General features: G+C 49.3%; 5 protein-coding genes across 16 annotated transcripts in view; 3 read left to right on the top strand and 2 right to left on the bottom strand.

Moving 5' to 3' along the window:
• Window positions 1-9,641: 9,641 nt before the first annotated feature.
• On the bottom strand, window positions 9,642-31,151 carry LOC115557524 (growth/differentiation factor 11). 2 transcript variants are annotated; one of them, XM_030375396.1, is made up of 3 exons: window positions 29,715-31,151; window positions 12,502-12,875; window positions 9,642-10,406 (listed from the first exon to the last, which is right to left on the bottom strand). In XM_030375396.1, the coding sequence occupies exons 1-3, from the start codon at window positions 30,130-30,132 to the stop codon at window positions 10,026-10,028; spliced, it is 1,173 nt and encodes a 390-aa protein (XP_030231256.1). In that variant the 5' UTR covers window positions 30,133-31,151; the 3' UTR covers window positions 9,642-10,025. The 2 variants fall into 2 exon arrangements, with proteins under 2 accessions (XP_030231256.1, XP_030231257.1); XM_030375397.1 differs by having other exon boundaries at window positions 9,642-10,403.
• Window positions 31,152-32,880: 1,729 nt separating this feature from the next.
• On the top strand, window positions 32,881-37,334 carry si:ch1073-456m8.1 (leucine-rich repeat flightless-interacting protein 2). Of its 3 annotated transcripts, XM_030375033.1 has the most exons (8): window positions 32,881-33,106; window positions 33,392-33,466; window positions 33,558-33,596; window positions 34,157-34,318; window positions 35,428-35,511; window positions 36,613-36,753; window positions 36,796-37,237; window positions 37,283-37,334. In XM_030375033.1, exons 1-7 carry the CDS (start codon window positions 33,008-33,010, stop codon window positions 37,168-37,170), a joined length of 975 nt encoding a protein of 324 aa, XP_030230893.1. In that variant the 5' UTR covers window positions 32,881-33,007; the 3' UTR covers window positions 37,171-37,237; window positions 37,283-37,334. The 3 variants fall into 3 exon arrangements, with proteins under 3 accessions (XP_030230893.1, XP_030230891.1, XP_030230892.1); XM_030375031.1 differs by having other exon boundaries at window positions 36,613-37,237; XM_030375032.1 differs by having other exon boundaries at window positions 32,884-33,106; window positions 33,561-33,596; window positions 36,613-37,237.
• Window positions 37,335-39,366: 2,032 nt separating this feature from the next.
• avil (advillin) lies at window positions 39,367-49,560 on the bottom strand. Its single transcript, XM_030375028.1, has 20 exons — window positions 49,375-49,560; window positions 48,938-49,032; window positions 48,641-48,715; window positions 48,036-48,232; window positions 47,040-47,148; window positions 46,841-46,951; window positions 46,282-46,487; window positions 46,073-46,151; window positions 45,884-45,982; window positions 45,636-45,789; window positions 45,044-45,144; window positions 44,589-44,726; window positions 43,852-44,010; window positions 42,925-43,104; window positions 42,399-42,547; window positions 41,764-41,908; window positions 41,239-41,427; window positions 41,038-41,112; window positions 40,477-40,593; window positions 39,367-39,984 (listed from the first exon to the last, which is right to left on the bottom strand). Exons 2-20 carry the CDS (start codon window positions 48,995-48,997, stop codon window positions 39,871-39,873), a joined length of 2,457 nt encoding a protein of 818 aa, XP_030230888.1. The 5' UTR covers window positions 48,998-49,032; window positions 49,375-49,560; the 3' UTR covers window positions 39,367-39,870.
• Window positions 49,561-50,199: 639 nt separating this feature from the next.
• Window positions 50,200-53,614, top strand: olfml3b (olfactomedin-like 3b). Its single transcript, XM_030376001.1, has 3 exons — window positions 50,200-50,470; window positions 51,671-51,956; window positions 52,519-53,614. The coding sequence occupies exons 1-3, from the start codon at window positions 50,372-50,374 to the stop codon at window positions 53,298-53,300; spliced, it is 1,167 nt and encodes a 388-aa protein (XP_030231861.1). The 5' UTR covers window positions 50,200-50,371; the 3' UTR covers window positions 53,301-53,614.
• Window positions 53,615-54,524: 910 nt separating this feature from the next.
• inavab (innate immunity activator b) overlaps window positions 54,525-60,948 on the top strand; it is a 15,998-nt gene continuing 9,574 nt past the window's right edge. For 7 of the 9 annotated variants that reach the window (XM_030375586.1, XM_030375583.1, XM_030375581.1 and 4 more), the window contains exons 1-2: window positions 57,845-57,946; window positions 59,691-59,880. In XM_030375586.1, the coding sequence (XP_030231446.1) occupies window positions 59,826-59,880 (55 nt within the window). In that variant the 5' untranslated portion in view covers window positions 57,845-57,946; window positions 59,691-59,825. Of the gene's footprint in view, window positions 54,840-57,844; window positions 57,947-59,690; window positions 59,881-60,948 lie in introns of those variants that run through there. The other 2 variants (XM_030375582.1, XM_030375578.1) reach the window with 1 other exon arrangement.

The raw sequence follows: 60,948 nt of genomic DNA, 5'->3' as shown, positions 1-60,948 counted from the left end.
GAACATAAAAGCAACATACCAGTATACAAAATAGATAAAAAAACACTTTTACACACAAAATAGGTCCCAATTCACATCAAGAGTCCATGTAGAAAAAGTAGAGCCCGAATGTAAAGGTGTCGCTGTGTCCTGTCGGTCGGGGGGCCAGTGTAGGAGCCGGGCTACCATCCTCCTCCTCCCCCTCCTCCTCCTCCCCCTCCCCCTCCTCCTCCTCCTCCTCCTCCTCCTCCTCCTCCCCCTCCTCCTCCTGCCCCCCCTCCTCCTCCTCCTCCTCCCCCTCCCCCTCCTCCTCCTCCTCCCCCTCCTCCCCCTCCTCCCCCTCCTCCTCCTCCTCCTCCTCCTCCCCCTCCCCCTCCTCCTCCTCCTCCTCCTCCTCATCCCCCTCCTCCTCCTCCCCCCCCCTCCTCCTCCTCCTCCTCCCCCTCCTCCCCCTCCTCCTCCTCCTCCCCCTCCTCCCCCTCCCCCTCCTCCTGCCCCCCCTCCTCCTCCCTCTCCTCCTCCTCCTCCTCCTCCTCCTCCTCCTCCTCCCCCTCCTCCTCCTCCTCCTCCTCCTCCTCCTCCTCCTCCTCCTCCTCCTCCCCCTCCCCCTCCTCCTCCTCCTCCTCCTCCTCCTCCATGATCGCAATCACCCTGTCAGAATAATGCCGACCTTTCACCTTTGATCTCTGGGTTAAAACCTTCCCTCCAAAGTCACGATTACTTTGGACGATCTGCAGTTGTTTTCCGCCTCATGTTTCGTACTGCGTCCAAACATGAGGCTACACAGATTTGTTTTTGTAAATTTGTTGTATTTTGGGAGGGGGTGCTTTTAATTGATTGGGCTTTTCTTATTGCCATATAGCAATATATTCCTATATATATTGCTCTGTATCTAGGTGTCAGACGAAAAATATTTAATTCACAGAAAAATGCAAAGTAATAATGAATCCAGCATATGTTAAGTAAAAAGGCTGTAATCAAATGTACCCATTAATCACAAAAATCTCACAGGTTTAAAAATGTTGTAAAAAAAAATCAATAAATTGATACGTAATTTAATAATCATTTCCCTTCATAACCTAATTATGTGTCCAGTTACTGATATTCCTACTTTACCTTTGAGGACCATCGCCTCATTGGAAATGTAAAGTCTCATCTGCGCCTTCAATAATTTCCTCATAAGCATAATATTAGATAACCATTTATGTCTAATATCTCCTCTTTTAAAAACTATGTGTCTGAGAAAAAATCGACAGCAAAAAAAAAAAAAAGATTCAGTTTGAGATTTGCACTTCAAAATGAATGATCATAAAAATCATTCAAAGTGCATCGTCAACGGGTCTGTTCCCATCCATCTTCTTTAAGACCCCATATATCCCGTCAGCTGAGGCAATCCGTCAATCAAACCGAACACAATGCCGTCCCCCGATGCACAGCCCGGCTGTAGTTACACCCCCCGGCCACACCATGTCACCGGCGGACCGCGAGCGGCCGCCCGGCAGGGTAGTCGTCATGGAGGGGCAAGATGCTGCTCTGATATTGCTTGAATGGGATGGCCCTGGCCGATTCCAGCCCCCCAAACCTAGCTTATCATGAGCTCCTGCCCCCACACAAAGGGCGTCGGGTGACCCCCTCTGCGTTAAACTATCAAGCACACGTACGTCTGAGATGATGGACAGCGCTGAACAGAATGGGTGAGAGGATGCAGGAATAATGAATGAATTTCAATCATACTTGGTCCGGTCATTTGTCACTCACAAAGTAGCGAGATCCAGCTTTTGCACGCACATAATTGTTGTGTAGAGAAGGACACATATTTGGTGTAAAATAAAACACAGATTTATTGTTTAATAAAACTTACACTTTTTATTTTGTATTAAATAATACTTTTCATCAACCAGGCTGAAGCTGTGTCTCCGTTTTTGATACTCGGACACATGCATGGCTGTATGTGTGCACACGCACGGACACACGCACGCGCACACACAAAGGTACCTAGGGCCATCTGTCTGTTCTGACACTGCATGTATTTCTAGAGAAGAAGGCTGCATGACGTTTCAGATGCTTTCCTCCGTGCGCGAAACGCATGGATCATGTTTTGTGTGTGTGTCCATTGTTCCTCCAGTGGCCGGGGGGTTAAAAGTAACAATTCATTTTCAAGATTTGTTTCTACAAACATCCGATTTTGTCCACTCTACCTCTATCCCGGGATGAATGATTTATGAACGCTGTTTTATGTCACAGTCCACTTTTGTTGCCTTTGAGTTTTTACTCATTAGTCTGAATAATAACTGTCACTAATTCAAGCTGTTCTCCAATGGCTTTTTGAATAGAAAGAGAGGGAGAGAGGGGGGAGAGAGAGCAAGAGAGAGAGAGAGGGGGGAGAGAGAGCAAGAGAGAGAGAGCGAGAGGGGAGAGAGAGAGAGAGGAGAGAGAGGGGGGGGGGGAAGAGAAGAGAGAGAGAGGGGGAGAGGAGAGAGAGTGGGGGGGAGAGAGGGGGAGAGAGAGAGAGCAATAGAAAGAGAAAGAGCAAGAGAGAGAGAGAGAGAGAGAGAGAGAAGGGGCTGAGAGATTAACTCCAGTGAGCTCACTCTGAGAGGCCCAGGAACGGCTGAATATTGTTCTAGTGGGGGAGAGATGGGGGAGATGGGGGGAGACACAGGGAGAGGGGGCAGAAAGGGAAAAAAAGAGAAAGAGCCCGTGTGCAGCCAGAGAAATGAACTTGATGATCTCAGCCGGGCGGGGGGATCACCAGTCCTTGCTCCTGACAATCAAAATTAGATTGGCCAGCACTGTGTCAACACTGGCCTCAGTTAAGGCATGACAGGGAGGGGGAGGGGGAGGGGGTGGGGGGTGGGGTGGGGTGGGGGCAGAGGGAAGGGGGGGGGGGCATTACCCCCCGTGGGTTCTTGAGAGCCTGCCATGTGAACTATAGAGACACCACGGTGCCTTTCACTGACTGCTCAGGCCTCAAAGAAACACAAGCCCTCTTTTTTTTGGGGGGGGTGCCGTGGCCCCGCGCGGCCCGTCCCCTCCGTACCTCCCCCCCCCCCCCCCCCCCCCCGCACGCACGCCTTCCCTCCCTCCCTCCCTCCCCCCCCGCCCGCACGCCGTCCCTCCCGCCCGCACGTTTGTTGCCATGTTTTGGGGGAGTTTAAAGCTAACAACTTCCGGGGCTGGAAGGTGGGTGTTAATAAGGCGTGAACGGTAACTGTCCTCCTCTAAGGGGCCTTTGTCCCGGCCAGGGGCCCACGGTGCGGGACGCACTCGCTGAGGTGGACCCCTCGTTAAGGGCATCTCTCGGCCAATCACACGCAATGTGGAATCATTGGCTTTCACTGGCTGGACGAAAGTGCACGGTTAATATTCTGTTGTTAGAATGTCCTAATATATGCTAGTAAAAGTATGAAATACATCGGGAACCCAGACAATAACATAGAAATATATGTAGTTTATAGTTTTAACAACATACATATTTATTTTTTAAAGACAAAACCCCAACCCACTGAACTCATAAACACAACAAAGAAAATTATAATAGGTAGAAAGCTGAGAAAATGTCCCTCGTTAACAGAATCAGAGATTCTTGCGTCAGGTAGGAATCTGATTCTGCAGCTGAAGGGACACGTTTCCTCCCTGTTCTTCCTGTTCTCCCGCGTGGTCTTTGTGTTCTGAGCTGGTGTGTCGGTGTTGTTGTACATCTGTTGAGGAGGGTTGGGGCTGTCAGAGCTGGTGTTGTGTTTTTGGGGAAGTTTGTGAGCAGTGACCTGGAATCTTTCAGTTTGTTCCTATCAGGCGGTGAGAGCACAGCTGTGTCCCCGGGTAACCCCTCAGCTTGAAGATGCACACCTCACCAGGCCTTTTATTACACGTACGGCAAGCGCAAAGGGACAAACAGCCCCGGAGCTGAATGAGATTAGCACCTTCTGATTTGAAACTTTTTTTCTTGTGCATTGGCTGAAAAGGTTGGATTTTTTTGTCTTTTTTATTGTTAAGTCTTTATAAAAAAGGATCAGGGAGCTGTTTCAATCTCTCGGTTCTTGCAGGAGAGAGATGTTTGAACTGGTTTGAACTGACAACAGACTGAACCGTTGACAAGCAGTGGGACTGATTTTTATTTTATTTGGTGTTTTAAAGTTTAGTGTTATAAAGATGAGAATACAAATCTCTAAAGATCCTCAAAATCCCAGTACCGGAGTTAGTAGAATATCAAAAAGGCGAAAAGATAAATCATCAAACCATACGCTTGTTATAGAACAGTTTAATATCACAATGTAAATCATACAACAATACATTTGTTATAGAACAGTTTAATATCACAAGTTAAATCATAACACAATACATTTGTTATAGAACAGTTTAATATCACAATAGCAACAATTATAACATAATCTGTTTGTTATAGAACAGTTTAATATTACAAGGTAAATCATAAAACAATACATTTGTTATAGAACAGTTTAATACCACAAGGTAAATCATAACACAATACATTTGTTATAGAACAGTTTAATATCACAAGGTAAATCATAACACCATACGTTTGTTATAGAACAGTTCAATATCACAATAGCATCCAGCTAAACCGTAACACAATATGTTTGTTGGGGAGCAGTTCAGTATCACAGCTACCATTACAGCGTACGTAACGTGATCCTGGACCTACGAGGAATCCTCGACACTGAATAGCAGCGATAGTGGAGGTTTGCCGTGAGGAGGCTTTACGGTATAGGACCCCGGGAAGAGGAACTCCTCCAGGCTAGGGCTGTTCTGGTCCACGACCTGGGGCAGACCGACGTGCTGGGGCAGGGCTCCACCCCCAGACCCCTCCGGCCACAGGCTCCTACCGGTCTCAGCAACGCAGCCCGCTCGTGGTTCCACCCTGAGGCAGGTGGCGAGTGTGTTGGCGGGAACAGCAGTTTCTGCACACGTGAAACCCGTCATTTGAAGCCACCTTGAGCTGGCGCTGCCTGGAGGTCTTCTGAGGTGCTGGGAGCTCTGTGTGGGGAGCCTCCGTCCTGGGATGGAGCGATGTTCTGCTGCCTAGAGTTATGTCATTAAGGACGGATGTGTACTGGCCTGCTGGGCATGCAGCTGGTTTGGTTTGTTAAGTAACTCTTATTTTGGACTTGCAGTTGCTTCATTATTGATAGTTATTCTTATTCTAAGTTTGTCCGAAAACAACAATCAATAATATCCTACAAAAATTGTTTATGTGGCTCTTCTGGAATAAGGAAAGAACAATTTAATCTATAACATAGGTAACATAACCATCCGTAATATATTACTATACAATCATGAGCACTCTACTATGACAGAATATACGTAGCCAAACGTTATTTACTGTAAAGTGTAAAGCCCACTGAACCTGATGATGAAAGGAGGTAGTTCATAAACGGTGGCGCTAATGTCAGGGCCCTTGTTTAATCACTTAGTTAAGAAACCCAATTACAGCTTGAATCTCCCCTCCCCTCCTCTGCACTTTATGATCCTGTGAGATTCTTCCTTCCCATTAGGGAGTGTGTGATCTCTGCGGAGCAGCGCCCCTCTCTAAGCGCTGTGCAGCGAGCCAGACAAAAAGGTGTCACTGATTACTGTGTCCAGCAATTCAAGCTATTGAGTGCTGACCCCAATTTACCTTCTCTCTTAACTTTACGGCCGTACTTGCTGCCGTTGTAAAGGCAGCCTCCCGGTCCCCCGGTCCCCTGGTCCCCAGGGCCCTCCTGTTCAGCCCTGGGTACCTCCTTACCCGTCCCCATTCTGGGACTGTCCCCAGATCTCTGTGTTCATGTATTGCTGTATCCCAGTTCCCCTAGCTTTAACTTGTTTAGGGCTTCTACTGCTGCTGCAGCAGCACCATCTCCCTCCCTCCCTCCCTCCCTCCCTCCCTCCCTCCCTCCCTCCCTTCGTCCCTGGCCGGAGGGGCCGTGAACGGGGCAAATGTTTACGTCCGCTGAGAAGGCTTCCGGAGTTCATTGCTAGCGTCGGCCTCCTCCGAGCGAGGCACTGGGTGGTCCTCCGCCGTTTCTATTCATACGAGCCTCATTCTGACTCCTGTTTTTACGCAATGATGCTCTAAATTAGGTTGATGAGGGGCCCTCCTATCAGGTGACATGTTAATTGGGTCAGGCTGCATCTCATATGAAATCCCAATAATGACTACCCAAGGCAACACTAAAGCTCTGTGTTCAGCGCTCTCTCTCTCTCTTTCACCAATTAGGCTCTGAGTAAATATGGCACCTCCGATTGCCTGTCCAGGACAGGCCAATCACAGCGGTGCATTAAGTGTGCGTGCGAGTGTGCGTGCGTGTACATGAGTGTGAATGTGAGAGCATGTCAGTGTGTTTGCATGTGTGTGTGTGTGTGTGTGTGTGTGTTGGTCTGTGTTTGCGTGTAAGTATGAGCTGTGCCACGCGGACCCGGCCGTGAAAAGAGCAACATGAGAAATAAACACTGCGTTACGTAAGCTAAATAAATGATTTATTGTACAAAAGAAAAAAGACAGCAAATAAACAACAAATGGTCAAAAATAACAATTGAACAGTTATTCATACGCACAACCATTACAACTACAAGGTTGGGGTGAATTTCCTTTACTACACAATGAGGAGGGGTGAAGAGGGGAGTGAGCGAGACATTAGAAGTAGCGAACCTGTCCAAAACTGCATAAATGCCAACATTTGGGTGATTATTTACATAGAGATTTCTAACGCTCATATATTTATATATGAAAACACTCTCACACATACCGGTATACAAACAACTAAATCCCAATGCGACGTGTCCACCGCTGACCGTGACTCTAGTGATGCAGGCTCTAGCCCTGGGCCCTTTGTGTCGGTGGGCTAGAGCGTCGTGGAGCTCAGGCGTTCCTCCAACACTGCCTTCCCTCACTCCACCCTGAGACACGGACCCTGTGTGTTCAGACCTCCTTCCTGTTTGGGGTGTTACTCCTTCCTCTGGGTGACGTGCGTGATTCACAGATTTATAATGAGATTTCAAATTAAAAACGCGAGGGTTTTAGATTGCTAGAGTGAGGTAGACATACTTTGAAACGCATTATAATATTAATAAATAGACAATTGACCAGCTGAATGGTTTCCAACCACCGTTCCTACTACCGTTGTTTCTCTCTCCCTTTGAAATATTCTAGTATATTCTTGCTATTACAAAAGTTACATCACACAACATGTCATCCTCTACTTTGGCTAACAGTCCCTGGATAGTCCCATGCTTACATGGATGCTTTCACTTAAAATACACACAAAGGCAAAAACACGTCTTTGTAAAAAAAAAACGCTCGACATGCTGTTCCATCAGAGGACGTCGTTTCTACGGTAACAGATTGATGCTGTGGGGGGGGGGGCGGTGACTTCTCTCTTCCGGTTTAAAGCATTCTATATTCAAGGAGCCCAACCCCTTCACTCCTCACACCGGCCCACAGGGACTCGGTGGAGATGGGGGGGGGGGGGGGGGGCTGGCCTCTCCCGGGACCCCGCCCGGACGGGGGAGTGTGAGCGTATGGACGGCCCCTCGCCCCCCCCCCCCCCCCCCCCCCCGCGCTGGGACGCAAGTCGGGGCAGCGTGGTGGTTTGAGGTGGTTACTCCTCGTGGTTACTCCTCCCCGAAAGCCTTCAGAGGTCTTCCTCCCAGACTGTACGAGCTCTCTTGTGCTCGGCCACACACACACACACACACACACCGCCCCTTCCGTCGTCAAACGTCCCCATAGTGCAAAATTTATTGTTGGTAAGGTAGAGGACCCCCCCAAAAAAAGGTGGTTGTACCTCTTCTTTTTCTTCTTTTTTAAATATATACATATATCATTTATATATAACGTCAGAAGGCTCTTCCTTTATCCAACAGTATAGTGCTTTCGTTTTCAACAAAGGAATATCTCGCTGTGATATCCAGGTGACGCGACCGGCCGTTCCGTGGAGCTAGTCTCCGCCGGCTCTTCCGTGGGTTCTCCGTGGAACATACAGCTCAGGACGGCTTTGGGGTGCAGGGCAGGCCCAGATGTTTTCCGAAACATCTGCTTTTTTTGTTTCTGTTCTCTTCCTTTCACTTTGCAACTGGTGACGTTGTTCTACACAATCTATATAGTGATATATTTAAACCATGAGCATCTCTTTTTTTTGTTCCAATGTACAGTTCCACAGTGACAGGATTTGAAATGTTATTGTTCATCCGATTCTACCAGTGATTTTATCTTCTAACGCGAGTCTAGGATGAGAGGCCATAGAGCAACAGATGGATTGCTGTGACAGAACGGTTATAGATACACGCTAGATTCACGGTCGTTGAAACCTTTAAACATGTTAGTAGCTGTAAATTGTAGAATCTATTGTTATTGTATTGAATAAAAGTATTGTATTGTATTGTATTGAGTAAAGTATTGTATTGTACTGAGTTTAAGTATTGTATTGAGTTAAAGTATTGTAATGTATTGAGTTAAAGTATTGTATTGTACTGAGCTAAAGTATTGTATTGCATTGAGTTAAAGTATTGTATTGTATACCGAGTAAAAGTATTGTATTGTACTGAGTTAAAGTATTGTATTGTACTGAGTTAAAGTATTGTATTGTATTGAGTAAGTATTGTATTGTGTGAACGTATGTATCGAAGAGTATTGTGCCCTTTGGATCAGCACTTCTGAGCTACTGAAATCATTGAAACATGTTGATGCAAATGCGCTGATTCTGACACCTGACGTCTGTGGTGAAGTGTGGATGAAGGCAAATGTGTGTAACATTGGTAACGAGTTTCAAAACCGGCCTAGGCGTCCGACCAGCCCCTCCAATAATCGAACACAACCTGTGCCCCGGTCCTCTGAGCTCCAGCAGGACGCCTCTGGCTCTGAGGCGCGTACGGAGAGCTTCCAGGCTCTCCGTGCGGACGGAGGGTTGGGCCCCAGGCGCTGGGAGCCGCTGGTATTGTAGGAGCGCTTCACGCTGGGAGCCAAACAATGGCCCCTTCCTCTCCGGGGGGAAAGAGACCCCAAGACTCGCAGAGTTCGTCTGCGGAAACTCTCCGTTCTCACGTCAGAACTCGTGAGAACGCGTGGACGTTGGATCCGACCTTCACGTTTTTTTTTGCGCAGTGGTCCGTGCAGTTGTCGAGTGTCTGGAGAGAGGTTTTTTTTTGTGTTTTTTTTCTGAAACTTGCTCGCTTGTAATGATGGAGTAGAGCAGCGTACGATGGTTGTCTCTTGTCTCTGGTCTCTCTGTGGTACGAGACGGCAAGTGAAGGAGATGAAAGTGACTGCTCAGTGGAGGTGGAGAATGGCCCCCTGGGGTTGGACGCATAAATAGAGGGCGAAGGTTTGGTTTGTTCTTATCTTTAAAACTCTCTTCTCTAAACAAGACAAACAAGCAAAAGGTAACAAAAAGACATTTGGGATTCGTTCAGATTGCTTTCTTCTTCAGCTCGACTAAGGTTTCCTCGAGGGCTGAGCTTTCGCGGAAGGGGGCACTTTGAATAAGACTTGCCACCTTTTTTGTAACACTTTAGTGATTTGAATTCCACATCTATTAATTTGATGAAACCTTTCCAAAATTTCAAATACTAATTTACCAAAACTAATTTACTGCAAAAGTTGTTTTGCATCTTTCTGTGTCGATCCACTGTCCTGGATATCACACAAATATGACGTTGTTTCAAATATCTTGATGAATACAACACCAAAGCTGACATATATAACATAGTTTCGTCTTGTTTACCATTTTCTGAAGCGGCTTCACAATCCCACTCCCGTTGTAATTCATTATGCACTCCTATTTCAGTCTCTTGATGCTTTACATCTCATCTTAAACTTTTTTAAATACTTTTCACGTAAAAATAAACTCATCGACTGGCAAGAAAAAAAAAACATGGAAAAGTCCAGCAGGATGTTTCTCTCTCTGCGTCAGAATCAAAGAGCGGAGACGTGTGGCGGGGAGAGGGTGGGGGCTGGGGAGAGCTTCCAAAGGGTGTTTCTGCGTGGTATGATGCGATGGTGGCGGTACATGTGTGTGTCTCCCTCCTGATGGCCCCCCGTGGAGAGCCTAGGAGCAGCCGCAGCGGTCCACCACCATGCCGGGGATCTTGCCGTGGATGATCTGCTGCTTGTCGTTGAAGTACAGCATGTTGATGGGGGACATCTTGGTGGGGGTGCAGCAGGGCCCGGCCGAGCCCCGCGGGTTGGCGTGCTGCACCAGGTGGGTGTGCGGGTACTTCTGCATGAACATGTACTCGCACTGGCCCGAGCAGTAGTTGGCCTTGTAGCGCTTGGGGGCGATGATCCAGTCCCAGCCGAAGGCCTCGAAGTCCACCGTCAGCGGGTAGCGGCAGCACCTGGACTCGGTGGAGTGCTCGTCGCAATCCAGACCCAGGTTCCTCCGGGAGCGCTTGTTCGTCTCCAGAACCTTCACCTCCAGGAACGGCTGCTGGAATCAGGGGGCGAGGGAGGTGGGAAGAGGTGGTTATAAAACAATACTGAGGGAAGTCACTCTCCTATAGCTGTGGCACACTGTAACATGGGTGCAAGTTCAGGCCTGCTCACTAGTTTTGGCCAGGCCTGCTCAGTAGTTTGGGCCAGGCCTGCTCAGTAGTTTGGTACAAGCTGGATCAGTAGTTTGGTTCAGGCCTGATCAGTAGTTTGGATCAGGCCTGCTCACTAGTTTGCTTCAGGCCTGCTCACTAGTTTGCTTCAGGCCTGCTCAGTAGTTCAAATCAGGCCTGCTCAGTAGTTTATTTCCGGCCTGATCAGTTCTTTGGGTCAGGCCTGCTCAGTAGTTTGGTACAAGCTGGATCAGTAGTTTTGGTCAGGCCTGTTCATTAGTTTGAGTCAGGCCTGCACAGTAGTTTATTTCCGGCCTGCTTCGAATCATCCTTTCCTGCTATACTGTACTACTACTACTACTGTAGCGTTTGAAGTATCCTAGGTATGTTTGCAGAAAACATGCAAGTGATTCAGAAGAGAGATGAAATGATACGTTATCTTCTCTTTCCTTCATGAATATTTACCTCATAGACTAACTTATCTAATGGTACAGTCACGGTCACCCCAAACAGTACACAGTATACTCTGGGCAGCCCATTGGACCCAGAAGCCTTGTGGTCCCCCTGACCTCGACCCGTGACTCATCCTGAGAGCCACATCCCCCCCCCCCCCAAGAGCGGATCAGCTGGGCCCCAGCACAACAGATTTTTGGGGGTTTGTTTGTGACTCATTCAGAAGGGGAAGATGAAAGCCTGGAGGGTTACAACCTGCCACCCTGGGCTCGGGGGCTGATGTTTGTTTCCAAAAAAGCAGAAAAAGAAAGAGAAAAACAAGAGTAGAGCGGCGCTGGTGGCTGAGAAGAGGGCTGGCCCTGCTTGTTGTGCTTGGTTTTATTTTTGGTACTCATGGCGTGGTGTTTGATCTGCTCTCTAAAGGATAACATCTCCCGCTGCCGGGAGGTCAGAGGTCAGTGGTCCGCAGGGCCCGGGCTCCACAGCTGACCTCTGCTACGTGGTGTGAGGAGCTGACCCCTGTGACCGCTCCGTGAACGGTCACTCCAGCACTGACCTACATAACTACCACAGCCCCCTGACACTGCGGTCGCTGCGCTGGATGTGCGGGCTGGGTGGGGACAGTGTGGAGATCAGGTGATCTGGAGATGATGACCTCCTCTCAGTTCACGTGGAAGCTCAGAGTTTGGCACTTCTAGGTGACACACCTTGTTTGATTTGATGACATGAATGTAGGACTTTAGGCTACATCGCGATGTATTGGTAGGACTACAGGACTACATGGTGTATTGGTAGGACTACAGGGCTACATGGTGTATTGGTCAGGACTATAGGGCTACATGGTGTATTGGTAGGACTACAGGACTACATGATGTATTGGTAGGACTACAGGACTACATGGTAATATATGTAGGACTACAGGACTGCAAGATGTATTGGTAGGACTACAGGACTACATGATGTATTGGCAGGACAATAGGACTATGTCATTATGAGGTGTTGAGTGAGCCTGCTCGGGATAGTCCTACCCGGTTCCTCCTCTAGCCCTGGTTCACTACGATTCGACAACCATCTCCAGTAAGGATCATTTGAGTCATTGGTTGAGTTTGGTGGGGATGTTCTGGAACAAGTTGCAGTTCTAAAACTCATAAATGGTCCCCAATAGTAGTTGGATCTATTCAAGTCTAGCTCAGTATATTCAAGGATCCATACATATCCATAATCTGTTTGGTGGTCTGGTGGTGGACGTAGGGGCGGTGGAGGGTGGACGTGACCTCCAGATTACTGAGCTGGGGTAGAATCTATCCATCTGCCTCAAATCCTCCCCCCCTACACCCAGGTCTGAGGTCTTAACCAGACCCTGCTAAACCCCTGGGCCAGGTCTGAGGGCCAGACCCCCGTCCCCCTACAACCTGGGTCAGGTCTGAGGTCCAGACCAGTCCCTCCCCCCCTACACCCTGGGTCAGGTCTGAGGTCCAGACCAGTCCCTCGCCCCCCTACACCCTGGGCCAGGTCTGATGTCCTTACCAGTCCCTCCTCCCCGGGCCTCAGCGAGGTGACGGCCAGGTCGTGTCCGCTCTCGTCGAAGGCGTTGATGTCGATCCCCCAGTTGGTGTGCGGCTGCTTGAACCAGTTCTGCAGGACGTGCTTGAAGTCGATGCTCTTCCAGTGGCCCACGCGGGAGTTGAGCTCGATCTTCTGCGAGCGGATACGGATGTGCCGGCTCCCCTGCTCTGTGACGGGCTTGAGCCGCAGGATCTGCAGGTACACGGTGGAGGTCTGCTGCAGTGGCCGCAGGTACACCCACAGCTGGGCCTTCAGCACCTTGGTGAACATCAGCTTGGGGCTGAACTTGAAGAAGCAGCAGCTGGGCTTCCCGTCGATCTGGACCAGCGGCTCAGCTGCAGACACACACAAACACAGGCAATGTGTCAGTGCACCGTACTGTACTATAGAAATGATTGATTACTGGTCAGAGGTTTTACAGTTACTTTTTACTGGAGCTTTTCCGAAACTGATACCAGTATCGGAAGATTCCTCAGGTAATTTCTACAATGCAGTATGTTGGCGAGTACGTAATTCTATGCGCCAATCCGATACCATCAATGGACTAGCTCCTTTACTACACAGGTGAAGAACATAGCAAACACAATGCTAGATGGTGTATCGGTATGTACTCGGTATCAGCCGATACTCAAGTTCAGGAATCTAATCGGTATCGGGAAGGAAAAATGGTATTGGAACATCTGTACTTTTTGCTAATATTTACTCCAATTCATGGACAATGATGGATGCCTCTAAGATGTATGGATATCTGTTCTGTGCTGATGAATACTTCTAGTTTAGCTCTTTGTCATTATGGCTAGAATTGTTTTCATCAATTGAGTCAATTCTTGGGATTCGAGGAGGACTACTTGGTCCTACCTAAAGATCTCATGTTGGCTCTTAAAGCCGTCGAGCAGAAAACATGTTGGTTCTAAAAAGCATTATGAATTTAATTATATTCATTATATCAAATTCATTATATCAAACATTTCAAATTTGAAGGGTGTCTGGATTAAGATTATACCAATCTAAATTGGAACATTCTTGTTGAAGAAATAATTAGAGGATTATATAATCCTCAAATTTGAACTGATCTGAGATCTGAGTTGAACTGAGTATAGATCATTTGGAATGATTATATATATGTCATTTTAATTCCGAAACCTTTAAAAAAATAAATGCTCAGCTCAGCACCCTATTCAAAAACTCTTTAATAGGTCGAAGTCAAGACAAACTATTGACAAGTCCGTAAGCAAAAACTACTTCTGCTCATTTTAAATATACACATGCTCCAATTTACACAAGGGGAATGTTTTTCATTTTAAAGAAATACTTTTATTTATATAATATTGTGTCTCTCCTCAACATTGTTGTTATCCTCAATCCACTTAAATCAGTGATTCCATCAGGGCTTGGGAGCATTTGCATGTTCAAACAAGGTTTAGTAATGGTTACCAGTAGCCAGATGGTCACCTTTGATTCCCATGGGTCAATCACAATGAAATGCTCCCGTCCACCTTCAGATAAGCACGTCTAAACCCCAAACTGATCCTGGCAGCCCCACAGAGCAAGGACAAGTATCATTTCTGGATGAATGCATGGGCTGAAGAAAGTGATCCACAATGTCTTTATTTATTTGTATTTCTTTGGCAGCATATGTCCAATCTGCACAGTTGTTCATTTACATAGACTTCAGTGGGAAATAACCACATCCATCTTTGGCATTCATAGATTAATTTCCATGTAAAAGCATTCATTTATGAAGGCAAATTTATTCTGCCCCTATCTGGCATAATAATGTGGCTCATAGCACAATAGGACTTTGTGAACCCCCATTCTCACTCGCTATGTTCGATTTGTCTCCTGTTCAAAGTTGACTACATTAATAATGTTGTGATCTTTCTCCTGGTTTGTTGTGGTGATGCTGCTGTTGCTGCTGCTGTTGTTGTTGTTTCAATACAAGGAACTAAACTATATGGACCCGTCAATCATTGCCAAATCTGAGGGTTGCTCAGGCAACCTGCAAATGCTTCCTGGGTCAAAAGGTCATTTGGAACCCCGGCCTAGTTAAGAAATGGGATCAGGGGTCAAAACCGTCAGCCCTTTTACATCTCCGGGATGCTGTGGGGGGGTGGGGGGCTAATAGCTAGATTGAGTTTGAAGGTCAAGGGCGATGGGAACATGTCTTCCCTCACAACAGACCCCAGAAAATAATTACAATCTGGGAAAGTAGAACCGGGACAACGCATTGTTTACTCCGACCCTCCTGTCTCTTACTCCTTTACCTCGGGAAAAGGACTACTTTACTTTGGCTTGTTTTTGTTTTGTTCGTCTCCATGGCGGTGGGAGCTCCTCCAGCCAATGGGAGCCTGTCCCTGAGAGCTCCGCCGGGCTACAGAGAACAGCGGGCAGGCCTGGTTGACACCAAACAAGAGTAGTAATTGAATCATGGGGCAGGCTCGGAGAGGTATGAATCCCCTGGTGTTCGGGGAAGCGTCCGTTAGCGGGCTCCAAGGAACGTTGAGCCGGGGCCAAGCGGTGACGCCGGGGCCCTTCAGCGCCATCATTAGCGAGTGTAAATTATACAGTGTCTCACGCTGGACAAACAATATGTCAATGTTCCTCCTGGCGGGTTGCTGGGGTCACAGCAATTAAGGAGGCGGGCGTTGTGTTTGCTCATCAGCCACCAAACTCGAGGGCAATGATTCTGCAGTTTATGTGCTGCTACTATTTGTTGTTGTTTTTATCGGTGTGTGGGTCCGGCGGACGACGTTCTCCAACCCAGAACCCCGAGACAAAGCCAGGAAGACGATTCAGCGGAAAAGGAGGAGGACCTGGTGTACTGGGGGCCGTGTCGGTAAATACACACGAACGACGTGTTCCTCATGGCGCTAAACAAAGAGCACATTGATCGGTCGGAAATCAATGTGTGCTTCTATAGATCCGGTACGTCGATGAGCGATGGGGAAACGATGGAGCGCCAAGCGCCCCCGAAGCCTAATCACGCTCCAAAGCGATGGCAGTACGTTTAAAAGGAACAATGGCACCTTGTCATTAATTGACCGAAAGCCGAGTGGACACTTGAACCCCACCTGAACTTGCTCTCGCTGCCCGCTGCCCGCTCTGATTAATAACAGAACCGCTCTGACCGCGAGCGAGTGGAGCCCTGCAGCGTGCACAGCTTCAGGTCCTGCTCTGCTCACCTCATCATTCAAGCTACTTTCTAAACGAGAAGGTGGAGGAAACCCCTCCCAGAACTACCACCGCCCCGTACTGCAGCTGTACAGCTCGCTGCAGGAAGACCGGTCCTTCGCCTCAACGCAGGCAACTCACGCGGCCGGATTTCATCCAACGAAATCCGTCGCTGCCTTCCGCCGAGCGTCGTTATTGGTGCAGCTTATTTCCCTGCCGTCTAATTGCGGCGTTGAGCTCCAGGTGAGGTCTGACCGTCCCCAGGTACCCTCCCTTCCCACGTGCTGATAGAGGGGAAACTTACTAGGGAGGTTCTTATCTTTCATATCCCACGTGTGTAACACGGTTTTATAACCTTTAATAACCAAGAGCGCTGAGGTTGTCCAGGAGCCGAGAGTACGGCGGAGGAAATGTGGATGACGTGGAAGACATTATCTCCACCACTGCATGTGAACGCTGTATGAGAACAAAATGGTGTAATCCCTTCTAGTTCTGACATCAGAATCACCTAAAGAAGGGTTAATCCCACTGCTGAACAGCAGTCCTTCAAGAACGCATGATATCATCTGGATATATTCCTGAAGTCATCTCTGTGTATTCCAACATGTCCTGCATCATCAGTATAAAAGTAGCCCTTCTTACGTCAAATAAAGCCTGGTACCTCAGCTAGGAAGAGCCCCATCAGGCACTAAGCTCAAACCACTGAGCCAACTGGAGATCGATGACAGAGCGGTTCGACCGAACGATAAACCTTAACCGGTCAGCTCAGAGATCCGCTCTGCCGCACAACACTAACTTTCCTCCTCACCTCGATCTGCCCCAAACCGGTTCACCAGGTGAGAACCCGCTCCTAAAACACAGCGGCGACCTGCCGGTCATCCATTGTCAATGCCCACTCGGATCACGCGTGCGGCACAGACCTAGATAGGGGATTCCATTTGCATATATATCTATATTTTTCTTTTCCTAATGGGAAATGCAAATGGGCCATTTTGTGGTTGGGGAGTGTGTCGGGGAGTCCCGGTGCTGAATAAATGTGGCTCTGGAGTATCCCCACGCTCCTCGGCCTATTAATCATCGTGACACCTTCACGACCCTTCTAATAAGACAGGGGCCGCGGTGCACCCCCAAACATCCCGGTCCACCCCAGCCCCGCTCCCTCTTTGTCCCCGGGCCGTCCCATGGGAGCAGGCGGGGGGGGCGGAGGGGGGCAAGGGGGGAGGCAGGAGGAGGCAGGACTCTGGGTTGGAGTTGGGGGGGGGGGGGGGGGGGGGGGGGGTGAAGTTAGATCCCCCTCATTCAGGACCCCTCCCCTGGGACTACGGCAGGCCCAAAACTCCTATTAGGACTTAGCACAGTAGTCCCCCCCCCCCCCCCCCCCCCCCCGGGGCAACAAAAGACACCTCCTAATGCTGCCTGTTCTATCCCAGTGAGCACACACACACACACTCACACACACTCACGCCCCAAAACCGACACCCCCCCCCCCCGCCCAGGGATGAAGCTTGCTCTCCTATATTGTCGCTATATTTGCACATGTGAGCAATCTGTGGGAGCTGATATAATAAGTGCTGAACACGATCCATACCATCCAGCCTGCCCTCCACAAAGTCCTACAGGCCTGTATAGGAGCATGACTAAAACATAAAACATGCGCTCCGGGACGCGCCAGGCTATATTTATGTGTGTTTGTTTATGTGCCAGCACATATCGAGGAGGTTAACGGCAAAGGGAGAGGTTTTCTAACGTCAGCTTTCCCTCCTCTCTTTCCCTCCTCTGTGTGTTATCCAACAGAGAAAAAAGGGGGCTTCAGGATTTCACTTCAAAACAAACTGAATTCGGTTTGGGTTTCCGCGTATCTCAACCGATTAGCGATGGCAGATCCGGCCCTTTCACGGATCGGCCAATGACATTGACGGAGTATGAAAATGAAACCGCGATGTTAAAGCACTGCTGTGCGACTGAAGCTGTTGAATGGCTTCGCCTTGAAAGCCCTTAAGCTCGTTCACAGCAACAGGAACCATCATTCCTTCTGTTCAATTACAACACTACGACACAACTACACAGGGCTAAACTACTAACTGTGATCCCATACGGTCGCTAGGAGACTTGAGATGCATTGTGTTGCATACTGTTGAAATACGACAAATCACACTATATGTGTGCAGCGTTTATACGCGACAACTGACAACCAGCTGGTGCAAAGATCTAAATGGCGTTCGTAAATAATTAATATCAAGCTAATTGCTAATTGTCCCGTTCACGTCTGGGATTGACTCAAAAGCATTGCAGTACAACCGAAAAACCACATGTACAACCACACTGGTCAGCTCCATACAAGACATAAACATGGGATTCATGTCTTAATATGAAACTACAACCACCCAATGACCAGTGACACATTTCTATTTTGTCTTTCTCACTACTGATACAAACAAGACCAAAGGCTGTTCTCCAAACGCAGATGTGATGAACTGCGGCTGAAGCAGAGATCAGTAAGCCATCTGCTTTGTGAACTTCACTAACTGGGATACACCACCAGAGTAGAAAAGCTTTGTGATGATGAAGAACTGAGAAGGTGCGCTTCACTCTCTCAGACCTGGCAGGTCACGTACCGCCAAACTGAAATCAGTGGCCTGGCTTCAGCTGAGCCATTTAAGACGCAGCCCGACTCATTCCTAATACTCTGTAACTTTGTAAGCCATCATAACATGTACCTTGTGCTAAAATACCTCATTATACGGCGTGGCTTTGGACATAATCCTTTGCATGTTTTAATACGTCTGTTATGAATAAAGGAGAATCCCTCTGCAGTGACTGCAGTCTCTACTGTAAAGTTCACCCATCTGCGCCTAATAGAAAATAAAGCCATTAAAAGCGTATTAGCCCCTTCCCCAGTACGTAGTAGAAACAACCCATTAAAGCCACTTCCTCTGGGTTTAATGGCGGCCCCTGATTTGCCACCATTTAAAGCAGCTTTTTAATGAGACCGTTTTTTATGAGACAAGTAACCAGCCATGACTTGACCTCTGATATTATGTACTTCCTCCATTGTGCCCGAATCAGGAGTACATTTTGTGCGTAACAATTGTGTTCGCAAGATAAAAAAAAAAACAACAACCCACAACTCCTGATCGAGGACGACTTGTTGTGGCCGCGGTGGAGCTGAGGAATCTGCAGGAACAAAACAGCTGCCAGGTGCGGGTCTGCGTGCGATAGCAGTAATGAGCGGGGCTAGGGTGCCACGCTGGTATCTCACGGGGCACCGGCCCCCCTGCCTGTGGGGCGCTGCTTCCAGGAGCCCTGTCCCTGACTCAGCCCCTTGGCAAGACCCGCCGGCAGGACTCGGGCCGAGGAGGACTTGGCCTCTGAGCCCCCGAGTCGGCCGGCTGCTGGCCGCGAGGGCTGACCTGCGTTGTTTGCCTGTGTTCCTGGTTCTGTTTGTTTTGAACTGAAACCCTGTTTTTGCCAAAACGTCGTCTTTTTTTTAAGGACACACAGACTGCTCTAAAGAGACGTGACAATTAGCCTGATTCAACGATACGCCACAATGTCAGAGCAACACTGTGCGATTGGCAGTCCCCACTATAGTTCTCGCCGGTGAGTGGTCGTCTAAAAAGCACCAAAACATTCTCAAGCCGCATGCCGCTGTGGGGTATGAGGAGGAACGGTGCCTCCCGGAGAGGTTGGATTCCTCTTGCACATGCCACTTTATTTCATTACTCTGGATTAACCCTGGGATCTGCACACTTTGCCCAATACATACATACATACAATAAACCATCCACACACGAACATGTTGATGCTGCTCTGCTGAATTGCAGTAAATGTCAGAAGTATTCTTGACGTTACTTCGGGATATGTTTCTTATTCATTGTGCGTGCAGCCGTGCACACACACAAACACACACACACACAAACAAGCCCACACGTGCGCAAGTGCGCACACACAGAAACATGCACGTGCACGCACGCATGCACACACGCACACACAGCGTAAGTGTATCAAAGCCGTGCCGTGCTGCGAGTCTGTTTGTCCGTGTTCCACGGCGCGCTATAAAGCAGTAGTGAACCACTCAACCCCACAGGATCTGTCCCAGAAAGCGGCCTCAGGTTCCTCTGATCTAGATCACACATGTTCTGAACACAGAAGTGTGTTTTCTGTTCCCTCCGGGAGCGATCAACACACCTACGGAGGCACTGCGCTCGTTCTCTTCAAACTAACTAATGGGCCTCTGTCATTCCCCAAGTGTTCTGCATAAATCAAAGTTTGGCTTGGTCCCTGAAGAACATTTAGACCGCGTGCGATGAGCTTCCCCTAATGAGCTCCCGGGGTTACGGGGGTACAAGGCGGAGGGAAACTGCAACCACAGGTGATTTATACAGCAGAGTGCGGATACCATCCCTATAGGAAAGCCAGCTAATTAAATTTTCATGTGGATAATCAGTAGGTTATCCCCCCGTTAACTGAGCAGCTTCACAGAGCTCAGCTCAGCGGAGCCCGCAGTATGAACCATAAACCGTCGTTATGAACCTGCATTATGAACCTGTATGAACCTGCAGTATGAACCATAAAGCTGCATTATGAACCTGCATTATGAACCTGCAGTATGAACCATAAAGCTGCATTATGAACCTGTATGAACCTGCAGTATGAACCATAAAGCTGCATTATGAACCTGCATTATGAACTATAAACCACCATTATGAACCTTTATTATGAACCATAAACCTGCATTATAAACCATAAACTTGCATTATGAACCTTTATTATGAACCATAAACCTTCATTATGAACATAAACCTGCATTATGAACCTTTATTATGAACCATAAACCTGCATTATGAACCTGTATAAACCTGCATCGTGAACCATAAAGCTGCATTATGAACCTGCATTATGAACCTGTATTATGAACCATAAAGCTGCATTATGAACCATAAACCTGCATTATGAACCTGTATAAACCTGCATCGTGAACCATAAACCTGCATTATGAACCTGTATGAACCTGCATTATGAACCTGTATTATGAACCATAAAGCTGCATTATGAACCATAAACCTGCATTATGAACCTGTATGAACCTGCATCATGAACCTGTATGAACCTGTATTATGCCAATGCTGCATTTTCTTTGCTTATATAATGGACTCTAAAACAGGCACACACACACACCAACACAGGCACACACCAGCACAGAAGCACACACACACACTCACACACACACACACACACACACACACACACACACACACACACACACACACACAGCTCCCTCGTGTTCCTACACAGGGCTTAATTACTGGTGTGAAGTAATTATGTCCTTTATTAGTGAAACATAACATCTGTTTCGGGTCTTTTTTAATTGTGGCTATAAAACCTCTTAATGATTTCTGTCCCTTTAGGACAGGACTGAACTCGCTACTCCCTGTGGACTCACAGTCATTCCCCTCCAACTAGCCCTACACCACCACCACCACCTCCACAACCAGCAAGTCCACCTCCACCACCACCACCTCCACCACCAACAACACTACTGCAACCGCCCCCACCACCGCCACCACCACCACCACCTCCACCACCAACAACACTACTGCAACCGCCACCACCACCACCACCAACACCACCACCTCCACCACCAACAACACTACTGCAACCGCCCCCACCACCACCACCAACACCACCACCTCCACCACCAACAACACTACTGCAACCGCCACCACCACCACCACCACTATCTTATCCACCACCACCCCCACATCACCTCCACCACCACCACCATCTTCTCCAGCACCAACTCCACCTCCACCACATCACCACCACTACCACCACTACCACCACCACCACCACCACCACTACCTCCACCACCAACACCACCACCACCACCAACACCACCACCACCACCACCACCAACACCACCACCTCCACCACCACCACCTCCACCACCACTACCACCACCACCACCACCACCAACACCACCACCTCCACCACCACCACCACCACCACCACCACCACTACCACCACCACCACCACCAACACCACCACCTCCACCACCAACACCACCAACACCACCACCACCACCAACACCACCACCTCCACCACCACCACCTCCACCACCACCACCTCCATCACCACCACCACCACCACCACCACTACCATATCCCTCAACCTCCAACACCAACAGCCCCAGCTCTACCACCACCCCCGACTCCTCCAGCTCCCCCCCTCCCCTCCCCTCTAGCCTCCACCCCCCCCCCCCCCCCCCCCCCCCCTCTAGCCTCCAGCTCCCCCCCCCCCTCCCCTCTAGCCTCCAGCCCGGCCGGCTCCGGCCCCACGTTGAGGGACCGGGGCCCCAGCACGAGGTCTTCATGCCCTCTGAATAATGCCTCGCTTGGGGGCTGACACAAGCAGCCTACTGTACTGTCTCTGTGTCTCCCTGCCGCCCTCCAGGAGGAGCTCAAGAGAGGCCGTATGAGGCCGCATGAGAGGCCGTGAGAGGCCGCATGAGAGGCTGTGAGAGGCCGCATGAGAGGCTGTGAGAGGCCGTATGAGAGGCTGTATGAGAGGCCGCATGAGAGGCCGCATGAGAGGCTGTATGAGAGGCCGTATGAGAGGCCACATGAGAGGCTGTGAGAGGCCGTATGAGAGGCTGTGAGAGGCCGTATGAGAGGCCGCATGAGAGGCCACATGAGAGGCTGTGAGAGGCCGTATGAGAGGCCGCATGAGAGGCTGTGAGAGGCCGTATGAGAGGCTGTGAGAGGCCGCATTAGATGCTGTATGAGAGGCCGTGAGAGGCCGCATGAGAGGCCGCATGAGACGCTGTATGAGAGGCCGTATGAGAGGCCACATGAGAGGCTGTGAGAGGCCGTATGAGAGGTGGTGAGAGGCCGTATGAGAGGCCGCATGAGAGGCTGTGAGAGGCCGTATGAGAGGCTGTGAGAGGCCGCATTAGACGCTGTATGAGAGGCCGTATGAGAGGCCACATGAGAGGCTGTGAGAGGCCATATGAGAGGCGGTGAGAGGCCGTATGAGAGGCTGTATGAGAGGCTGCATGAGAGGCTGTATGAGAGTCGTATGAGAGGCTGTATGAGAGGCCGTATGAGAGGCTGTATGAGAGGCTGCATGAGAGGCTACATGAGAGTCGTATGAAAGGCCCTGCCATGTGTTGTCGCTGTAGTCTGGGTTCTGTTTTGGTACAGTGTAGATAAGAAAAAAGATTGTAAAGTCAAAAGAGTGAAATATTCCCAAAATTCCTTGAATTGAAAAAGCAAGATGGCGGCGGAGAGGGACGGAGCGTGGGAACAGGGGAGGGGGGAGCAGTGAGATTCCTGAGTCTGGGGGACATTTCGCTGCCGTATTAATAGACTTTGGTGCCTTTGAAATTTTATTAGCCATAAAGTTGACAGCGTGTTGTGCAATTTCTTCAGTCCCTCGGAACAAACGCGGCGAGTTTTTCACCCCTTTAAAAACAACCAACACAGGCTGATTGTCCAAACAAATGATCACAGGACCCCCCCCCCCCCCCTGCCCCCGCACCCCTCGGTGAATTCCCACAACTCCTACAAGCCGACGGGCCGAAGGAACAGGTGCTGTCGTCAAACAGACCTCCGTGGAATGAATCAATCTGTAAAAACCTCACATAGTCATCGACTTTCAGCAAACACTAACAAGTGGTTGGAAGGCAGCGGCGCTGTGTGTGCTTTCAGCACTCTGCGTCGGCTTTTATGGTTCCTGCACCTCAGGAAATGAGCCTTTTATAGGGTCAGCACTATAAAGCCTGGTTTTGGTGGGAGTGGTTAGTGGATGACTCGGCATGTGTGTGTGTGTGTGCGTGCGTTTGTGTGCATTTGTATGTGTGTTTGTGTGTGTGTGTGTGTGTGTGTGTGTGTGTGTGTGTGTGTGTGTGTGTTTGTGTGCAGGCTCTCATGCAACCACACGTGTGTGTGTGTGGGGGGTAAGTGTTCAAGTTACTACCGGTTCGCCATGCTGCTGAAGAAAGAGCCGGGAGGTTAATAGTCTCACCTAGATGTGAACTCGCTGACCCTTTGTGTCAATAGCAGAACTCGGCTGCCGAGTGCCTCTGTTTGTGTGTGTGTGTGTGGGGCTCCATTCTTCTGTGTGTGTGTGTGTGTGTGTGTGTGTGTGTGTGTGTGTGTGTGTGTGTGTGTGTGTGTGTGTGTGTGTGTGTGTATGTGTGTGTGTGTGTTTGTATATGTGCGTGCACGTATTTGTGTATTAGTTTGCATTTATGCATGCTGAGATGGCAGCATTACATAACAATAGCGGCGTAGTTGTCAACAAATAGACACAAAGGAATTATGATCCCTGATACGCTTCAGATAAAATGCTGAGGAAGATCTACCTCCTCCTGCGTGCTGTAGCCCCCTAGAGGAGCACGTTTCATTCTGGGGTTTCTCCATCACCTTGATGAGCATGGGATGGAGATACTCCTGCTCTACGGACCGACGGAGATCCACGCTGGCAGGGCCTGGGAGTGAGTGCTGCTCTCTGCTGTTGTCTTTCCTCCTGGGCGTTTCATAACCCGTCTTAACAACGCACATTGGATCAAAACACAAACATGTTCTCTTACATTTCGAATCGTGATGGTGGCATCGTTAAAGTTCCTTCACGGTTATAGTCGGTCTGCAAGACAGAATGTGGGTTTGTGCGTGTATGTGGTCGTGATATACTACGTATACTATGCATACATGGATACATACGTACATGCATACATACATACATACATACATATGTACAAACATACGTACAGATCTGTACATATGCAGATGTGTACAGATCTGTACCTATGCAGATATGTACATCCATAAGCACACCCATGCATACATACATACAGACACACATATAAACACACATACATACACATGTGCATACGTACGTTCATACACTCCCACTCACACACGCGATGGTACAAAGTGTACAAACTGCATTGCTAATCAGCAAACTGCCGGCAAATTGCACATTTCCCCTGCACGAGGAGAGCAGCGAACCCACTTGACTTTGCAACACATTGTATGTGTTGGGTGTTGGGGGGGGGGGGGGGGGGGTGTCTTAGTACATAAAGTGCCGCAATATGATATAAATAGCTCCACTTTTCCATGAGATTTCATAGTAATTAGAGAGCAGAACGTACGCATGGACCCTGTCAACCCACTGCAGCGCTCACGAAGCCTGGGTGAATACTAAGGAGACGCTGGCATCGGGCCAGCTCCCCACGTACCGCCTGAACCCACAGCACCATCAAACACCACCTTGATACACCACCTTTAAACACCACCGTCAAGCAACACCCTAAGACACCAGCATCACACACCAGCATCACACACCACCATCACACACCACCATCACACACCACCATCACACACCACCTTCACACACCAGCATCACACACCACCATCACACACCAGCATCACACACCACCATCACACACCACCATCACACACCACCATCACACACCACCATCACACACCACCTTCACACACCAGCATCACACACCACCATCACACACCACCATCACACACCACCATCACACCGCAGCATCAAACACCAACTTCTAACACCACCATCAGACACCACCATCACACAGCACCTTCAAACCGCACCCTCCAACTGCACCATCAAACACCACCTCCAACCGCACCATCAAACACCACCTCCAACCGCATCATCAAACACCAACTCCAACCGCATCATCAAACACCACAGAAGGCACCCCATGGGGATAGAAGTGGGGGAGATATAGGGAGAGGGAGAGAGAGATAGTGAGAGGGAGAGAGAGAGAGAGAGAGAGAGAGAGAGAGAGAGAGATAGTGAGAGGGAGAGAGAGAGAGAGAGAGAGAGAGAGAGAGAGAGATAGTGAGAGGGAGAGAGAGAGAGATATATAGGTAGAGGGAGAGAGAGAGAGAGAGAGATAGTGAGAGGGATAGAGAGAAAAAATATAGGTAGAGAGAGAGAGAGAGAGAGATAGTGAGAGGGAGAGATAGTGAGAGGGATAGAGAGAGGAAATATAGGTAGAGGGAGAGAGAAATTGGAAGAGGAATAGAGAAATAGGTAGAGGGAGAGATAAAGATATGAGAGGGGGAGAGAGAGATATAGGGAGAGGGAGAGGGATAGAGATATCGGGAGAGGGAGAGAGACAGATAGGAGAGGGGGAGAGAGAGATATAGGGAGAGGGATAGGTAGAGGGAGAAAGAGAGATAGGGAGAGGGGAGAAAAGATAAAGGGAGAGGGGAGAAGAGGTAGAGAGAGAGATACTGTATATAGGAAGACGGGAGAAAGGGAGGGAGAGAAGAAGAGGGGTGAGAGTGAGTGGCAAAGTGGGAGAAAGAGAGAGAAAGAGGGGGAGAGAGGGAGGCTGTAGCAGCTCTCTGAATCTGTAGATCACTGAGACTCCACAGCCAAGAGTGGGATGCATTCTTCCTCTTTCCTCCATTCTCCTCCTCATCCTCACCAGGGAAGAGAGAGAGATAGGGCGCAGGGGAGCTCCGTGTGTGTGCGTGTGTGTGTGTGTGGGTGGGTGTGTGTGTGTGTCTTAATAATGCGCTGCGTTTCCGAGTATGAATATGTGTGTGTGTTTCGCATGTGTTAGCAAGAGCATGTGTTGCGTCTCTTACTACGAGGATGTGTTTGTGTGTGTCAGTATGTGTTTGTGGGAATATGTTGGTCTGTGTGTGTGTGTGTGCGTGTGTTTGTGTGTGTGTAGTATATATGTGTTTGTGTGTGTGTGTGTGTGTGTACTGTGTATATATGTGTTTGTGTGTGTCTAGGTGTGTGTGTGGGGCGGGGGGGGGGTCTGTGTTCATGTGTGTGTGTGGGGGTCTTTGTGTGTGTGTGTGTGGGGGGGTGGTCTTTGTATATGTGTGTGTGGGGGGGGGGGGGGGTCTGTGTGTGTGTGTGTGTGTGTGTGTATGTGTGTGTGCGTCTGTGTGTTTATCTGTATCTCAGGGGTTACAACAGGGACCAGCCAGGTGACAGGTGATTGTGTCCTAATGCAGGCAGAGCACTTTGACAACACATTACTTTCTCATGGACGCGATGTGATTGGTTGTCAGGAGCCGTCACCATCTGCAGTGAGAGGCTGGGGAAGTGATGACAGCTAACAGGGAGAGTAGTGTGTGTGTGTGTGTGTGTGTGTGTGTGTGTGTGTGTGTGTGTGTGTGTGTGTGTGTGTGTGTGTGTGTGTGTGTGTGTGTGTGTGTGTGTGTGTGTGTGTGTGTGTGTGCGTGAGTATGTGTGCACATGGGAGAGAGAGAGAGAGAGAGAGAGAGAGAGAGAGAGAGAGAGAGAGAGAGAGAGAGAGCAATGGCGGGGGGCTGGTAGCTGTTATGTCTGTGTGTGTGTGAGTGTGTGTGAGTGTGTGTGGGTGTGTGTGTGTGTGTGTGTGTGTGTGTGTGTGTGTGTGTGTGTATGCATGCGTGTGTGTGTGTGTGTGCGTGTGCGTGTGCGTGTGCGTGTGTGCGCGCGCGTGTGTGTGTGTGTGTGTGTGTGTGTGCGTGTGTGTGTGTGTGTGTGTGTGTGAGAGGCCTGTGAATCATTCTAATTTATCCTTCCTCATATAGACAGGTGCAAAGGGAGGAGCCGGACAGCCCAAAGCAGAAGGATGACATTAGCTTAATGAACTTAGTGCCCTCACGGAGAAGCACACCTTCACACACCATCAACTGCTCTTAAACAATGCTTATGTTTTAATGGAATCCGCACAGATCCAATATATCGATATATATATTGGCATATATATATAGATATAGTTGTCATATATATATATATATATATATATATATATATATATATATATATATATATATATATATATATATATATGCCAACTGATTAGACGGTAACTTTTAAGAATACCTCATCTATAGAATCCATGCCATATCCCTATGAAATGGGAACATTATGATCCATCCATTCTGCAAAACAACAACACGTTGGTCAACATCTTAACTTCATCACCGCGTCTCTGCACTTCACGTCGTCATAAACACAGAACGAGGAAAAGATCAATAAAGCGGATAAAGCCCTAACGTCCAGGACCGGTCACGGCCAGTGCGTCATATATGTTCCACTTTGCACTCAATTCGAATTAAAAGCAGAAAAGTTCATTCTGGTCTGCATGATCACGCATCGAGGAACCAAGAGCATCGAACCCGCACACGCACATCTCCCCTCAGCCGGCGAGAGGAAACCAGATTATCTGGAGGCGATTTAATGCGCCTTGTGCGGAATATATTATGTGTGTAAATGTTGTTGGAGAGGTCACACACTCCCCTCGACCCGGAGTGCTCTCCTCTTTGTGTCCCCGTGGAGAAGAAACGAGCCTCGCTATAAACTTCGCATTTAAAAGGCAAGTGCGGCCGGGGGGGCGGGGGGTGGGGGCCGCGAACAATGGCAGCTTTTTGGACACACTTTTTCTCACTGCGATGAACAGCAGGGAGTCCGGTAGAGCCCCTTATAAAAGAGCGATAGAGCACAGCTGCCAGGGTTCAACAGCAATTTTGTGAGATGTCTTTGAGAGCTGCGCAGCGTGCGTGTGTGTACGTGCGTGTGTGTTTGGGTGTGCGCGCGCGTGCGTGTGTGTGTGTGTGTGCGTCAGGCCGAATCACACGACATGGAAGACGCATGATTGCGGTAATTAAAGCGCTGGGAAACAGAAAGCCGACTCGATCCGGGATCCAGCCTACTCGATCCGGGATCCAGCCTACTGGATCCAGTGCCAGATTTTCTCTATCGATGACGGGATTTCTGACGTCCTCTTCCTGCGCTCCAGGTCACAATAAGACACAAACGGCGCAAGTGAATCTAAAACTCAAAATTCAGGAGAGCCTTCGGATGTTCAGAACAGAACTCGTTCCTGTGAGCATGTGCACACGAGGGCATGAGGAATTGAGGACATGAACACATGAGGACATGAGCACATGAGGACACAGGCTCTGCTGAAGTTTCATCTGGACTTCTGAGGACTTTAAGTGAATGTTTGGGGCAAGCTCCCCTCATACTGCCTGGTGTTGTTGGGTGTTGACGAGTCAAGAGCGAGAGCGAGAGCCCAGAACTGTGAAGCAGAACCACAACAGAGAGACCTCAGCGGCCCTACTACGCCTCAGGTCCAGGGGCGACTCGTCTTGAGTCCACAGACCCCAATGACCCCATCACACTATCGATTATTGATTATCAAGTTCAAACAGGATCTATAGTTTGACAGGCGTGGCCAGCAGCTGACATAAAGCTGGTTCAGACTCCAGGTCCCCCGAGCCCGGGAACAGACCCAGGTTCACCCCTCCACAAGAGGTCCCAGGTTCACCCCTCCACAAGAGGTCCCGGGTTCACCCCTCCACCAGCAGACCCGGGTTCACCCCTCCACCAGCACACCCGGGTTCACCCCTCCACAAGAGTTCACCCCTCCACCAGCAGACCCGGGTTCAGCCCTCCACAAGAGGTCCCGGGTTCACCCCTCCACAAGAGTTCACCCGTCCACAAGAGTTCACCTCTCCACCAGCAGACCGGGTTCACCCCTCCACAAGGGTTCACCCCTCCACAAGGGTTCACCCCACCACAAGGGTTCACCCCACCACAAGGATTCACCCCTCCACAAGAGGACCCCGGTTCACCCCTCCACCAGCAGACCCAGATTCACCCCACCACAAGGGTTCACCCCTCCACAAGGGTTCACCCCTCCACAAGGGTTCACCCCTCCACAAGGGTTCAGCCCACCACAAGGGTTCACCCCTCCACAAGAGGTCCCGGGTTCACCCCTCCACCAGCAGACCCAGGGTCACCCCTCCACAGAGGATCACCCCTCTAGACCCGGGTTCACCCCTCCACAAGAGGTCCTGGGTTCAGCCCTCCACAAACAGACCGGGGTTCACCCCTCCACAAGAGGTCCTTGGTTCACCCCTCCACAAGCAGCGACCGCCGGTGGTTCCCGGTGACATGTACCCTGCGTCCTCCCCCTCATTCACCTTCCCATCACTGGGTCTACTCACGCTCCGAGGCCATGGTGATGACGGACTCCGTGGTGGCGTGGTACTCGTCCTCCTCCATGAACTCGTCCTGGGACGACGCGTCGCCCTGGAAGTCGTGGTGGTCCAGCAGCTGCTGAAGCGGCGGCGCCTTGGGCAGCAGCTGGTTCACCACCTCGCGGCTGATGTTGGGCGCGTGCTTCAGCCGCAGCTTGCTAAGGATCTGCGACTTGATGGTCTCCAGCCGCAACACTTTGCTTTGTTCCCGCCACACGCACGCGGAACACTCGTGGGAGCCCGCGTCCTCGTCCAGCAGTGACAGCCCGGGATCCGTGGGTGCCTCGCCGGCCGGCAACAACGGAAGGTGGGGCGGGTCGCTGCCGGACAGTCCCGGGGAGAGCAGCACCGTCAGGCACAGGAGGAGGGTGGAGGAGCTCGGCATGACGAACCGCTCGGTGCCCGCGATGCAACTTTACGCGGCGGGGGTGTCGTGCTGTCCTCGCGAGCCTTCTGGGTCTCCGCTAGACCGGCGTCAAGACGAGCATTCGGGGAGGAGGAGGTGGTGGAGGAGGAGGAGGAGGATGAGGAGCTGGTCCCAGCCGGTCGCCCTGCCCGGACTGCGCGGCGCTTTCGGCGACAAATGAACACGAAAAGAAAAGTGCGTTTCAGCCTTCAGCGCGTCAAGGCAGTTCAGAGGGAAAGTGGGAGATAAGTGTTCCTCGTGGACGTGTACCCCGCGCACATGTATTGGTTGTTGTGGTTCCCGGTTCAACACCAGTGAGTCCACGGAGGTGTGAGTGTTCAGAAGTGAGAAATGTGCAAGTGCGGTCAATAAGGGCGCTTTATATATCTGCACTGCCCGGTGTCGTCATCCGTCTCCATTGGCTAAGATTGCAACAAAAGGCTTTTAGGTCTGTCACCAAATCCAGAGGGATGGAGCGATGGAAGGTGAAGCCCCTAGGACTGATCCTCTACAGTGTGGACCCGGGATTAAAACCCGGGACGGGGGACTGGAGGACCCAGCCTGCTCTCCTGACGTTCCTGAACTATGAACTCCGCGTTATCTGGAGACGTCGTTCTGTAATTACTCCATGACGTTTTAATTGGCGGATCAATTAATCGACAACTTGGTAGAAGTGTACTTTTGGTCTTAACTTCTCATAAGGAAAGGTTCGGAATAGTTCCAGTAGGTTACAGATCCTCCCGATTATAAGGACATACTGAATCATTAATTCTGTTTTTGCATTAATGTGACAATAAAAATTCAGCTTTTGATTAATTAATCGTCTATTTCAGCCTGGTCATTATGGTGAATTAAAATTAAGCTTGTTGCCTTCCTACCGTTTTAAATATATATATTTTCCGGAGTAATATTTTTCTATCAAATCAATCGAATGTATTCCAATGTCCATTGAATATTTACCAGACAAGTCCCTGTAGGTTTAATAAGTTAATTTTAAGCACAACCCCATCATTTCAGCAGCATTACATTGAGTGAGGAGTTATATATAAGAAAGGGGAGCGCAAGTGTTCCGCCCACCGGCTCCCCATTGGTTCAGAACGTGTTCAAAATGGTCGCGGGGCCAAGACTTCTCTGCGCCTATCAGATGAGAAGAGGGTATTGGTGGGCGTGGTCTAATGACCAATTTTCTCATGCATGTGCTCGGCTGGAGTGACTGGGAACCAGCTGGACAGCGGCTAGTCCTACTTAGGCTGCCTACAGACCATAGCTAGGCTTACCAGATCATAGGACCTACCTACTGACCATAACTAGGCCTACCCAGATCATAGGACCTACCTACTAACCAAAGCTAGGCCTACCCAGATCATAGGACCTACCTACTGACCATAGCTAGGCCTACCCAGATCATAGGACCTACCTACTACTGACCTTAGCTAGGCCTACTGACAGTGGCTAGGCCTACCGAGAGCCAACGGGGCTACCTACAGACAGGGGCTAGGCCTTCCCATGAGTCTAACTACTGACAGTAGGCCTACCCAGAGATATAGGACCTACCTACTGATAGTAGCTAGGCCTACCGAGAGCCATACAAACCTACCTACTGTCAGTAGCTAGGCCTACTGACAGTAGGTAGGCCTACCGAGAGCCAACGGGCCTACCTACTGACAGTGGCTAGGCCTACGCTAAAGCCTACCTACCTACTGACACTGGCTAGGCCTACTGACGGTGCCTAGGTCTACCCTAGAGCCATAGGACCTACCTTCTGACCATTGACTCCTGAAACATTTTGACCGAACTCTGATCAAGGCTTTAATGACTTTGACCGCCACCCAGAACCTAAACATCATTCTGATAACTGAGCAAGTGCCATGACAGATATAAACATGAGTAATGAGTAATAAAAGTATTCATTGCACAACCTTTTATCCTTTGACACAAAGGAAATTGTTTTGTTCTCTTCAGTAAGATAACAACACATTATGTTGATCCGATTGTTCGGTTGGTATATTGGTTATACAATTTCATTCACATTGTTATTGCACTTTGGACATCCTTTGAAGAGCCTCATTGTGAGTTATTTTTGGTCAGGTTGACACTAACAAATTATAAGAGTTAGTCCTTGACACTGGAATCGCCAAAAGGCTTATGTCGTGGGTTGGATTTATACACCTATAGGTCTACGAATTAAACAGCGGTCCAAAAGTCAGACCGCACGCCTGGTACAAGCACCTGAGCATCAGCAACACGCACACGGTCAGTCCAGGATAGAAGAGCATGGTTTGTGAATGAGGAGGCAGCTATAGCCTGCCTGCCCTTCACTGTGTTGGGAATGTGTTATTACTGACTCCTATTACATAAGACAGACACGGCACGTGTTTATGCTAAGTGCACAGAGGCGGACTTCACTCTCCAAACTTTCAAGTGTGCAGCATGAAGTCGGCGGGGTGTTTAAAAAACATCTCTGCCGACGGTCACTTGCGCTCTCTCAACTTCTGCGTTGTGCTGCAGCAGCACGGGAGGCGCCGCGACCCTCTGCTGCCCTCTAGTGGAAGAACACAGCGTTGCAGTCGTGCGCGTTTTTTGAAAAAGTATTTTACTTGTGTTTTAATGATCATATCACATTAAAATAATTAAAAACTATTATTGGCCCATTCCTACATTGTAGAAAAAAAGAAATAAAGTTTATTTGAGTGAGTTTGAGCGGTCGGCTTTCCGTAGACGACGGCCGGGGCGTAGTCTTGTCATCATCGTTGTCGTCATCGTCGTCGATTTTTACCAAACAAGCAAACAAGCGTTGGTTGATAAGCTGCTCTCTCTTTACGGATATATCTTGAGCATTTTGAGAGCGTTTAAAATGCAGTCCGGGGTCGCGGACCGACACGGGTCCCCCAGCAAGAGGACTCTTGCCCGGGGGATGAGCGAGGACGAGTCCCTGCGCATCATCATCTCGGAGGTGAGCCGATCCTTCGGGACTTGTCTTGTCTTTTAACAACAGACTCATTAACGCTGGTTACTTCTTCTGTTCGCTTGCATCTTTAAGCTGAACCTCAAGTTTGTTTATTTAAACCCGTTCTTTAGCCCCCACTCGCGGGCAGGTCAAAGACCCGACCCAAAGTGCGTCTAGGATAGGAACGGGGACAGCTATGATACCGTAAACAGAAGTTGTTGATGATCAATTTTAGGCCCAGATCACGTTTCACTCCACTAATCGATCGTCATATTATTGCCCCCCGGTCAGACGGAGACCCCATCCCGGCGGCTCGCCCGCAGCGACAGCCGAAGCGGAACTCTTAAGAGGAAGAGTGGAAGTCAGGTAGGATGAGACTTCCGTTGGCTGAAACGTTTTAAATATACACCACTATTTAGCTTTGATTTTTGTTTTTCTGTCTGTGTTGTGCTTCCAGCAGTGTGATCAGGACATTTTCAAGACCCTGCCTGACGTGGTAGGTAGCCCTCACCTACACACTACACCTGCAGTAGACACTGCTGCTGCAGTCACGATTCGCAGAAGTCCTTGATCGTTGTCTTCCTACTGACACATGTGACGAGCTACATGCTTAGATTGTGTCTTGTTATTCAAGTGGAGTCTATGTTAGGGGCGGTCTGTTATCAAGACTCAAGGAAGTGGATAAATCACAACAGCCTGTCCGCCCTGGCCCTGTCGATGTTTCACTGAGAGAGAAGACGACTAATGATGGAGCGGCTTGACTCACCCACCCAAACCGGTCTGGGTGAAGCCATGAAGACTCTTCCAGACACAGACTGATGTGTGTGTGTGTGTGTGTGTGTGTGTGTGTGTGTGTGTGTACCCTGCTTGTGTGTGTGTGTGTTTCCTCCCTTTGTGCGTGTGTGTACCCTCCTCGTGTGTGTGTGTGTGTATGTGTGTGTGTACCCTCCTTGTGTGTGTGTGTGTGTTTCCTCCCTTTGTGTGTGTGTGTGTGTGTGTGTGTGTGCGTGTGCGTGTGTGTGTGCGTGCCCTCCCTCCCTGTGCGTGTGCTCCCAGATGGAGCTGCAGGCCAGCTACGAGGAGGTGGTGCAGGAGCGGCGGGGCATGGAGCTGGAGCGCGAGGCGCTGCTGTTCCAGGTGGACGTGCTGCAGGACTCCCTGGAGAGCGTGGAGGAGCTGCTGGCCGAGGCGCACCGGGAGGCCGGCCAGGCCCGCACGGTGAGCCCCCACATGTCCCCCCCCATGACCCCCGCCCCATGACCCCCCACCCCCATGTTCTCACACACACACAGGTCACTCAGATCTCTCACTGACCCCCGTCAGATCACCTGACCAGGTGTCGGTTTGTTATTTTCCCAGTGGCTTGGTGTTGTTTCCCAGTGGGTTGGTGTTGTTTCCCAGTGGGTTGGTGTTGTTTCCCAGTGGCTTGGTGTTGTTTCCCAGTGGGTTGGTGTCTGGTGTTAACCAGTGGTTTTGTGTATGCGGTTGTTAAACAAATTCCTTACTGGTGTTCCCAGTCTTGGCTCTGTTGTTGTGATGAGTTGGTGCTGAACAAAGTATTCATTCTGACAGAACCACTGAGAAGTGGTTCTGTCAGAATGATCTCTCTCTCTCTCTCTCTCTCTCTCTCTCTCTCTCTCTCTCTCTCTCTCTCTCTCTCTCTCTCTCTCTCTCTCTCTCTCTCTCTCTCTCTCTCTCTCTCTCTCTCTCTCTCTCTCTCTCTCTCTCTCTCTCTCTCTTAGTCTCAAAATAATAAAAAAGGCCCTATGTTGACATTATCACCCCACCCCAATCCTGAGGAGGAACGCAGGTGGGGTGGGGGATCCCTCCTTCCACGTGAGGATGGTGAGGAGGGCGATGGGTGTCAAAATAAGATAATGATCCATGGCGATGGGGTGCTGGCCATCATAGTAACCGCAACAAACCAGACATCCACTCACATTCATTGCAACAGGCCAGGCATTCAGTCACAGTCACGCTATAACATGTAAACAACCGCTAATCTGGGGCCAGCAGCAATCTGTGAAAACAGCAACAGCCGCTAAGGGCACCCCTGGGTGCCAAACGAAGGACGAAGGTGGCATGAGAGACGACCTTAGAGAGGAGAACGCTCTGGGTCCTTGTTGATTTCTTCTTCGCCTGTAACCTTGAAATAAGGCTCAATCTGTCTCACTCGCATTCCAATTCAATTCAAAAAAGCTTTAATGGTACGGGAAACGGATAATAACACTGTCAAAGCAGGTGACAATTGAGGTAAAAATATCAAGTTAAATTCCCTCTCTCTTTCTCTCGTGCGTAAACATGAGTGTTTTGTGATTCATGTCCAGGAAGCGGAGCTGGGGAGGATGACCAATAGGACGCTGGAGGACAAAGTCAGAGCGCTGACGACTGAAGTGGAGCGACTGAACGAGGTGAGGGGAGGGAGGGGGAGGGAGGGAGGGAGGGAGGCAGGAAGAGGGGGGTAGGGGAGGGGGAGGGAGAGAGAGGGAAGGAGGGAGAGGGAAGGAGGGAGAGAGAGAGAGAGAGAGTGGGAGAGGGAGAGGGAGGTGAATGTTACATCACACAGAGGGAGGTACTGGCTCCCTGTGTTTCTGAACATAGAAGGCTGACTAATGGCTTGTTACAGCATGCCATGGGTTGTGTAACAGCTCTGGTGACCAGAGAGGTGCCTCCTAGAGGGAGGGAGCGAGAGAGGGAGGGAGAGGGAGAGGGAGAGGGAGAGGGGGTGGGAGGGAGAGAGAGAACCTGGGCGTGTGTGTTGTCAACAGCAACACCGGGCCATGTAAACAAACACACGGTTGTTATGTATTTAACGGGTTTCCAGGACTCCTGCCTTTAAAAGGCATCTCTGTACACGGTGGACCACTGGGTACGACAGTGGGACGGGTACAACCGTGTGTGCGTATTAGTATGTGGTCGTTGTTGGCATTGAGGAAGTGAAAACATGCCCCTGTCTCCTGTTGAAGACTGCTCGGTGGGCCCTCTAGTGGCCACTTCGGTTATTACTGGTGTTGTGGTATAATGTAACCTAGGAATAACCTGTTCGCTGTAGTCTTATTAAAGGTGTTATTTCTTATCATGTTTCTTAGGTTAGACCTGGAGACACGGGGTCATAATAATCGTACAATGTTATAATGATGAATGGTGTTCATCTATAAAGAGCAAGTGAACCCCCTTTTCCAGCTGGAGTCTTCTTAAAGGGCCAGTGAACCCCCTGTTTCAGCTGGAGTCGTCTTAAAGGCCCAGTGAACCCCTTGTTTCAGCTGGAAACCTCTTAAAGGGCCAGTGATTTCAGTAACGTTGATAAAATGGCATGGATTACTATGTTGGCGTTCAGAAGAGAAGTGCGAGAGAAGACAAATGCGTCTTTAAGGTCGTATGCGCCGGCCTTTCGGATGTAGGTCCACGTTGCCGGTGTCGGCCATCGTTGTTGCCTCGTGAGAAAACAAGGCCATGTATGCTAAGCTCCCACGCCGACGGGTGTCTGATTCAAACCCAATGTCTTTCTGCAGGAGAGGGACGCCCTAGCTACCCTTCAGAAACACGCGCTCATTCTGGAGGAGGCAAAGGCCTACAGCACCCTGGACCAGGAGGCACCCAGCACCCTGGCCCTAGCACCCAGCACCCTGGACCAGGAGGCACCCAGCACCCAGGCCCTAGCACCCAGCACCCTGGCTCAGGCCCCCATCACCCAGGCCCCAGCACCCAGCTCTGAGGAGCCCTGGTCCAGTCCTCTCCAGAAGCTGGCGGACATCACCCTGTCCAAGATGAGCACTCTGGCGCTGGTGGACCCCCGCCCCCCCGAGGGGGTGCGGGGCCGGCCGGACGGGTGGCGGCTGGAGGAGGAGGAGGACGAGAGGAACAACGACACAGACAGCGTGGGGGCCTACGAGGACGCCTCGGCCGACACGCCCGACCTCGACCCCCAGGCCTTCCCGGGGCCCGGGGAGGACGACGACGACGAGCGGGACGGGGGGGAGGAGGAGGAGGAGAGGGGGGGCGAGACGGACCCCAGGGACCCCAGGGACCCCAAGGACCAGGACCCGAACAGCTCCTGCGTTCTGTCTTAAGGCTTAAAGTGTGTTTGTCTCCAGATGGGTCCTGTGTGTCTTCTGGAGGTTCTGAGGGCCCCACTGCGCCCCCCCCCCCCCCCCCCCCCCCCCCTCTCCCCCTTCTTCTCTGGGTTCCCAACGTAACGTTCTCAGGAAGGGAGAGGATCAGATCAGGGAGGAGGAGGAGGAGGAGGAGGAGGAGGAGGAGGAGGAGGAGGAGGAGGAGGAGGAGGAGGAGGAGGTGGAGGAAGAGGAGGAGGGTTCCAGCCTTGGGCTCTGTCGTATTTATCTTGCCTTTCTTTGGTCACGGTGGATGAAGGACGCACCGACGCTCGTACTGTTTATCTGAACTCTGTGCATTCCAGCCGTAACGTGTGGGGACACACTCTCCCTCCAATCTGGAGACACTTCTTAGTCCGTTTGGCTTCAGCTTTGTGTGCCAAATGAAGGTCACATAGGGAAGGAGAAAATCGAAAGGAACTTTCTGTCTTATCGACGGTTAACAGGGAACTTTTTAATTTGGGTTTTTCGTCAATGTTTTATAGCATGTTGACAATAAGCTACGCTGTTCGTAGAGAATGCTGTTTATCCACTGGGCTGTCTAGTAGTTTTAAATAGGACACATATCATATCACCTGGACAATCTTAAATCTCTGCTGTCTAAATACTGTATGTTTAGAGGCTGCTGTATATCCTGTTCAGTTTGCACACTGTAATTGTTGCCAGTGGGTAAATCAGGCAGGATGCTGTTACCTGCCAATTATACGACTATCAAAGATCTATTTATCTTCTGGATGGAAGATGAGATTTTCTTTTCAACAAGGACCGATCTTAGTTTAGTTTTGATAAGAAAAAATAAATCTGCCGAAGTGACCCGCTTAGTGAGGTTTCTGCAGAATCTGTTTTTGCAGCATAAACGACATTCCCCTGATAGTTCTGTAAGGCTCTGAGTTCGCACCGTTAGCCTATAGTAGGCTGTTGCTCAGTTGCATGGTTATGTTTGCACAACTTCTGCAGTAAAACTGATCAAATGCCATTTTTTGAACTTGTACCAAAAGTTAAACCGTTCAGTGGTTGGTTTAGTAATTCTTTCCCGTCCGACCGAGGAAACCTTTTCTATGTTGTCATCATCGCTGGTAATCGCTTGTTGACGGATGATTTTTTTATTCGATGGCTTCAGTAACGTGTTCTTATCCTTTGAGCTTTAAGCACAGCGAGCTTAATAATGTCGGATCGTTTTCCTCCTTTTGTATGTTTGTAGTTTCTCCTTCATTTTGTAAGTTTAACAAATTTACCTTCAGAATATTTAGGGCTTCGTTTTTTGATCACCCCTTGCAGATATTTGATGCATGGATCAACGAGTAGTAGTTTATCTTTGACGATAAGGGATGTACTTTGTTAAGTTGTTAAGCGCGTCTTTCCAACAACTTGCCTTTAAATTATATTTTGATGAAGAAAGTTCTTGACAATAATGTAAAAATGGTTAAGAGGGATTATCATCCTCATACGGGAGATTTCTTGACTGGTGAACATTTGTAATTTTCTTTGTGTTTTACTAAATTAGCTTTAGCATTATATGTAAACTAAATGTAATGTACTAACATGTGCTCTGGTTTCCACTCAAATAACCAAAATATGTTATCCTGCCACTTGCCAATGCTACTTCTTTCCATGGTTCATGGACGCACAAATAGCCTCGACACATCACTCATATCTCTGGTTTCTGAAAATGAAGAAATAAAATGAATTTGGTGTCACTACATTTGTCTTTAAGAAGGTTATTGTGTAAAAGCTTAGTAATGGTTCCACGTCGAGGCAAGGGGGTTCACGGACCCATAACGTCCTTAACGGACCCTTCTAGCGTCAACCGTAAAATGATCAGGCTACGCAGCAGCAAGGGCTGGGATTGGTCCACTCATTAAAACCCAACACAGAACTAAAACAGGTTCGCTACTGTGTCGAAGCGTCATGTGGGGTGATTGTGTTTCGTCGACGCAGAACCATAATCAGCTCATGAAGTTAGTTCCATTTTACATTTGTCTTTAGGAAGGTTGTTGCATGTTAACCGAGGACAGAGTACAGAAACTAAGAACGTATAGAATGTGCGAATATATATCTATGTATGTATATTCTGTTAACATTTGATTAAAACACGGAGACTTAAAATATAAAACATTACAAAACTATCTAAATAAAGTATTATCAAACAATATCTGTGTTTATTCACGGGACCACTTTATTCCAGAAATGTTGAAACTGTTGCAGACAATTTAACCAGGAAGCAAAACACAACCTTTTAACTGCTACTCTTCAATATACAAGATATTGGCCCTCAAGATCCCTCAGAACAACGATATGCAAAGGTAAGTCTTTATCAAATAAGAAAATGTGTTTATTTTGAGGTTGAGATGAATATGACGGATGAAAAGAACATGGGTTTATGTCTTGCTTCTCATACTGACATGCATACTGATGACAAGCATATAACCTGGAATAAAACAGATCTAATAACTAGCTATCGTATGTCTATATTAAGCACACCTAACCTACTTCCTGAACTTAACTTACAACATTGAATTCACGCATAACATTCAGACGATGAACTGTGATAATGCCTTCATATCAGACACATGAATACATCATATGAAAGTAACAAAAAATGTCACTTTAAGTGGACTTAAAGTATCAAAGTCCTGTTTACAGCGGTGAGGAGTGAGGTCAGAACAGCCCTTTCTCCTTCTTCAGCTTCAGTCGCTTCCAGGCGGGAAGGTCCACAAACTCCCCCTTGGAGAGCTGGAAGATTTCCTGGAAGTCTGCGTCCGACAGGTACTTCTGGAAATCAATTGAAAAGATTACTCAGAATGTTCACACATGCGTGACCGGCCTGTGGGGGGGGGGGAGGGGGAGAGAGAGAGAGAGAGAGAAGGGGGGGGGGGAGAGAGAGCGAGAGAGAGAGAGAGAGAGAGGGGGGGGGGGGGGGGGAGAGAGAGAGAGAGTGAGAGAGAGAGAGAGAGAGAGAGAGAGAGAGAGAGAGAGAGAGAGAGATGGAGAGAGAGAGAGAGAGAGAGAGAGAGAGAGAGAGAGAGAGAGAGAGAGAGAGAGAGAGAGACAGAGAGCAGCATTCCAGCATTCCAGCACCGTGCCCTGGTTCTGCTCCACCAGTGCAGAGCACCACCCGCTGCTCCGACTCTTATGTTGTGTTATGAACATGGTAGGGCAATAGAAAGCTCAATCTACTGTGTGTGTGTGTGTGTGTGTGTGTGTGTGTGTGTGTGTGTGTGTGTGTGTGTGTGTGTGTGTGTGTGTGTGTGTGTGTCCACCCACCTCCTTGTGGGCTGGGTCCACCCCTTCGGGCAGCTCAGAGCTCTGCTTGTGGAGCAGCTCCTCCGCTGGGTGGGGGTCGTAGTTCGCCTCCTCCTCAGCTCCACCGTTCTGCTCCACCTGGGGGGGTGGGGAGGGTGTGGAATTCAAACAGACCCGTCAACTCTCCAGCTCCATTTCTCAAACCTTTAGTTCATTCATAGTTCAATCATAGTTTAATCATCATAATTCATAATTCATAATTTGCTAATTTGCTACTTCCAGGAGCATCTCTCAATGATTTCGGAAGTCATTTGAATTCATAGAATTCATAAATTCATAACAACATAACGTTCATATTTTTTATATTATTACATTGCATGGAAAATTCTACGAATTTATGATTTTAAGAATTCTATGAATTTAAATTACTTCCGAAATCATTGAGAGATGCTCCTGGAATGAGCATCCATGAATTGAAATGACTTCAGACGAAGTTATTGAAATTCATGGATCGTTGGACATTTTGCATTCTGCATTCAGCCTCCGTTCCCGTGACGTGGGTCGGCAGGAGAGCACACTCACGCTGCTGGGCACCTGAACGGGCATCGGGGCCGAGTCCCCGAGCTCCCTCCTCATCTCCTCGTACGAGTTCCCTCCCTAATAAGGACATTATTCTCCCATCGTTATTCAGATCCGTGAAACAGTTTTGCATTCGAAAACGATTCCAAACAAATGGAAATATCACACGAAAGCTTCGCTTAGAAGCGCACGAGTCCCACTCACGCTCCACTTGAAGGGGTCCCAGGCAGCGAACCAGCCCGTGAAGGTGGGCGGTTCGAACCCCTGTTTGATCAGGATGATGGGCGTGTCTGGGTCTCGGCCGCCCGGGTGTGTGCGCAGGAAGTCGCGGCTGGTCGGGATGACCTCCTTCTTCTCGGTCTCGTTGGCGTCCTGGCCGACCCAGATGAAGACCTGCGGCGACCGGGAGCACAAAAACACAGGCGGGGATTCGAACCCTCCGTTACGTCCTCAGATGCTACTCGTCGCAGTGCATTACCATATTCTATTCAATAAAGTTGGATAGATATGTTTCCAGACCTGAAATCAGAATTTGATGTTTAACGGACGTTTATCGGATGTTTAATCAGACCTTATTCTATTCAAACACGTTACTGTCGTTGGGCAAACCCCCAGCAGCAGGCGGGCCCGCAAGGTGGTTGAGCCCATGAGCCTAGCTGATCCTCTAAGCCCTGCCGGGCCGGCGCCCTTAACCCCGCCCCGCCCCTAGCCCCGCCCCTTCCCGCCCACCTGGTCCCAGGTGTCCAGCAGCATGACGTCGTCCGTGCTCAGGTCATCCTGGTTGAACTGGGAGATCTCCTCCGCCATGAAGCGGCCCGTCTTGTTGGAGCACTCGAACAGGCGGGGCGGGTGGTCCGGAACCAGCTGCTGCAATCTGCACGCACGCACCCACACGCACACGCACGCCATGCACATGGAGGCTCACACACACACACACACACACACACACAGAAACACACACAACCACACACACACATGCATACGCATGCATATGCACACATACATGCACATAGAGGCGCACACACACAAACACACACGCACAAATACGCATGCAGATGCGCTCACACGTGCACACGCACAAACATACACACGCACACAAACAAAAGTGCGAGGGCCCACATGTCCCCGTGTGCATGCACACACATGCAAGCAAAGACATTCACACATACACACACACACACACACACACACACACACACACACACACACACACACACACACACACACACACACACACACACACACACACGCAAGCACCCACACACATGCATACACAGGTTTAATAATGAAGGCGTTCCTCTGGGTTTTGAGTGTAAGGCGAATCGGCCTTTCGGCTCCTTCTGGATGCGGTCTCTGGTCGGTGCCTTTTATCGCTGGCGTAGGGGGCTTTCCCTCCAAGCAGGCTCCAGAACTCCACCGACTCCTGGCCCTCCACCTCCAGCTCAGAGTCGCTGCCCTTCCCGATCACGGTGGACATCTGCCGGGCCATGTTCCTCTCGTCTCCACTGGAGCCCTGGCAGAGAGAGCGGTGTCGCATTTATGGATCTGCGTCCACGCAGCGCAACGTCCACGCAGACGCGTACGACGCAGTAGTGAACCTGTTTTGGTTCTGCGGCGGCTTTTAGGGAGCTGACCTATCACAGCCCCTTGCTGCTGCGTCTCCTCGACGCAAGGTTAACATTTTTTTTGGGAGGGGCACGTCAGGCCCTTGCGGTGAACGCAAGGTGGGTCCGCAAGGATGTAATGGCTCCGTAAACCCCCTAGCGTTGCGTCGACGTGGAATACTAACTAAGCGAGGGTGCAGTCGCGCTAATCTCCCCGGCCCTCAGGAATGGTCTGCACGCTGCAAAGCATCATGGGTCCGGTGTGACACCAGTGCAGCCACCTCACCTTCCCACACCACAGGAACATCCCCGACTGGCTCTTCAGGAGGAACACGTCGTTGGAGTTCAGCGAGCTGGCCAGCGCCGACACCTCCATGGCCTTGGTGGAGGACGGGTCGGAGCCGCGCACCTGGAACAGCCGGACCGGGGGCTCGGGGTCGGTGCCGGCGGTCCGAGAGGTGCCCCCCTGCGGAGACAGGACCGGACACGTCTAGACGGAGGGGCTTGGCTGTGGGGAGGGTTTGTCAGTAACTACTGACCTCACCTGGGAGCCGGACTTATCTCTAGTCACGTTAGATAAGCCTCTATTTCTCATCTCTGTATAGAAATCTGAATGATGGGTGCCTTTATTGAGCCCATAACCACCGTCCTGTAATCTTATCGGTATTTTACCACCAGAAGGCGACGCTTTTATAAAAGAGGCCTTTTGTTGCTTCCTAATGCAAGATGCAAATGAGAAGGAAATACTGTTCCAGTAGATCAATAGCTCAGAGACTGGAACATCCCTCGCCTCCAGGTCCCAGTGGACGGCTGGTGTATCTATAACCACTGCTGCATCCTTATGAATAGCATTATACACTACAAAGTTACTAGATCAACAATAGTTAAATATTTAAAAAATATTAAAAAAATATTACATGATATCTATATATATAATATTAATATATTAAAAAACGACAGAGCAGATGATGATGTTTTTGATGAAGTCAATCGTTATTTGTATTATTTGTGGTTGTAGCAATAGTAGAAGTACTTTTGGTTGCATAGTAGTAGTAGTAGTAGTAGTAGTTGCAGTACTAGTAGTAGTAGTAGTATATAATCTTGGTTGTATCCAAATCACATCACCATAGTGATATATATGTATGGATAAATCTATCTATCTAGATATATCTATATAGTTAGATAGACATATATTAGTGAACATGAGGCCTACCTCGAAGATGACCATCCTGCCCTTGAATATGGTCATGAAGTGCTTGGACTCCTTGCCCATGGGCACTCTGATCTGGACCGGCTCTCCTCCGTACTTCTGGTCGAGGTTCACGGCCTGGAAGGCTGAGGCAGCCAGCTCATCCGTGGTGGCATGCCGGCCCTGAGGCACGACAGGTACATATAGATTATTAAATACTGTCAAGTATTGATCGTCTTTTAAATGGTGACGCTGGGCTTTTAAATGATCAGTTGTCTTTCGAGCGGTCTGTTGTCCTTTAATCGGCGGGTTGTCTTTTAAACTCCCAGTTGTCTTTTAAACTGTGATGTTGTCTTTTAAAAGGCTGGTTGTCTTTTAAACTCCCAGTTGTCTTTTAAACAGCTGGTGGTCTTTTAAACTCCCAGTTGTCTTTTAAACTGTGATGTTGTCTTTTAAAAAAAAGGCTGGTTGTCTTTTAAACTCCCAGTTGTCTTTTAAACAGCTGGTGGTCTTTTAAACTCCCAGTTGTCTTTTAAACTGTGATGTTGTCTTTTAAAAGGCTGGTTGTCTTTTAAACTCCCAGTTGTCTTTTAAACAGCTGGTGGTCTTTTAAACTCCCAGTTGTCTTTTAAACAGCTGGTGGTCTTTTAAACTGTCTGTCTTTTAAACGGCCGGTTGTCTTTTAAGCGTTGCGGTTGTCTTTTTTCTTTAATCGGTGCCCCTTAAGGAGGCCTCTCCTTAAGGGGGGCGCCTCTCCTCACCTGCCACATGTAGAGGATGTAGTGCTGCTTGCTGTTCACCAGGTAGGTGTACAGGATCAGGTAGCAGTCCCCTCCGAAGAAGTACCCTTGCCACTCTGGCTTCACGGCCACCAGCTCCAGATCCTCGATGCGCCAGACCTGGCCACACCACAGACGGACCACACGGGTCGTTCGGAGACAGGCGTTAAAACCATCAGGGTTAGAGGTTTGACTCCCGCTCAGCCATATCGCCTGGCAAGAGCCAGCCCTCGCACCACAACTATCATTGACCAGGAAAGACCTCCGGGAGACAACGGGGGTACCAGGGTAACGCAGCCCGCCCGAGACGCCAAACCAATGCTCATGGTACTGCAGGACTCCTTGGCTGACAGCGTACACCTTATGGCATGCATTCAAATCTGGATATATAAAAATAGCACATTATAAACAATGAAGGCTATGGAAATGCCCGATACCTCGACGTCCCCGCTGCCATTGTCCACCATGCGCTGCTGGGCGGCCACCTCGGGCATCAGGTGCATCTGGGCGGCGTCGAACGTCTCCTGGGTGACGAAGGCTGGAGTAGAGGCACGGCGTGGTTAATGTTGTAGGGTGGGGTAATAACATCCGACCACTAGGGGCAGTAGTGCCATCGCTGTGTACAATAACCTACTGCAAGCTATCCTGAGCTAGCCAGATGATGTATGGACGATTTAGGGGGGGATCCACATTTCCCGGTTTGGTAATATATAAGTAAAGAGTAACGTCTGTGTCAGTCTAGTTAATGTTAGTGTACCCAATATACTGACAGTAACATCTGTGTTAGTCTAGTTAATGTTAGTGTACCCAATATACTAACAGTAACGTCTGTATCAGTCTCGTTAATGTTAGTGTACCCAAAATACTAACAGTAACCTCTGTGTCAGTCTAGTTAATGTTAGTATACCCAAAATACTAACAGTAACCTCTGTGTCAGTCTAGTTAATGTTAGTATACCCAAAAGGTAGGGACCTGACCAGCCGGGGGGGGGGGTTGAAGTTGGGAACCTATGGAGAACCACGCACGTACCGACTTTCCCTCTGGTGTTGGTCCGGCCCAGACCCTGGGTCTGGTCCTTCACCGTCCAGCCCTGGAAGAGCTGCTTGAAGAGCGCAGACTCCGCCCCGTCGTTGACGGTCTCCACGTTGGTGTGGGCGGGGTAGTCCTTCACCTTGATGAACTCCTGCAGGGCACTCGGATTAGGATGGAGGTGCTCCCCAACGAAAAAAGCTCAAAGTGTGACACCGTGCCGCTCGGAGGAGTCGCGTGTTCCTCACCAGCGCTCGGGACATGGCCGCCTGCCTCTCTGCTTTGCTCGCCTTCTTCCCTTTCCAGACGAAGATCTTGGACCCTCCCTGGTCCACGATGTAGCAGTCCTGAACAACAGACGAATCCGTGAGAGGAGATGCAACGTGATGAGGAGGAGCCTACCTTGTCCTCATATGACCTGAGCCACCTGAGCTCACCTCATGATTCATCAGATCCTGGACCAGTGGCGTGGTGGCCACTTCTGTGACCTTCATGCTACCGCCGTCGTCAGAAACCCTGCGATGACCATAAACATACACGTAAACACAGATACGAATACAGAAGAACGCCTACTCCGAAGAACCACCGTGTTGTACGTAGCTCGTAGCGTGTATGGCGGCGTCGGCGAGGTGGTACAGTCGCTTACTTGTAGAGGACCAGCTTCGACTTCTGCTCCTGGTCAGCCTTCTCATCCGGCGCTCCGGCCTTCAGCTCGGAGGTCCTCTTCCCCAGGACGCCCTCCATCAGGTCCAAGCCCACCGGGGCGCCACCCTCAGCGTCCCCGTCCACCAGCAGGATGTCGGTCCGGCCACCCCTCTCGCGGTCCCGGATGTCTTTGGCCAGCAGCATCCCCTGATGAGGAAGAGAACGGGGTCCCTGACGGTAATCGCTTCAACATCTTAAACGAATTGTCGACAACATTGGGAGATGGGATTATTTGTTCTGGACGGACGTGGAACGATAAGGCTAACATAACCCGCTGAATCTCTTGTTTCTCTTCTGGGGAGACGAGACCCCATTCCATGGGGAGCAACACCAGCTGCCGGTTTATTTAGAAAGGGGAAAACGTTCTAACAGGCGATGAAATGGGATACTGGTGTAAAATGTTGGATTGGATCCCGCTTCATGCAGGACTTTGCCTCTTCGCATCCGCAAGTAAAGAAAGACATACAGATGTCCTATGACTACGAGTCCTCCAGACTTACCTTCAGCCTCTCCTGTCTGTTGCTCTTGGGCCCGTTCCACTGGACGATGGTCTTGCCCACGTCCAACAGGAACACGTCCCCCAGGTTGAAGCTCTCCCAGGACATCTCCACCTGGAACAGAAGGCACCGACTGAACTCACGTGGTCCCGGGCGGCGGCGCCTATCAGGGGCCCGGGCAGGGGCCGACTGACGTACCTACCTCCATGGCCATGACTCTCTTCCGTCCCTTCACGTGGAGAAGCCTCTCGACGTCGAAGCTGTTGGTCTCCGTGTGTCTCATGCCTGACGCCACCCCGCCTTTCTTACAGCTGCAACGAGAACACAACATGTACTTTCAGAGCGGCATGTCCTCTCCTTCCGTCCCTGGGCGTGTGGGGATTCTGTGGGTGAGGACATGCGTAGTGGTGCATCATGAGATTCAAAGAGCGCTTTTCTAACCAGTGGCCACTCAAAGCGTCTGACAATATTGCTTAACATTCACCCATTCACACACCCATTCACACACCGGCGGCAGAGTCAACCATGCGAGGCGACAGCCAGTTCGTTGGGAGCAGTTAGGGTGAGGTGTCTTGCTCAGGGACACCTCAACACTTGGTAAGGAGGAGCCAGGGATCGAACTTGCAACCTTCCGGTTACCAGCCAACCCGCTCTGACGCCTTAGACACATGCCACCCATGGGTACTTTCATTCTCCTCATGTCACGACTCTCATGGGAGAGGACCCATAAGCCTTGGACACAACTCTCATGGAAGAGGACCCATAAGCCTTGGACACGACTCTCATGGGAGAGGACCCATAAGCCTTGGACACGACTCTCATGGAAGAGGACCCATAAGCCTTGGACACGACTCTCATGGGAGAGGACCCATAAGCCTTGGACATGACTCTCATGGGAGAGGACCCATAAGCCTTGGACACGACTCTCATGGGAGAGGACCCATAAGCCTTGGACACGACTCTCATGGAAGAGGACCCATAAGCCTTGGACACGACTCTCATGGGAGAGGACCCATAAGCCTTGGACACGACTCTCATGGAAGAGGACCCATAAGCCTTGGACACAACTCTCATGGAAGAGGACCCATAAGCCTTGGACACGACTCTCATGGAAGAGGACCCATAAGCCTTGGACACGACTCTCATGGGAGAGTGCCCATAATCCCAGGGCCTCTCTTTCTTGTCTCGTCAGACTCACATGATCCCGTTCTTGAAGTAGCCCCTGAAGGCGTCGGACTCGTGGTTCTGGACCTCGCGGTGCTGGACGGGTGAGGAGCCCAGGAAGTCGTCCAGCTGGACCGTGTAGATGACGGCGGCCCCCTGCTCATCCTGGGACGACGCCGAGCCGATCCAGTAGTGGATGTCGTACCTGGCCGTGGCCCCGGACTTCTGGGTCTGCGGACAGGAAGTGGGAGGAATCATGGCATTCAAACTGAGGTGCTATTTTTACTTTTATTTTTATATATTTGTATGTATTTAAGCATATATATATTTTTCTTTTATCCTGAAAATGTCATTATATTTCTGAGATAATATGTCTGCATGTTTATCTGTCTTGTGTGTCTGGTGAGCCAAAGAAGAATTTCCAACTTGGTGGACATTTAAGATTTATTCTATTCTATTCTATTCTATTCTATTCTATTCTATTCTATTCTATTCTATGGACCAGGAAAACGAGGCCATGTGTGAACCAATCTGATGTCAATTAAGCAGATAATATCTGGAACAAAATAATGTATTGTACTAGGATATGCAAATGAAAAATACAGAGACACCATTGTGTGGGATGGAGCCATGACTTACAGAGAGTAGTATATAGCAGTCACCTTCATAGAAATTCCCATGCGATTTCTCGTTGACTAGCACGAGTTCCATTTTCTACGGAAGAGAAAAACAGATCTGTGATTAGTGTTCTATTTTTAAAACATAACCCTCATATTGAGTTTCTCATTTCTGAGGAAGGATTTTGAGGAAGCGAATTTGTTTTTTTCTCTGAGCTCAAACGTGGCGTGGAGAGAGAGCTAGTAGATCTATTCTCCTGATGTAGAGGTTCTACAGCATTTATGCCTTCAAATTAGTGCAAACAAAATATCAGGTTACCTCGATTCTCCAGATGAGGAGGCCGGGATTGTGAGTCACCGCTCTGAACGTGTACTCCATGTTGAGGCGCTGGTCTCTACCTCCGGGTGGCTCTCCTGTCAGCGTGAACAGGAAGGGGTTATTACTAGGGAGGAATAGTAGGAATACACAAAAACTAAAAGAAAAATAAATAGGATCCGTTACCTACATGTATCAAAGTCAAAGTCAGCTTTATTGTCAATTTCTTCACATGTACCAGACATACAAAGGAATCAGAAAGACATTTCTCACTATCCCATGTGAAATTGATAAATTGAAAAAAAGAATAGTAAAGTAGATATGGTCAGTGAATTCAGTACAGAATCAACAGACACCCTCTCAAAACCTAATAGGCTAAACAAAAATGAGTGTCCATATTAGTAATAGTATATATGAGAGAATGATTTCTCCAGAACTACCTGTCCTGTGGGTTCCGTGTCCAGCGGCCTGCAACTCCGCTGAGATTACCTCATGCTGCCAATCTTTTCACTCTTTCTGCCCAGAAACATTTGCCTGTGTTTGCATGCTTCTGGTCTTTTACGGCAGGACCGCCCAATCACTGGCCAAGATATACATCCAGCAGGCAAATCGGTGAGGGAAGAGGATAGTGTTTCATTCAAAGCAGCCCACACTGAGAAGAACCAGGTTACGGGGGGCATTAGCCGAGTGTGTTCCATATCGGGGCAAAAATGTCCGCTGGGATCACATTTCAGTCACTTTCCTTGCATGCAAATGTATTTATTTGCACATATTGCGCTATAATTGAATAATTATGAATTAAAAAAAGGCATTTAAATAATTGAATAAAACAAAAGCATTTTATTTGTGTCCGCTAGGGATAGAGAATAAATGATTAAAAATGTATCCATCAACAGAACAGAGCGAACATATACATATTTGTATTCAAATATCCAAATATCTTTTATAATATTTATTTATGATTTACATTTTACAATTTTCATGACATCATATTGCGGACATCTGTCTTTGCAATGAACTATTATAATCGATGTCTCTGTGTGGTCTTTGTTTATTAGAAGTGCCAAAGGACCTATGAAAAAACATTTCATGAGGAAGAATATACATGGAGACATAAAGCCATGCATAAATAGACAGCACCGACTATAGGTCTCACGTCCTCACTTCAGACGTCCTGTCCTGTGCAGGCAGCTCCAGCAGCCGGGCAGAGGGGCAGAAGTAGGGGGATGGGGGGGGGGGGGGGGGGGGGGGGCAGGAGAGGTTGTCTGCACTGGTGTTTCTTTAAGGCTGTGTGGGTCCATCAGCGCCAGATGTGTTCAGCTCCTCCCTGAAACATTCCAGTAGAGCTCCGTCCCTCTCCCGGTCCCCCAGTCCTGCTCCAGCTCCCCTCCGCCGCGACCAGCTGAGTCCAGCTCTCCCGATCCCTGCGCAGCAGACATGAGGGCGCTCGTTTTGCTGCTGACCGCCGCCTGCCTGGCCGGGGCACAGCATCAGGCCCTGATCGACTACCTGGAGCGCAGGCTGCTGGCCATCGAGGTAAGACCCCCGCCTTCTCCCCGCTGGCCCAGGGCTCCAGGGACACCCGCTGAGGAGAAACTTTCCAGCGGCAGGAAACCATCATGGAATTTGAGGAGGGAACTTCTGGGAAGATTTTCCTCGATGTATTTTCCTCCTTTGCGTTCTGACTGGTAATTGGCTGATGCTCCTGAAGGATGTAGGGCTAATTAATGGGCTGCAGTTTCCAGTCACTGATGACACGTTCCCCTTAAACCTCCACGTTGCACTTGTTCAAGGATTGGTCTATGACATAATTAATATCAATTTTTTAATGGCATTTAAAACAGGTATGCTCAAACTGCTTGGAATGAAGCAAAGTCTGGAAGACCAACCATGGCGACAGTCTCTTTAATTAAAACCCTGTTAGTTCAACTCTATAATAAGAACAATACAACAACCTGAACGTTTCCAGGTATTTATCCCATTTCTACCCCTTACCCCTTACCCCTTCCCCTTCCCCCTCCCCCTTGTTTTGAAGGGGTAAGGGGAAGGGGTAAGGGGAAGGGGTAAGGGGTAGAAATGGGATTGGGCCTTACTCTGTATTTGAGTGAAGTGTGATCCTCTTGCCAAAGGGTTTCCAGAACAAAGCGCTCTCTCAAGGAAACCAATATTAGTAGTATCCTGAGGGCTGGCTGCTGTTAGACATCAACAAGATATTCTTCTCCACAAGAATCGCTCCATTGTGCTTTTGTGTTTCATTATTTTTCCTATAAACCCTGGGGAGGAGTATTTGGTTGGTTTCCTTTGCTGCATTTCCAATTGAAATATTATGTAATATTAGATCTTCTGTTACCAGTGTGTATGCGTGGGTGTGTGCGTCTGTTTGTGTGCGTGTGCGTGCGTCTGTGCGTATACGTGTATGTGTGCACGGGTGTTTTTTGTGCGTGTGCGTCTGTGAATGTGTGCGTGTGTGCATGCGTGTATCTGTGTATGTGTGTGAATGTGTGTGTGTGCATGTGTGCGCATCTCTGTGTATATGTGTGTATTCTTGCATGTGTGTGTGTGTGTGTGTGTGTGTGTGTGTGTGTGTGTGTGTGTGTGTGTGTTTGCGTTGTGCGCGGGCATCGATCAGTTTCGGATCAGCCGCACAACATCGGGAACAGGAACCATGAATCTCAGCGTGTTTCTCCAGATGACCTTTTGACCCTTTGACCCCTGACCCTACTCGGGGTTCACCAGGACCGCATCACCCTGTGGCACGAGCAGACGACGCGCTACGCGGCGGAGCTCCGCGAGCTGAAGCAGCAGATGGTGGCGCAGCTGGACAACCTGGACAAGGAGAAGGAGTCGCTGAGGCTGAACCTGGACGGCGTGGGCGCCCGCGTGGACCGCGTGGAGCGGGAGATGGACTACATGGAGACGCAGAACGGCGCCCCGCCCTGCGTGGACGTGGACGACAAGCTGGTGGAGCAGCAGGTGACCCAGGTGAAGGAGAGGAACAAGGCGCGCTACGCTCAGCTCTCAGGTGAGGACCCACGGGGGGGGCTGGGGTCTGTTGGAGGCACCGGGGCCCGGACTAGAAGGTCAGGTGTCTGTTGGTCGAGCAAAGGGGTTGGATCATCGATCAGCATCGATGTTGGGTTTGTTTTGTTGCTTTTTCATCTGCTTGTTGATGTGCTGATAAACCCTACCTTCAGCTGACCTCTGACCCTAGACTGTAGCTGATGAACCCTTCACCTGACCTTTAACCCTTCACCTGACCTCTGTCCCTAGACTGTAAGCTGATGAACCCTTCACCTTTAACCCTTCACCTGACCTCTGTCCCTAGACTATGGCTGATGAACCCTTCACCTTTAACCCTTCACCTGACCTATGATCCTAGACTTGATGATGTCTCCACAGACATCATCAAGCTGATAACCTCTCCCCTAACCTGACCTCTGAACCTTCAGATGAACTTTGACCCTAGACTGTAGCTGATGAACCCTTCCCCTGACCTTTAACCCTTCACTTGACCTCTGTCCCTAGACTGTAGCTGATGAACCCTTCACCTGACCTTTAACCCTTCACCTGACCTCTGTCCCTAGACTGCAGCGAGATGATCTCCAGCATCAAAGCCATGAAGATCGTGAAGAAGCTGGGAGGGCCGAAGGGCATGTGGACCAAAGACGTGGGCGGGGCCTCGGGGAAGGTGTACGTCCTGAACGGCACGGACCAGGGCACCGTCTACGAGTTCGCCTCGCTGCAGGATTTCACCGGCTCGCCCGACGACGCCTCCCTGGCCCGCGCCCTCAGCCTGCCGTCGCTGTGGCAGGGCACGGGCCACCTGGTGTACCAGCACCACCTGTACTACGTCAGCGACCAGCTGCGGGTGCTGAAATACGACCTGAGGAACGCGTCGCTGGCGGACAGCGTGGTGTTCCCCGCCGCCGACCACGTGCCGGTGTACGGCCTGACCCCGGAGACGGTCATCGACCTGGCGGTGGACGAGGAGGGGCTGTGGGTGGTCCACGCCACGCGCCGGAACCTCCCGCACATCTCCCTCGCCAAGATGGACGCCCGCACCCTCGACCTGGAGCAGAGCTGGGACACGCCCTGCCCCACGGAGAACGCCGAGGCGTCCTTCGTGATCTGCGGCACGCTGTACGTGGTGTACAACACGCCGCAGCCGGGGCGCTCCCGCGTGCAGTGCGTGTTCGACGTCAACGGCCTGGTGAGCGGCGAGGAGGCCCCGCTCGTCTACTTCCCCAAGCGCTACGGCGCCCACTCCAGCCTCAAGTACAACCCCCGCGAGCAGCTGCTGTACGCCTGGGACGACGGCTACCAGATGGTGTACCGGCTGGTGATGAAGCCCAAGCTGGAGGTGTAGGAGGCGGGGGGGGCCGACCGCGAGCAGGGAGCAGCCGTGTGGTGGAGCTGTGTAGAAGCAGGCCTAGTTAACTCCCTCAGCTGTAGTTTCCTTTAGAGTTAAGTTATGACTAAAGCCTCGATGGGTTATTAAAGTGTGTGACAGTTTGGCTTCAACCGTTTATTGAGCCATCTTTTGTTTGATTGTTGATTGTTTTGTTCTGTGTGTGAACGTGAGTGTGTGTTTGGGTGTGAAAGCGTGTGTGTGTGGGAGTAGTTTCTGCTCTTTTACTTTCTGTTCTGTCATTTCATGTGTAATAAAGCATAATAGTGTCACCGTGTTTTATTGTGTTCATCGTAACGGTCGTAACTCTGTCACCTGACAAACGCAGAGCACTACTGACATCTAGTGTGCGAAATAATAGCAACATGCATCTGTACTATAAGAAGATTTTCTACAACAAAGCATTACATCTGAAATCTGAACGCATATTCTAGTAGCCCTATGCAAGAACGATCAATAAGCTTTATTCAGGTATTTTCATCAATTAAAGTTTATGCTAATACCTGAATTAAGCTTTATAAATTATTTAATTTAATTTCATGTTCATGAATATATATATATATATATATATATATATATATATATATATATATATATATATATATATATATATATATATATATATATATATATATATATATATATATAGCATTCAATTGTTGACTTAGTAAGAGTTGATTAAAGTTGTTGCTGTCACTTAGACTCAAATTGCATAACACATGATTCATCAGCCCTTGCAGAAATACACAGAACAATTATCCTCCTCTGTAATCTAATCACGTTTGTACTTGTATCAAATCAATGATTTATTCACTAGTGGGAAAAACGGACTGAATCAAATACACCCTAAAGTGTTGTTATAGTCTACACCTCCACCCTGTTATAGTCTACACCTCCACCCTGTTATTATAGGTCTACACCTCCACCCTGTTATAGTCTACACCTCCACCCTGTTATAGTCTACACCTCCACCCTGTTATAGGTCTACACCTCCACCCTGTTATAGTCTACACCTCCACCCTGTTATAGTCTACACCTCCACCCTGTTATAGGTCTACACCTCCACCCTGTTATAGGTCTACACCTCCACCCTGTTATAGTCTACACCTCCACCCTGTTTGAGGTCTACACCTCCCCACCACCACGCAAGACGCCCTCGACGTGCTGCTTGCCCAGTACTGTGGCATCTCAGCCCGGGACCAGACCTCCAGTCCTCAACATCCAGGCTCTCCGCTCCCAGGCGAGGTATGCTGGGCTAACCTTGCCCAAACTCGATTTAATTTAAAAATAAGCGCTTTTATACTTTATTCATCTTTCATACTTTACGCCTCCACTGAAAAGTAAAAGCCAGTCCAGCGAATTCGTGCTCTGCGTTCTTAACTCCGGTCCGAGCCGCCAGTAAAACCCGAGCTGGACTTCAACACTCCGGGATCCGGAGCAGCTTGGACCAGAAGAGGCTAGTAGCTCCTCGGAGGGCTAGGTAGCAGATTGTTTAAGGTAAGTGCAAAACTACTCACTCCTAGGGGTTTTGGAGGTCTGCAGTTATGAGCAGATATGCATTGTTAACATGCGGTGCAGAGACTCTTCCTGCAGTCTGTTTGCAACGGAGTTTGAAAAAGTTTCCAGTCCGCCCAGTTAGCGGAGAGCAGAGATTCACTGAATGACCATCAGCATGCTGGGTAACCAGAGCCATGCTCCCATCTGTGCCTATACTACGGTTTCTGTATATACTGGTTTTGTTAACGTTTTGTGTGAAGTTTTAAGGACACTTGATCATCATTGTCTCGCAGTAGACTTGTGTTTTTGGCCGGTTTACTGGTTGTCCCATCACATGTACATGAAGTTTAGATATTTACTGTGCCAGTGATCAGCGTCTCAATGCCGTCTCCAGCAAGGGAAGTTAAGGGGTGGCAAAGTTATTGTTGTCCAACATCCTCTTTGACTGTTTACATTGAGCCCATGTTATTGTTGTTTCAGGATCGGTTGTAACAAACAGGCTTGTCTGTTAGAAACAAGGAGACAGACAGTTCCCAACCTATGTTGGGAAACTATTTCATCACAACAACTATTATCATCCAGCAGTATGTACTTTGCTGAACTACAGAGCTTTTTAAAAATGAGTCTTTTGAGCTTATGCTGCAAGTCAAAAGACTTGAAGCATCTCAATCTCACCCAGGGATATGATCTTATTATGGACCTCCAAAAACGGATTTAGTTTTTCTACTACTTTGTACTATAAAAGTTGTCACTTATCATCATTACGTAAAAAGCATTGCATCACAAGATAGACCAGCTAATTGGACATAATGAAAGTGTTTACTCTCTGCACCCTTGCATATATGTAATGTCAGCTAGTTGTCTTACTTACTCCTACGTGCCTTCTACAAAATGTTTTCTTATAGTTGAAAGCGTTTAATGCATTCGGTGTATGCATTTTCTTTAATGCATTGGTCACAAACACATTGGTCGCTCTGCAAATGATGCATTGTTCTAGAAGATAAACAGGCCTTATATATCAGCTGCAGGCTGGTAACCCGCCGGTCTGTCCGTCTGTCTGTGGAGACAGCGGCCCGCTCGTGGTAGACTGCGCTCCAGGAATATTTAAAGAATGTTTTCCCAGTCATTTTAATGCATTTGCAATGCCCTCCGTCTCTTCGGGGTTCCTGGTTTGCATAAGCCAACCTTGACGGCCACAAACTAAAGCTACTTTCTAATGCAGTCGCTAGACTCCATACTGGAGCCCCTTTCTTCCCAGAAGATTAGGTGGTGCGGGGCCAGCCTCCTAGGTGACGGAGCAGGCGCGGTGTTCCTGCTGTGAAGCAGGGTGGGGACACATTCCATAACGCTACTCCCCCGCCGACATGCTATTTTGATTCTTCAGCGAAATCGCCTCCCCACAATACACGCAACACATTTATCACATGCAAGCCTTTCTGGGTGGCTGTACCTTCTCCCTCAGGCACACTTACACACGTGTATGCAGGAGTCCTCTCTGTGTCCAACCTTTAGGAACAATCCATGGTTCGTAGTCGTGGCCAGATTTGTGCCTTTTGCATACCTCACGAGACAATGGGATTAGTGAAGTAGTCAGAGGGTTCCATAGAGTCTAGAGAGGGTTCCATAGAGTCTAGAGAGGGTTCCATAGAGTCTAGACAGGGTTCCATAGAGTCTAGAGGGGGTTCCACACAGTCTAGAGAGCCATCTTCCTCCATCTTATGGTTCTGCGTGAGCCTATTTATAATGTTCACCGTTTTGGCCGAAGCATATTTGTGGAGGTCAAAGTTTGTTTGTTGACTCGCGATTCCTAAATAAAATTAGGCTGATTTAGAGAAATAAAATCCCCATCAGGTGTTTCTATAGAAAATGTTATGCAAGACCAACTCTTCATGAGTGTTGTGTTTAACCTTTTCTGTAGTAACCCAACCGGGTGAAACACAATGAGGGTCCGATCAGCCTTAGTGCATGCTGAAACCCGTTCATGTTGTCAGATGAACCCAGCACTCATTATGAGCGGGCTTCCACCGGCCTGGATCTGGAGCTGAGCGAGGAGAAGTCAGTCCTCCAGAGTGTGTGTGCGGCCGGCCCTCGCTCTGGTGCCATGTCACCCGAGATGTGTCTGGGAATCACGGGGGCCTTGTTGTGAGGGTCTTGAGCGCAGACATTCCTGGAAAGCCGGAATGAATACGAGGATTCCCAGTGAATGCGAGCGAGGCGCCGGGCCGAGCAGGTGCGGACGCCGCGAATTGTGCGGACGCCACATGACGGCGTGGCCGCGGTATTGGTGAAATGGACGGCCGTGCTTCTGCACATTTCAAACGGCGGGTGTAAAAAATGATGTGCTTTGATCGTAACGGAACTGGGGTCCGGGATGGGTCGTTCCACGATTGAGTTTCCAGTTCACTAAAAGGTCACTTGTTGAAGTCCAGGAGATGGCAGTAGATTTTGCGTTGCATATTCTGTTGACAGTTGATTGGCTGAGCAGCTGCAGAAAGAGGGAACGGAATACAAGCTTCCTTTTGTCTTGGGCTTGTAAAATGAAGAAGATTGACCTACGACCTGGGGTGGGGGGGGGATGACTAGCGACGACTAGGTGACTAGCGAGTCAGTGCCATTAGGATTGAGTGGTTGTTGATAGTTTGAGATACACCTGGTATCAAGGAAATCAACTCACAGATTGCAGTAGCTCTGGTTGTTATCTGCTCCTCAATATTCAGTAGCACCGGGCTGGTAAACACGTATTAACCTCACAGTGTGAGATGCTTTCCCTGCTCTGGCTCATGGGTGCGATTGGCATACTTATCATTCAAGTACCCCTGTTTCAGTCGCTAATGGCGCCGCCAAGCAATTCCTGCGGTTTCACATTTCAGCGCACTAGGGAGTGAAATGAAATGTGTCATTATCTTGGTTAATGTTGACAGTGTTTCATGCTCAAACACAACAGCTGAGCTATTTGAGATTGACCCAGGGCCACTCCTAGTGGGCGAGTCACCAGAGTAGGTGAGTCTCCCGACATCCTCCCACAACGCACACTCACACTCTATGCTAGGCAGGACTGAGCCAGGAGGCTGTATCTATGGTGCTCTGACTCTACCCTTCTCTTTAATGTAAGTGCCTCTTGTTTAGGTATTCCATGGGTTAACCTAACTGGTGTGTGTGTGTGTGTGTGTGTGTGTCTGTTTTCATGGGGGTAGAGGCAGTGGGTTTGGGTTCGAGCTGCCATTAGCTCACTGTCTGCATTGTATGCAAAGCATCGGAGGATCTGAGGGAATCAGTGAGTGAGTCTAAGTGGGTTCGCTCATGTTGATCAATCACAGCTCATAGGCAAGTGCTTTTGGGCGCTTCATACAGTTGTTCATAAAGTGATTTGAGAAACCGCGGCGTTAACAATAAGTACATTTCTATCTGAAAACATTTGTATCTGACTCACTGTCACATGTCTTTAAAGTATTAGTGTTTTTTAAGTATTTGTGTACTTTTAGTTTTGTTTTTTAATGGAAGTGACCCCAGTGTAAATGTGTTTTTTATAATCACTATTTACTCTTTTTAGTTTACAGAATCAAAAATCATAAGTTATACTGGCTTCACAAGCTAAAAGGAACATCTCATAGATAATAGAAAATACATTTTGGCATTTGAATGAATCACTGCTTCCTTTAAAATCTGGTTAGTTAATTAGTTAGACTTGACTTTTAGAATATACAATTGATTCCGCCGTATGAATGGAGAGGGGGGGAGCGAAGGAATCTCCCAAACAATGAGCCTAGACGCTCAGTCTGAGCCCTCCACACAGACCCACGGAGGGAGGCGGTTAATAATCAACCCGCCGTTCCTCAAGTCTATTTTCCCCTGAGCTGCGTCTCACGCATCGTAGCAGTCAGGTGGTTATCGCTGCCGCTGAGATAGCGGCGCTCGGGTGATGTCAGAGTTTCAGGGCAAGTAGCCACAGGAAACCGCTCAGACTGTAAGGAGTGACGGGCGTGTGTACTCACTCCTGGGTAGACTATGACCTAAACCGCTCACCCCACCCACAGGGTGACGGTGGCTGGACACCAGTCATCGTTGGATCAATCCGCACAGACATGACCTGAACTCTTTAGAGATTTTTTTTTTTTGCATTTTTATGCTTTATTATAGAGTGATCGATAGGAAGGTGTGGGAAATCGAGGGGAGGACATGCAGCAAAGGACCACGGGACGGATTCAAACTCAGGTCGTCGCGACCAGCGCTGAGCCTATATTACGGCATTTAGCTAGACGCTTTTATCCAAAGCGACTTACATCGGTTAATACACACATTGACACACCGACGGCAGAGTCAACCATGCAAGGCGACAGCCAGCTCGTCAGGAGCAGTTAGGGTTATAAGTGTCTTGCTCAGGGACACATCAACACTCAGCTAGGAGGAGCTGGGGATCGAACTAGCAACCTTTCGGTTACGAGACAACTGGTCTACCTCCTGAGCTAAGCCGACCCCAAGACGGTACGTGCTCTAACCTGTGAGCCACCGGGGCGCCCCCTGACATGACCAGAACTCTGATACAGTTATACTCACAGAGCATCAAACAGGACAACCAGGAGGAAGAAGAAGCTATGTTGGTTCTGTGTTGTTGATCCTTGGGAATGTTGTTTTGACACGTGTGGGCCCGGGGTCAAAAGGCATTGGGTTTGACGTGTGGGCCTTTTGCCTGTGGTGATACAAACCTCCCTGCTCCATTTTATTCACTCTGCCCGCAGGACGGGGGCCGTAAATCAGTTGGAGCCGGTAGATCCAAAGGGTTGCATTAAGCAAATCATTCACAAAGGAAGAGCGCTAAAAATAAGGACTCTGGCTCTTCTCATTGGTTCCCAGGCATGCGGTGCCGGTAGACGAACCAACCGTGACTCTGGGAAACCGGGAGCTGTCCTTTGTAGCCCCCGACGGGGCATGGTGAGGCGGGCCAGAAGCCTGCGTCTCCTCCCCTGACCGGCCAGGACACCCCCCACCATGGAGGGGAACGGGGAGATGAGCGACACGGACAGTGGCATCATCCTCCACTCCGGTAAGACCTCTGAACCCACTGCCACGGTCGTGTTCCTTCATGGATTAGCCTCGTCACCTTCCACTGCGACTCAAGGCCGGAGCTGAGGCGGCCTTGACTGTATCCATTTTTTTCGTTTTTGAGGGAGGATGTTTTCAGCACATGAATAAAAATGTTACTTATTAAAGCAACATGCACACTTTTGCTCGGTCACTCGCTCGCTCGCTCACTCACTAACACACTTTTTCCATGTGCTTGGAGAAACCGTCCGTATGGCATTTCCATATCAGTATTGTGTTAATAATATTGACATGAATATTATCTTTATTGGCCACACGTCCGCTCCTCACAGCCAGTCCTGTCTCTGACCCTGGTAGTCATCTGGGACACTGGGGAGCCGGTGATTCTATGGCTGTCAGAGGGAGGAAAGCGGTCATGTGAGAGCTCTAGCTGGGCAGGGCCTTAGTGGAGATGCGCGTAGCCCATTGTGACCCTAACAAATGGTATTTGTTGCTTATTCTGAATGTGTCTTTGTGCGTTGAAGTAAACAATAACTCTAGAGACCTGCCAATGAATGCACCCTGACACGTCAGGGAGAATGGAATCCTGAGTAAATGTAACAAGTGCTTAATACTTTTTTCACTGCCATGGCATTCCTGGGATGCATATGTTTGACCAATCGGTATGGAATTGGTTTATATTTACCAGCAACAGCAACCTCTTAATGATCTCCAGTCAGAAGCCGTGGTTAGTTTTTTGAGGGACCTCTGCTGAATGGATTTTGGGTCAGACTTTGATCCCAGGACGATTAGTATAGACTGGATATTTGACAAGGGAGAGCCTCATTGATCAATACTAGCATTTATGTGTCCTTTTCTTAAGCTGTCCAGCTCATCGACCTGCCTTCCATAATGAGGAATTACCCTTTGAGCAAGGCATTTGTCCAGACGGGTTTCTGTTTGTCTGTCACACCTTTGTTCCTGGCAGGGTGATGGCAGAACCAGTAGAGGTGGAACCTCATATAATGGTGTCTTAAATCTGATAATCCAAACGTCATTAGTCATCGGAGACGGCCAGCTTCAGCCAGAC

Source organism: Gadus morhua, chromosome 13, assembly GCF_902167405.1.
Source record: "Gadus morhua chromosome 13, gadMor3.0, whole genome shotgun sequence".
NCBI lineage: Eukaryota > Metazoa > Chordata > Actinopteri > Gadiformes > Gadidae > Gadus > Gadus morhua.
The sequence above is the reverse complement of the archived record's forward strand: the minus strand, read 5'-3'. Positions and strand labels throughout refer to the sequence as shown.

Coding starts and splice junctions, on each gene's coding strand:
- avil (XM_030375028.1), bottom strand. CDS start 48,997: ATGGAGTACACGTTCAGAGCGGTGACTCACAATCCCGGCCTCCTCATC. Junction 46,152..46,281: donor TCGAAGCTGGTCCTCTACAA/GTAAGCGACTGT, acceptor TGGTCATCGCAG/GGTTTCTGACGACGGCGGTA. Junction 41,909..42,398: donor CCCTACGCCAGCGATAAAAG/GCACCGACCAGA, acceptor GCGTGCGTGCAG/ATTGCAGCAGCTGGTTCCGG.
- LOC115557524 (XM_030375396.1), bottom strand. CDS start 30,132: ATGCCGAGCTCCTCCACCCTCCTCCTGTGCCTGACGGTGCTGCTCTCC. Junction 12,876..29,714: donor CATCACCATGGCCTCGGAGC/GTGAGTAGACCC, acceptor GTGTGTCTGCAG/CTGAGCCGCTGGTCCAGATC. Junction 10,407..12,501: donor GGCCCGGGGAGGAGGGACTG/GTAAGGACATCA, acceptor CCCTGATTCCAG/CAGCCGTTCCTGGAGGTGAA.
- olfml3b (XM_030376001.1), top strand. CDS start 50,372: ATGAGGGCGCTCGTTTTGCTGCTGACCGCCGCCTGCCTGGCCGGGGCA. Junction 50,471..51,670: donor GCAGGCTGCTGGCCATCGAG/GTAAGACCCCCG, acceptor GGGGTTCACCAG/GACCGCATCACCCTGTGGCA. Junction 51,957..52,518: donor GCGCTACGCTCAGCTCTCAG/GTGAGGACCCAC, acceptor CTCTGTCCCTAG/ACTGCAGCGAGATGATCTCC.
- si:ch1073-456m8.1 (XM_030375031.1), top strand. CDS start 33,008: ATGCAGTCCGGGGTCGCGGACCGACACGGGTCCCCCAGCAAGAGGACT. Junction 33,597..34,156: donor TCAAGACCCTGCCTGACGTG/GTAGGTAGCCCT, acceptor GTGTGCTCCCAG/ATGGAGCTGCAGGCCAGCTA. Junction 35,512..36,612: donor AAGTGGAGCGACTGAACGAG/GTGAGGGGAGGG, acceptor GTCTTTCTGCAG/GAGAGGGACGCCCTAGCTAC.